The following is a 72,089-nucleotide window of genomic DNA, read 5'->3' on the forward strand; positions in this document are numbered from 1 at the left end:
CATGTGTGAAATAAGTGCTGTAACAATATTTGTTCCTGAATAACACTATGAGACCCTGTAACAATCTGTAAAGCATAGGAAATAATACACTTTTTAAGAAGACGGTTTCCTCTTTGGGAGAGGGTTATCAAAAAGATATCAAGTCAGACTTTAATTTCTAGCAGAAATCCAGTAAAGTGCTGGAAGGGATTTTATAAAGAAATCTACTAAGAGCACTGGAAGGGATTTTTAAAAGAAATCCTCTAAGAACAATAGACAGAAAAGAATTATAATGTGCCTCCTTTTCCAGCTCCTCTTACCATCCAGAGCTGTGTACCGGCATAAGAGAACTGTGTCTGCCGCCTCTACCATCAGCCTGATCCGCCCGTTGCTGCACGGGTTTTCCCGCCATGTCCCTCGCTGACATCATCCAAGGGCGACAGCATAAAGGGCCCGGCACGCTGCTGGAGGCACTGCGCTCTGGGGCATCGTGCGCTGAAGGAGTGCGACAAAGGGGCACGCCCCTTTCTGTGCTCCTTCGTGCGCTCCTCAGCAACTCAGCGTACTACTCTCACAAGTACATCTCATACATCTTTTTAGTTATATATCCTTTTAAACCATTGGATCATGCATACTTTAGAAGACAATAAAATTCCTATAAAATCCAGTCAAGGCTGATATGGATGCCTTAGTAGTCTGTACTGTAAACCAAATGTAAATAATCGTAGCTCTCTGATGTATATAGCACCAACTTTTGTTACCCCTATGTCTGTGTACTCGTTTCTCTCACTCTTATTCTGTAATGCACAATCACTTAGAAAAAAATCTGCTGTTATTTATGACCTCTTAATGGAGTATAACCCTGATTGTTTTCTTATCTCTGAAACCTGGCTAACTGACTTTGATACTGTTATAATCAATTCTTTATGTCCCCCTGAATATATATCTATCTCTGAACCAATGCCTTACCGCCGTGGTGGAGGCCTCCTAGTTTTAGTTAAATCCTCTCTGAAATCTCTAAGAAAATCCTTACACCTTATTCATCTACGGTATATGAAATGTTCCTTGTCACCACAACTATCGTCAATTTTGTCCACCGAGCCTTCTACACCATGACTCATCTGCTCTATTCGAAGCTATCTCAAGCCTCCCAGTCGAACTCTCAAAAACAATAATTACTGGAGACTTGAACATCCAGCTAGACTCCCTTCGCTCTTATCCCTCTGTAACCTCCTTCTTAGACGCTATGGAAGGCCTAGGTTGGGAACAAATCATTGAAGCCCCCAACCATAAATTAGGTCGTTTTCTTGATCTTGTATTTTGTAATTATAACTTTACCTCCCTACCTCTGAATATTTTCATATACCCCATACCTTGGTCAGATCATTTACTTATCCATCTTTCTTTCAATATTAAAATAAAGACAACTCTTCAAATTCCAAAATAAACAAAAACTCAAAGACACACCTTAGAAGAAAGAAAATAACCACAGAAGTATTTATCAATGCTTTTCTTCCTAACTTGCCTTCATCAGTAAGCTCCAACCTAAACAATACAGAAACTCTGCAATCCATTCCATACCACTCTTAATTCTATAGCTCCACTAGTCCCTGTGACTGTAAAAGCAAAACACCATGCCCCCTGGTACAATAACTCTCTACAAACTCTGAAATCCACACTTAGGCATCTTGAACGTTACTTGCCAAACATTGTACTATCTTGGCTAAAAATTCATACTTTAGCCACTTGAGACAATACAAAAAAGAAATAGACATTGCTAAGAAAACCTTCTATTCCAAAAAAATAACTGCTGCTAATGGAAACCTCTCTGTTTTGTTTAAAATTGTAAAATCTTTAACATTGTAAAATCTTTAACATCTACATCCCGACTCAACTACTCAGATGTTAATAACTCTCTCTGCAACCGTATTGCAACCTATTTTCAAGACAAAATCTCCAAAATTACCAGTAGCAAATGGATGTTCGCTTAAGTGTTTCTAGGAAAATCCCTGAATCTAGAGATTGGTTTACAGGCTGGCCTAAAAAAGGGCTAGCAAGTTCTCCTATGTCTTTTAACATCTGATCAGAACAGGGATTGAAAGGAGAAGATGATATTTTTGTTTTGTGTAATATGTGAATGATAAATGAGGGATTTACATGAGAGAAGGCAGACCATGTACAGACTGATGGTGAGAGAATTGGTTGATAGTTGGAAGGTTGCGGGAAGGTTGGTCAAACACATGTTCTACCATATGCCTCCATATAAAAACAATTAATTCATGGCTGTCTCATAACCATCTCAAATTAAACCCTTCTAAAACAGAAATTATTCACTTATCAACCATTCCTCATTCTGCTTTTAGATGATCTAGTATCTATTCCTATTGTCTCTAAAGCACGGAACCTAGGTGTTATCAGTGATTCAATTCTATCCAGGTCCCACCATATTTCAACCACTGTCAAAAACTCCTTTTTCAAACTTCACATGCTGAAACACCTTCGTACATTGCTATTCGCTAATGACTTTTATACTGTTCTTCAATCCCTTATTCTTACAGGCATAGACTACTGCAATCCCTTCTATCTCAGCCTTCATGATAACACACTCCGTCCATTACAACTAATTCAAAATACAGCTGCATGTATTCTGACAGGAACCTCATGGAAAGATCATATAACACCAATTCTATATTCACTAAGGCTTCCAGTTCACTATAGTATTCAATACAAAGTTCTGTCCATTATACATAATCTAATTCATAATGACTCCTCTGCTTGGCTCTGCTCACTTCTTTGTAACTTCATAACTGCAGGCAGTTATGTTCCCTACATAAAAATCTCTTAGAAATACCATCTATCTGTCTGGCCAGATTAGATATCACTAGAAGGCACACTTTCTTTGTTGCCGGCCCTGCACTCTGGAATACAATCCCAGATCACTTAATGCAGATTACATCACACAAAGATTTAAAAAAAATTTTAAAAACATACTTGTTCTCAGTGGTCTTTAGCTCCCTCTCCATCTCGCAATATGCAACTCACGACCTCTTGGACATTCCTCTCTCAGCTCCTTCCCATCCCTTTCTATTTTGTTGGTATCTTAGTCTTTTTATGATATGTTTGTACAGTATGTTTTGTTTTTATATCTTTTAATTATGTGTATAACAATTGTAAAACATTTTGACCGACTATTTGTTGTAAAAGCGGTTTATAAACCCTTTTAAATAAATAAATAAGGTTGAATGAAAGAGTGCAAGAAAACATCATTTATACAATACCACACCTCACTTTCTCCTTTTGTATAGAATGTTTAGGGATTTTAAAATTATCTGTTCTTTTTTTATCACATCATACTAGAGAACATAAGAAATTGCCATACTGGGTCAGACCAAGGGTCCATCAAGCCCAGCATCCTGTTTCTAACAGAGGCCAAACTAGGCCACAAGAACCTGGCAATTATCCAAACACTAAGAAGATCCCATGCTACTGATGCAATTAATAGCAGTGGCTATTCCCTAAGTAAAATTGATTAATAGCCATTAATGGCCTTCTCCTCCAAGAACTTATCCAAACCTTTTTTGAACCCAGCTATACTAACTGCACTAATCACATCCTCTGGCAACAAATTCCAGAGCTTTATTGTGCGTTGAGTGAAAAAGAATTTTCTCCGATTAGTCTTAAATGTGCTACTTGCTAACTTCATGGAATGCCCCCTAGTCCTTCTATTATTTGAAAGTGTAAATAACTGAGTCACATCTACTCTTTCAAGACCTCTCATGATATTAAAGTCCTCTATCACTAAACCAACTTAGAGCACACCGAGGATGCATTAAGAGACATCTTTGAAAGAATCATGAGGCTATAGTAGATAGAGCACACACAATTATTTTAGTTAAAACTTAGAAAATATATCAGAGTGGAGGATATCCAGAGACGATGCACTCAAAGCACTTAAGAGTTGGAAAAGACAATATCAGACTCCCCAGCTAAACAAAGCTCACTCAAAAGTCACAAAAGCAAGCTATGTATCCAAGTTGTGAAGGGGAGAGGAGTCTACAATAGCCAACAGTGACCTCAAGCTTTGTCACCAAGCCACAATAAGATACTAATCAATTAAGTGTACATACAATACCAAAAAATTTAGTTAGAAAAAGCATTCCTGGAGAAAAGGCAAAAACATTGTTGTGCTGGAAGTGGACACTTGGCCCGAGATGGGGTTGACGCTACACGCAGGGCAAGCCCTACGGGTCCCCACTGTCAGAATGTGGAACTGGTTGCGCAACGGAGGCCGGCTGGAGCTTCGCCAATACCATCCCTTGTTCCCCGCAGGTTAAGCCCTTGGGTGCCGGGGCTGGCTGGTCTTAGGTGGGCCTCCGTCTGAAGACTCCCAGTGAATGATGTAGGATTCAGCCAGGGGCCAGCAGGGATCACAGGAAGAAGAAGACCAGATGAGGCAGGGATCCAGAGACCCGAGCGCCAATGAAGAATCAAAGGCAGGGACAGGAGATGCCCGAGTAATGAAGGCCAAAGCCTGCAAGGCCAAGTCCAGGGTATTACCAGAAGCAGAGATGGAGAGCAGGCTGTAGTCGGAACAGGCGGAACAGGCAGACAAGGACAGGTAGTCGAACGAGCAAGGATCAAGCCAGAAGTCATTAATGGAGATGTGTATCGTACCGGCAATCGTTTCCGGTGTTGTTTTCGTAGAACCGTGGCAGAAAACGAAAAACCCACCTCAATCCTTCAGATTTAATTATTTACAATCCCCCACTCTCCCGACCCCCCAAAACTTGTCTAAAGTCCCTGGAGGTACAGCGAGGGTCCCAGGAGTGATCTCCCATCCTTGGGCTGTTAGCTGCCAGTAAACAAAATGGCGCCAGTAGCCTTTTGCCCTTACCATGTGACAGGGGCTATCGGTGCCATTGGCCGGCCCCTGTCACATGGTAGGAGCAATTAGGAAATATCGTACAATATTTTAATTTATCAAAAAAATGATGCACATCCCTAGAAGTCAATCCAAACATGGTCAAGTGTAGCAGGGATCAAGCCAGAAGTCAATCCAAACAAGGAGAGGCTGGGACTGGGTACAGATCAGGTACAGGAACCAGGAACATAGACAGGATCAGGAACCAGGAACGTAGACAGGATCAGGAACAAGCAATGCGTACACGACAAGCGTGGAGACCTGTTGGCAAGCCAAGGAGCTAGTGGCTGGGCCCAGCCTTATATACCAGGACCCAGTGATGTCATCATCCGAGGATGCGGGTTGGATTCCCACCGCGGCCCCTTTAAAACCCGGCGGGCAGCATGGCACTGGACGGCGGCGTCTCCCTGCAGCACACACAGGGAGACCTGCCGAGCAACAGGACAGTCCACGGAGGAGCCAGGGTCGGCAGAGGAAGCTCGGGTGTGCAGGCGGCTGCCTACTGCCGTGAGGGAGATTGAACCGGGAGCAGGAGCTGGAAGCCAAGGGTAAGTGGGCCCAAAAGCGGGCCTGCCATGGGCGGCACACGCAACAAACATGGAGAAAGTGGAAAAACTAAAAGGGACTACACATCCACAAACAAGGAGAAATAAAGAATATACATCAAGGAAATAGAGAGTGTTATTTAACAGATGCTGTTAAAAAGGAAAGGGAAAATTGATATCAGACAAACAATAGAGAAAAGAGCAGAAACAGATAACAGCAGCTATACTTACCTTCTTTGTTTTCTTCATGAAAAGTGAGAACATTTGTTTGAATATTATTTTTAAAAAAAAGTTTGCTTATCTAAATTGTTATCAAAATATTCAATTGAGAAAATAAATACTTTCCTTAAGAAAAGAGAACCCAATTACTTGATACACCTGACTTCCTTTTCCCCATCCCTTTTATCCCTGCTCTCCCTGCCTACCTCCAAGAGACTAGGTTGGGAACGTTTTGCGCCCCAACATATCAAAATCTAACAGGAGCGAAGACTTCTGAAAGTCTGCAAGCAACATCATAACCCCTATACTTCTTCTCTTACCATCAGCCTACCATACCATAGCGGGTGGGGCTTCCCCTTGTAGGGTGGTTTACAAAATATTGCTTCAATATGGTAACAATGCAAGTTCCTTTGCTAAAGGGAAAATAATCTGAAGTTCCAGAGCCCTCTGTTCCAAATTCTTCTCAATAAACTTTTAACACACAATATTATTTCAAAGGAATATAATTATATTCATAGGAATATAATTTAAGCACACCAATAGAGTAAAGGACTAGTCTAATGATTAGAGCAACAAACCAAAAGCTATAAGAAACAGAGTTCAAGTCCTGCTGCTGCTTCTTGTGACCTTTGACATGTTACTTTACTTTCCCTTGTCTCAGATACAAACTTAAGGGGTAATTTATTACCCTTTTTTTCCATAGACACAGAATCTGAGAAAACATTTAGTAAATAGGCCACATAGAATATAAACCCTCTAGGGACAGGTAAAATACCCAATTTGCTATAATTGAATGTAACTCACCTTGAGCTAACAATAAAAAAGTGAGAGCTATATCTAAATAAATGATTAAATCCAGGATTCCCTTTGGATTTAATCTGTTCCTTCCCTTCTCTGCACAATCAAAAGTAGAGCATGTACCAAAGAAGGTATAGTTCCAGCATAACTTTCTTCAACAGAATCAGATTCAATAAATAGGAGCATACTTTACATATATAAACAGCAAAATAGAAAAAATAAAAATTATCAGGAGTCCTTGTTTAAATTAAATTGTCACTTTGGTGAGAAAAAAAAAATAGAGTTCCAATAGAAGTTTAGACTAAGTTCAACAAAATCAAAAGTTACAGCTCCATAGTTGACGTACATTATTTTATTCTCCACTAAGTTGCAGTGGCTGAATATCCACCTGGATTCAGTGGCTACTACTTAGTAGTTAGCCGGCTAAGTGGTGGGTGGGATGGGGGCATAATGGGGAGGAACTGAGTAGGCCAGATAAGTTATCCAACTATGTCTAATATTAAGAGTTAGCTGGATAATGTATCCAATTAACTCTGGTCAGGCCGTTGATCTGTCCTAAAGTTAGAAGGCTAAACTTGTTTGGCTAACTTTCAGATTGCAGGTTATATTATAGCAGTGCAGCAATAACACTGAAAATTCTGACTAATTTAGCCAGATAGGTCTATCCAGCTAACTAGCTCAGCCACATAGCAGCTGAATATGTACCTCCTACAGTCCTTGGGTTCTATTTTAGATATTGCCTAACTAATTCTCTGGCTTCTGGGAAAAACCCGCAGCTCACAATTTTTCATAGTGCTTTGAAGTCCAAAGTTGAAAACACTTTCTGAGCACAGGCAGTTTCAATATATATATATTTTTTTGTTACAAGGGAACATCATAATAATAATAATAATAATAATAATAATAATAGCACTAACACTTTTCTTGGAGAATCAGGAAAAAATCATAGATTAGGTGATTACAGAAGTGTACTCTGGATTAAAATGTTTTTAGACTCTTTTTGTCTTATTCTATCACTTTTCAGCTACTTGGGAAGCAGCCGTTACCTCTGCTTCCTCTGGCTCACTTCATCTTGTCTCTTTGGGTTCCCTTTTTTATTTTTATTTATTTATTTATTTATTTATTTGTTGTCAGGCACCAAGGAAATAAACCTGTGTTTTCTCTCAGTGTCAGCTGATTTTTGTTTGGATGAGAACAGTGTTGTCTTATCTTTCTCTGGTTTGGATGAGGACCCACAAGGCTGCAGAATGTTGAATGGATCCTGACCTGGAAACAGTGTGAAGATTAACCTGACATTCTGTATATGATCAGAATTAATCCCTTCCTATTTTTGAGTCCAAAAGCAATCAAAAAGGGAAACAGCACACTGTACCCATAGAGATTGTAAAGTAGGGACTACATTGACAAAGCTAAGTCAATCAATTATGTCATGTAGGGAAAACGCCAGTGACCCTAAATAGTATCTGCATTATGAACTTTTGAAGCCAACTGCTATGCACAGACTGAGTAAAAGGTACAGACCTAAAGCAATGCAGATATGGAGTTTTGCATTGTGATATTTCTGGCAACTTTATAAGGGACTGTTTTTTACACAGACGAGAAAAGACTGTGTTTGTTTCTTCATATCAGAGAGTTGTCATCACCTTCTAAATGATAGAACATTGGACCAGAACTGAGAACATGTCCTTGGTAAAACTGTATCTAGCCTGAGACCAGCTATGACATGGGTATTGTTCTAAAACCTGCTTTGTTGGTGGACTCTAATAGGGATGTGTAATAGTTTTTGCCGAATTAGGTAATGTCAACGAAATTGCCTAATTCGGAATGGTTCAGGAGAACCGAAAAACGATTTAATTTTTTCTGAAATTTAAAAAAAAAAATCATTTTTGAGTTAGTGCTTGCTAACGGGAGTTAGCAAGCACTAACTCCCATTAGTGCACACTAACTCTGCCAGGTTAGTGCGCACTAACCCAAAAACCGGGTCCCCGAAAAAATAAACTCCAAATCTTGGGAAAAATGAAATTCCTGTTGGGGGGGGGGCCCGAAATGAAGCCAGGCACAAAATTTTTACCCGAAGCACATCTCTAGACTCTAATGAGTGTATGAGAATATTCCTATGCATCAGGACCTAGATGATATTTGCAGCCCACCAATCCTGTGTCTGATGGAGGTGGCAATATCCAATCCAAATCAAAATTAGACCATTATGGAACTGAATTTTCAAGAGAGACTCTCAGTTACCTAGATGGACTTGGACATCTGACATTATCTGAATGGACATTATCATGGGCACACTATCTGAAAGAGCCTTTGCTAAGGGCTTTTCCCAATGGCTTTTTCCATGGATTCCCCAAACTCAGCCAAGAGAGCTTTGTTAACAGAACTGCTGCAGCAAACCTGCACACTAAACTGAGTTTCAGGTTCTCAGTACAGTTTGCTCCGTAATCAAGAAGCAGCTGTTCTTGCCAACACTTCTTGAAAGAATTTTGGTCAATTAATATACATTATCCTTTTTTGTTCTTCATACCTCATAAAGATGTCTGTGAGAATTTTTGGGTTTTATCTGTCATACAGCAGAAGGGGCTTCACTGGATTAACCAAATCAGGTGGTTAAACTAGCATTCCTTAATGCAATATACAGGGCTAAGCTTTCTTAACTGAATCAGAGTTGATGCTTCTTTTTTAAGTACACTTTTTAAAAATTATTTTTACATAAAGCAACAAGGAACAAACAAAAGGCATGCATTACCCAAACAATATCAGAGGCAACCAACAGAGTTACATGGTTCACAAGAACTTGAAGTAGCAGTAGATATACAATACAGCCTAACTAGTTCCAAATATCAAGTATATAATGAGAACTGTTACAATTTACAGAAGCGTATATCTCACACATATTTCAGAATGAATAGAATAAATGTTTTTCAATTTGGTCAGCTTCAGTTGGATTCAGATTCAGAGAACTTGATTGACATAGCAATTTGTGCGTGTTGCCAAGTAATACGTTACATAGTTAAAATGAAAAAGAAAAACATTATATATAATAGTACAAATAACAGTAAGATTAAATTGCAGGGTACAGAGAGAAAAATAATAAGGACAATTCTCAGGTTTTGGTAGTGGTTCTTATTGTCCCTGACCAGATTAAGTTTTTGGCCTGCTCAGAGATTTCCCTGCTCAATATTTTGTGAGAAGTCTTAGATTTTCTGTTAGTCTAGTCAAACATGCATTTCTGGTTTTTGTATTTTGTACAGGAAGAAATGCAAGGAGCACCTACAGTGGCATTAATACCCCATGGTACAGAGAGGGGGGCAAAGAGACACAAACAAAGTAGCATGAACTCTCCAAGGTACTAAGAAGTGGGTAAAGAGCACAAACAGTGGCATGAACATCCAAGGTACCAATGCAGGAGCTAAGAAACCAGTAATAGAGGCACGAACAATCCAAGTCACTGAAAACGAGGCAAAGCATCAGAAATGGTGGCATTAACACTCCAAAGCATAGAGTGAGGGGTGTGACAGCAAGCACAGTGACATGAACAAAACACAGAAAGATGAGATAGTCGTGCAAAAACAGGCCACAAATGTGTGTAAGTGGCCCATGCGCAAATACCATGTATTTTATAAAGAGTTCACACAGGCGTCCATATATGCATGCACGAGCAAAATAGTGCATGAAAAACAAGGTGGTCTGAGGTAGTCCTGGGCAAGGTTAACATGTATGCACTTAAGTTGCTATTTTAGAACCTTCCAAAGTGATGTATATGTCTGTTACTTGCATATATTTACACCTACTAAATGATCTGATGTAAGTGAGATTAAGAGTTTTTATTGCCAAATACTGACTAGGTGATGGGTGCAGGGAAACTGAGGGGAATTCAAGCTGAAGAACCAGGAGGGTATCAATGATTTTGAGATTGAATGGGCAAACCAGTGGCTGAATTGGTAAAATTAGTAGTTCCTTAATATGCCCACATTTTAAAATTTGAAGATGTAAATGCCGACAAGTGCTAAGGAAAATACGTATGTGAAATTTCCATGTTTAAAATTAGGAGCACAAATACATGAGTGTAGGAAATGCACTCCACTTATCTGGATAAGTTTCGATTTTCCAGCTAAGTAGAGCCATGGCTTTGTTGGACCTCAGAAGTGGCTACAAGGAAGAAGAGGGAGATTCCCTCACCTAAGCTTTACTCCAGCTTGATTCAGCTCTAAGACACATTTCTGCCCTAAGTATCCCTTTATATTGTACCCTACTTCCCCTAGCTGTTCTCCCACACAACACCATCAAAAGTGGTATCCGTAACAAACTTCTGCCATAATGATATATCACTCATCCCCAAAAGTAGAGGCTAGGTGTATTCTTAGAATTTCTCCAAGGGCTCATCTAGCAACCAGGCCCTTTTTTTAGGGCTTCTATCACACTATGATGTATGTTCATGCTATGATGTATGTTCATTGCACCCAAGGGTGTGATATTGTAAAAGTATATGTTGAAATAAATATATATGTTGAAATAAATATATATGTTTTAAAAAACTTTAAAAAAGTTACTTAAAACTTTAAAAAAAAAACTCAAAACGTGGTTGTTCCGCCTAGCCTTCCCAGAACCCTGGGATACACATTAGACTTTATCTACTCACGAACAATTATACGAACAATTATACCTCCCCTCATCTGATTCCTGGACAGCATGGATACCAACTCTAACATGTGGACTAATTCTATTCTGAACTATCTCTAGTCCGGAATTTGTTATTTCTCTTTTCTTTACTTAACTTTATCTCTTTTCTTCCAGCTACCTAAGCTTCCAAGTTCACGGTCCTCGTTTAATGTAACTTTGTCTCTTCCTTTACCTAATTATTTTTATCCCTGTTCGATGTAAACCGTCCTGATATGGTATTTAACCATGAAGGTCGGTATAGAAAAATGTTAAATAAATAAATAAATAAATGTTGAAATAAATATCTGAAGTTTTTGCCATATTCAGAATGAATTAGCTATGCAGAAATAGGAAACATCATATGAAAAGAACTTTGGTTACATAAGTATTATACAAAAACAATGATATGCTGTTCAATATTATTTTTCATGTTATATGGTTAGTCATAGTATAGCAGGGCTTTGCCTCTGCCACTAATTTTATCCCTTGTTTTTCTAGCTATTAAATGGTTTTGCATTTTTAGGGTCCTACTGCTGTCTTTGGCCTTCCCCTTTATTGGGATAGGTCTATAGGGTATAAATAGCCCCTGAACATTTGCAGAGGAGTCTTTCTCTTCTCTGAATCAGCCATTTAGATGGATAACTTGTGAATTACAGCCATGCCCTTGTAACTTAGGGTGTCATTCACTAAAGCTTTATCGAGTGCATTAGGCCCTAACGCACGCGATAAGGCCATATCGCATGCGAAAAGGGCCTTTTCACATGCGATATAATGCAAATTAGGGGAGGGGAGGAGTCAGGGCGGGGGGAGGGAGGAGTCGGTGTTGCCTTTGCTGCAGCGATAATGTTACCAACGTTATTGTTGGCAGTAGTGCGCCGAATAGCACCACCTTTCACGGTGGTGCTATTCGGTGCGAAAGCCAGCAGCGAAGACACCGCGGTGGTGCGAATGCTGCGGGCTTTTGCAGGCCCTCCCCCCTCTTCGCCCCCCCGTTTTCACTGAATTCATCATTCAGCGATGAATGATGAATCTAGGCCTTAGTCAGGTCATATCTAGCTAACAGGGTCATTCATCAAATCATGTTAGGGCATTATTGTGGAGCTATGGCGCTTGATGCTGTGCATCAAGCTAGGGTGAGAGTCATTGTACAAATCTCATCTTGTGTACCTTTCCTCACTCCAAATCACATCAAATTTTCACTGATGTATACTGTGCTGTTCGTTCATCAGATTGTGCATGTAAAACTGCCCCCAAACCCTAGACCACCACCAAAACCTCACCTGAGTTACTAGTTGACACTCCTACAGTGGTATAAATAGTTTATATGAGACCCTTACAAAGAGTCTCTCTCTCTCTCTCTCTCCCTTCCCCCCCCCCCCCCAAATGCCTGTCTGGGCACTTCTCAGCTTGCAATGTGAAAATATTGTGGGTGTGATAAATTTAATGCTGTTGTGGTAAGATGTAGTATATAAAAATTTCCTTAACCATGCCCCACCCCCCCCTTTTTTTTTTTATCATAGGCGCTATTCTTGCAAAATGTATAGCAAAATGATAAATCTATGTCTAAGTTACTTAAACAGCCATTTTTCAATGTCGGACCCACAGTATTTAGGTCTTTTAGTCTCATCTCAGTTTACAGTCCCTACACAATTTTGGTTGTCTGTATCTGAACTCCTCTAGTCTCTTTCTATCGTTTTTGAGCTATGGCCTCCAGAACTGAACACAGTTTCTCTTTTCTTGCTCCGTCTTTGGAATTCTTTTCCTTTGGGGTTGTGCCTTGAGAAAGACTATATTGTGCAGCGTGTTAGTGAATCCCATAGTAAATGACAGTCTTACCTTAACTCGGGTTACTAGCTGACAACCGGCAGAGAAAGTCCAAAGTCAATCCGAGGTCATGACAGGCAGCAGGCAAACAGAGTCCAATATCCAAACCGGGGTCATGACAGGCAGCAGGCAGAGTCCAGTGTCCCAATCCGAGGTCCAAGGAGGCAGCGAGCAGAAAGTAGATACTAAACCAGAACAGAGCAGGGAGCAATAAACGGGGTCAAAAGCCAGTCCGTGGTTGAGGCAGGCAGCAGGCAGAGAAGGGTCTAAGGCAGTCCAAGGTCAAAACAGCACAGAACCAAAGAAACGCAGGGGGAGCACCAGCACAAGCAAGCCAGTAGCTGAGGCAATGCTGAATGGGCTCAAGGGTTTAAATCCTCAGAGGTTCCCACACAAACGCAGGAATTTTCGGTTTTGCCGGCGACACGTCAGAGAGGGGGTGGAACTTGGACATGCTGAAGGTCGGCACGTTCCGCTGCCAACAGAGCCTGCCACACTGTGGCGCGGGAAGAAAGCCCGGACCTGCCGCCGCTGAGGGGTAACAGTACCTCCCCCGCAAAGGCCCTCCCTGCTGCTACTGGGACGAGGTTTAAGAGGAAAACATCGATGAAACTGCTGGAGTAGACGAGGTGCCTGAACATTACAGGCAGGCTCCCATGAGTTCTCCTCTGGTCCATAATCGTTCCAGGAAATTAAATACTGTAGAACTCCTCTAGATCATCTGGCGTCCAAGATTTCTTTAACCTCATACTGTGTGTTGTCTTGAATTATAGAGAGAATGACGGGTTTAGTCCTCCTGGAAGGCCAAGACAAAACTGCAGGTTTAAGCAAAGATACATGCTAATGTAGGAGAAGTAACATAACCCACAGTATTTGACTAGGTGGAAGGTGGAAAAGAAATTCCTCTTCTGGAAACATTACCCAAACATGAGCAATTCCAGTTCCAGAGGAACATTTTAATCGAGTTTTGTAAGAAGATCCCACTGTTCTACTGCAAAGCACACTTTTTGTACAAAGTAGGGATGTGAATCGTTTTTTGACGATTTAAAATATCGTCCGATATATTTTAAATCGTCAAAAATCGTTAGGGCCACGATACAATACCAATTCCCCCGATTTATCGTCAAAAAATCGTAAATCAGGGGAAGGGGAGGGCAGGAAAACCGGCACACTAAAACCCCCTAAAACCCACCCCTGACCCTTTAAATTAAATCCCCCACCCTCCCGAACCCCCCCCCCAAATGCCTTAAATTACCTGGGGGTCCAGCAGCGGTCCAGAACGGCCTCCTGCAATTGAATTGTGTTGTCTTCAGCCGGCGCCATTCTGCGCCGCCATTTTGCAAAATGGCGGTGCAAAATGGCGGCGGCCATAGACCAACACGATTCGACTGCAGGAGGTCGTTCTGGACCCCCGCTGGACTTTTGGCAAGTCTTGTGGGGGTCAGGAGGCCCCCCCAAGCTGGCCAAAAGTCCCTGGGGGTCCAGTGGAGGTCCGGGAGTGATCTCCTGCCGCGAATCGTTTTCCGTACGGAAAATGGCGCCAGCAGGAGATCGACTGCAGGAGGTCATTCAGCCGGGGTCCGGAATCCCCGCTGAACGACCTCCTGCAGTCGATCTCCTGCCGGCGCCATTTTCCGTACGGAAAACGATTTTTGTTATTATCCTGCAGTCGAATCGTGTTGGTCTATGGCCGCCGCCATTTTGCGCCGCCATTTTGCAAAATGGCGGCGCAGAATGGCGCCGGCTGAAGACAACACGATTCAATTGCAGGAGGCCGTTCCGGACCACCGCTGGACCCCCAGGTAATTTAAGGCATTTGGGGGGGGTTCGGGAGGGTGGGGGATTTAATTTAAAGGGTCGGGGGTGGGTTTTAGGGTGTTTTAGTGTGCCGGTTTTCCTGCCCTCCCCCTTCCCCCGATTTAGCTACGGACCGCCGCTGGACCCCCAGGTAATTTAAGGCATTTGGGGGGGGGTTCGGGAGGGTGGAGGATTTAATTTAAAGGGTTGGGGGTGGGTTTTAGGGGGTTTTAGTGTGCCGGTTCACGATTTTAACGATTTTCACGATACTCTAAACACCCAAACGGCGACGATACGATTCCCTCCCCCTCCCAGCCGAAATCGATCGTTAAGACGATCGAGGACACGATTCACATCTCTAGTACAAAGTTATCAGAAGTCTAACAGAGCACTTTAGAACGCACTGGGTACTATAACCACTGAATATTTTGAATGTGCCATAATATAGTGAGAGTGCTTTTCTTGCAGTTTTATTTATTCTTCTCTATGTTTTTTGAAAGAGTAGATCTATACATTTTTCATTTTGTCTAAGTGATTAGTTTTGCACTGAGAGTAGCAACAATAACCAACAGGGACAAACGTGAAAGCAGAAGTGTATGGAGCAGTCGTGGAACAGCCTGGAAGCTACAGCGGAGCTTGGCCATGCATCCTCTCCTGGGTGTTCCTTTCCTATTTCTTATTCCTTCCTTTTTCTTTTCTGTGGCCGTTGCAGGGAGCAAAACTTCCTTTTGTTGCTGCTACCTAAGTACAGTTATTGAATCCCACTTTACAGGCTTCTGGGATATTTTGTATCTTTGGGAGATTCTGAATGTATGTTGGGAATATATGACCAAAGTGTGCAACGAATGTTTTGGTTTATGATCTTTACATTTGGTATATTGTTATTGTTTTTAAAACTTAAAGTTAACTCAGTCATTTAAAAATTATCATGAATACAAACTGTTTTAGGTTGGGGGTCAAATACAAGGCTGTATTCTGCACTAAAATGGGCAGACCTTGTGTTTAGTTTTAGGATGGCATTTGCAAAATGTTTATGCATATGTATGTACTTTTAACATTTGGGGGAAGTACCCAAAAATAGTATTTGAAGGATTTCCTTATAAACATAAAACTGTTTATAAACTGAGACTCTGCCTGTGCACTGTATCCTTTTCCAGTCAGATGAGCTCGCAAGGGTCTTTTAAAAATCATTTCAATGTCTAGTGACAAACTGGCATAAAAGTGAAAAGACAGATTAACAAGCGGATATGGCCACTCTCTGACCAGCTTTCTCTGATGATCCCAAGTAATTACAGGCAATAGCCTTTTCATTCTTTGATGTATTATGTTTGAGCTGATTTTCAAAGGCTTTCATCTTCCGACCTAAATTGGCCCTTTTGAATATTTACTAAGAGGTGTGTTACTAAATTTAAGAGCTTGAAAAGTAGATGACTATGAGGCTGAAGTGAGTGTGTGTGTGTGGGGGGGGGGGGGGGGGGGGGGGGGGAGGAGTTAGATGCTTAGCAGTGATCTTCAGCACTAGGCCCCCTAACTTAGAACCCTAAATCAAGGAAAACTATGTTAACAAGCGTATGAATTTTTGAACACTCTGTTAAACATCAAAACTTTGTAAACCGTTGTGATGGCAAAACCAATCGACGGTATATAAAACTCGCTAAAGAAATAAATACATGAAATACATTATGGATACGTAAATTGGAGGGCAACTTTAGTTTATAGGTGACTGCACTGACTTGTCTTTCAACAGAAATGGTCCAACAAACCTGGGAGCGAATTTAAGGGATGGTGTGCGTAATCTAAGGTTCCAAGTACTTAACCACACCAAATCTCCTGGCTGAAGTTGCGGACCCACTCTCCTGCATTTTTCGGCTTGCTTTTTAGCTTTACTGGATGCTTGTTGTAGAAGACATTGTGTCTGTCTCCAAAGCTCCGTCATGGATAGGATAGTTTATTCTACTGCCGGGCAGGAAGAAGGTGTGGAAATGGGAAGGGGAATTTCAGGATGTCTCCCAAAAACTAGAAATAAGGGTGATGATCCTGAAGCCTGCGTTACATGATTATTGTGACAAATCTCAGCCCATGGTAACAGAGATGCCCAATCATCCTGTCGTTGGTTTACATAGCAATGTAAGAAAGTCTTGAGGGACTGACTGGTGTGTTCAGTAGGGACAGATTCATCCCATTCGGTATTCGTATTCGTTGGGACCCAAATCCGTTGCATCCGATCTCGGGGGACCCCGATCCGTTCATTAGTTACATATGTATTTGTTTCCCAAAATAAACCCCATCACAACCATTTAAATTTAATTTACTATAACCCCCCCCCCCCCCCCCCCCCCCCCAAGACTTGCCAAAAGTCCCTGGTGGTCCAGCGAGGGTCCTGGAGAGATCTCCTGCACTCAGGCTGTCGGCTGCCTGTATTCAAAATGGCGCCAATAGCCTTTGCAATGGCGCCAATAGCCTTTGCTATTGGCGCCATTGAATACAGGCAGCCGACAGCCCTTGGCACCGGTAGCCCCTGTGACAAGGGCTACCGGTGCCGACCAATGGCACCGGTAGCCCTTGTCACAGGGGCTACCGGTGCCATTGGTCGGCCCCTGTCACATGGTAGGAGCGATGGACGTCCGGCGCCATCTTGTGCTCCTTCCATGTGACAGGGGCCAACCAATGGCACCGGTAGCACCAGCACAAGCAAGCCAGTAGCTGAGGCAATGCTGTACTGGGCTCGAGTTTAAATACTCAGAAGTTCCTGCGCAAACTCAGGAACTTCCGGTCTTGCCGGTGACATGCCAGAGAGGGGGAGGAGCTTGGATGCGCTGAAGGTCGGCGTGTTCCGCTGCCGACAGTGTCTGCCACGCCGCACCGCAGGACAGAAGCCCGGACCTGCTGCTCCTGAGGGGTAACAGACTATTTTAAATTTAGGGAGTCTCTTAAAACCTTTCTCTTTACACAGGCCTTTTCAGGGTAGTCCTTCCTGTTTGATCATAAATGTATTTAAGCTTTAATTACTGTGTTTTCACGACTTGAATTTCAATTTATTTTCTTAATTATCATCAGTTTTAATGTATATTGAGTTAAGGATCATATTTTTAAGTTTCTTTTACGCACATGTTTAATTTTATTTCTTTTTTGTTTTAATTTATTTAATATGCTTCACAATTTTTTAAGCATGTTTTTATATGTACATTGCTTTGATATATACATGTAAGAAATGCAATTCATCAAAATTAATAAATAATAATAATGCTTCATGTTAGGCCTCAACAATGATCTATTTGGGCATTATCACCTTCTTCTTTCTGCTGATTATTGTTACGTGCCCCATCCGCACCCAGCCTGTGCATGGGCCTGCTCACCTTGTTAACTCCTCTGCAGGTCACAGGTCGGCCTCCCCAGCGGCAGCTGCAAGCTCTTCCAGCCCTCAGCATCCCGCGGCGGTCGCCGGGCCTTCCACTGCGCACCAGACCTCACGCCAGAGTTTGGCGTCTCCAGTGGCGTTGGCCACACCCCTACGTGTGCGCGCTCCGCCTGCTCTCTGGTAGGGCCAGGGGCGGATCCTAGCTCCGCCCTGATTGAATGCCTAATATAAGGAAATTCCTGCCTGCACTTCCTTGCCTTGGCAATCGGGTTGACACTGTTAGTGTACTAGTTTGCCTCCGTGTTCATAGTCTTGTTCCAGTCTTGTTCCAGCCTTATTCCAGCCTTGTTCCAGCGTCCTTCTGTTCCAGCGTCCTTCTGTTCCATGTTCATCTGTCTCGTCTCCCCAGGTAGTACCCTCGGACTGTCTCTCTGGTACTGACCTCGGCCTGTTCCTTGACCATTCTGTCTGCTGCCAGGATCCTGACCTCTGCCTGCCTTGTGACCTCGTCTGACCTCTGGAACCTGAGCTCTGCCTTGTTGACTACTCCTCGGACTGAACCTCGGATTCTGACCTCAGCTACCATTGACCACGTCTCCTGATTCTGGCTCTGTCCCTTACCTTGTCATCGCCTACACTGTTCTGGTCTTCCTTGCTCCATCTGACCTACGATCTCAAGTCTGACCATGCTCCCTTGCTGTCCGTGGGCACGCCTGTCTACTACCTCTCCAGGAGACCCTGCAAGGCCCACCTAAGTCCAAGTGGCCCGGGTCCCTACGGGCTCCACCCAGGGGGACCGCGGGCTTCCAGTGGTGAAGCTCATCCTAGCCTCTGTCTCCTCCAGTGCTCTGCCCCCTGAGGGCAGGTGCTTCCTGGTCCCTACCAGGAAGCCATTCTCCACTGCTCCAGGACAAGGGTCCACCCCTGAGCGCAACAATTATACCTTTCCCTATACACTCAAACACCCTCCTGGCTCTGGCCACTGCCTTATCATGCTGTTTCATTACCTTGAGATCATCAGACACTCTCACCTTGCACTTCAGATCTTCACCTCCCAATGTGTGCTGCTCCTTCAGTTTTCTGCACTCCAAATGCATGACTGCACTTTTTGGCATTGAATCTTAATTGTCAAAGATTCGACCACTTCTCAAACATTTTTAGATTCATTTTTTTTTTTTGGAGCAGCAGTTACAACCTCAAAACAGTAATGGTATGAATTCACCAAGGATCAAAGAAAATATGAGGAGGCCAACAGTGTGATGATTTTGATGGTGTTGGTCATGCTTGGAACAGACATAACAGGAGGGGTGAGAGATCAGATGGAAGACACAAGGGGTAGTTGGTATTAGGTTGCATTTGTGAATTTTATATGCACACCTACTAAAAGAGGATGAATAGCTGAGATAGATAATTTTGGACTGTATCTGCCATCATTTACTGTGCTTCTATTTGTATTTTTCCTCCCCCAACATAAACACATACCTAGGAACACATCTTCTCAATGCAGCTAAAAGTATAGGCATTCTGGAATACTTTTAGCTGCATTAAAGTTGGGCAATTTTCAGATAGATGATTTGCAAAGGTAAAACAGCAGTTACCAATGAAAATTGTTTTGTATTGTAAATTGGTTGCAAAATTTGCCAACAACATCTACAGAGATATAGGAAGCAACAATAGGAAATGAGTGATGCATAACTGCCTCCAATACCACTTCTGGATAAAGAAGAGAAAGCAACCATATAATATTTTTTAATGCAAAGGGTAGTGGATTCATGGAATAGCCTCCCAGTGGTAGATTAAAAATAGTAATGGAATTCAAGAAAGCATGGGATATCCACAGAGGAGACCTAGTTATGAAAAAGTGAAAGGAACGTCAGCGATCAATTGAAGTCTAATCTATGACATTGCCCCAGGAATTAAACTAGGCAGACTAGATTGGATTTGAGATCCTTAATTGCAATCTTTTTCTCTGTTTCTATAAATTTGGAGCCCATTCTGCATATGGAGGAGATGGATGAGCCACATATCCCTTCAACTATTTCATTACCTCAATATAAGAATGAAGAGAAGTCTGCTGACACTCTTGGTTAAGCAGAAAGGGAGTTCTACCATTCATCCTTGAGGCATTTAAGAGCTCCTTACAACAGGATATTTTCAGTATGGAGAAAAGCATGAATGAACATGTGAGGGTGTAACAACAACAGAATTACATTCTCTCACAGCTGCATGACAGCATCAAAATAGTAGCTAACATTCATCTAGTAAGTCTGAATAAACATAAACATATTCAAACTATGCAACGAGATCAGACAAAGCATAGAAGTAAAACGCCCACAAACTGGGCTACTTCCAATATTCCCTACTAATATCATCATCATTTATTTATATCAAGCTTTTCTAGCATGATAACTCAATGTGTGAAACCATAAGATTACAGCGGATACATAATGCATTTAATATATAAAAACATAGATGCGGAACTCAAATACATTGTATTAGCAGTTGGATGGAGTGGAATCAGGACTGATCTGGAAACACTGTGGATCTGTGAAGGGAGATGAGAAAGGAGAAAGTCAAGTGTGGCTAATGTTATGTGGGTGGTCCAAATACTGTGTGGAAAGGCCAAATTTTTACCAATTTTCAGTAGGGTAGAATATCAGGTGCTAGTCTGACGTAAGAAGAAGTAGCAACTCCTCTGAATGTCTTCTTTCTGGTACAAGGGAGGTGCATTGCATTGGGTTCCAGCGCAGCCAATTATGCTTGACTGAGGGAGCATAGAAGAGCATGGGAATATATGTAAGGAGTGAGGAAGCTGGTGAAGTAGGTTGGTGTGTTGCATTTCATGGTTTTGTTTGCCAGCACAGAAATTTTAAACTTGGCTTGGTAGAGTGTGGTGGGGAGCCAGTGTAGCAAGGATCCTACAACAAAGCCCAAAACACTGTAGCAGAACATGGGGAGACAAAGTGTAAACCCACTGTTATTAAACTCCTTTGGTATAATCTAGTCATCCCCAGACCGAAGACAAATATAATGCAGTCTGAGGGAACTGGGCATGCTCCTGCATAGAACGAGAGGCAGACTGTGAGACTGACCTGGAGAAGAAGCAAGCTGTAGCTGATGTTATCATTGAAATGGCTCCTAAAGGAAGTTAAGGATGTGAATTGACTCTTGGACAGTTTTGTTAAACCTGGAATGCTGTGCAAACCGCTTATGAGATTAAGATCAGAACTGGGACAGTGAAACCTTAACTTTCCTGATCAAACAGCAAGTTAGCAACTGTTTTGCCAAATAAATTCAGTAAGTTGAAAGCAATTCAACCGGTATGGACATTAGCCTTTATCAAGAATTGCACCAAAACACTTAGCAATATAGCCTCTAGAGCCCATTCTGAAGAGAACATAGCCTTGTAAACCCCAATATTCAATGTTAGCTGAAAGAAGAGTTTTTTTCCTGTTGTGGTATTATTGGGGTGTCACAAAGCCACCATCAGTGCCCTTCTACTACCTCCATTTTCAAAACATGGAAAATAGGGAGGATAATTTTCAAATAACTGCATGGCTCCATATATGTGCGTATATGGGGCCATGTAGATTTTCCTCAGTATTTTAAAATCTGCAATAATGCATCTGCAGCTTCTAAAATGTGCATATACAGCCCCCCCCCCCCCAAAAAAAACAAAAAACTAAGCATGTACTTTTTTTTATATGACTATAGTTTTGCGCATACTCAGGAACTTTTGTACGCATGTTCTTTTTCATGCATGTGTGCGGCTTTACCAGGGCAAGTTCATTCTAAAATGGTCCCCTCAGCAAGAGATGTGGTCAGACTGGTGTGCCTGGTGGTAGCCAGTAAAGATCTGCTCTTCCCCATGTTGGGGGAAGGACGAGCAATGCTGTGCTGCGCTGGACTGGCAGCACTTGAAGCTACATTTTAATTGCAGATCCTCCTACTCCTGCGGGGTAAGTACTTTATTGGAAATAGTAAGGAGGGTAGGGAAGAATATAGATGGGTAGGGTGAGGTGGGGTGAGGGTGGGGCATATGCTAAACAACATATAGTGGTGTACAAAGAAACAGCGCAGAAACAAGAAAACAGGCTCATGGGTTTTTAGGGAAAAAGTATAACATAGCAATGAGAAGGTTCCAGAACAAGCAACAACAAGCATTTTGCTCCTCTTCTCTTGGCATAGATTACAAACCTCAAGAAGAAAACCCAGGGAGGGGAAGTGGCTAGCCCAGTTGTATGCCAGGCAGGAGGAGGCCAGAGGGAAATTCTCTAAATGCCTATTTGGGACATATCAACCTTGTCATCTTCACTATTGCCCTGCACAAGACTGTATATTTGGGGGAACACTCATGAGCTACTGGAAAGATGGCTACCTAACCCATTTGCTCCTTTGGACCCCATATTAGATCAAGTTACAACACAGTGAATACCCCCTCAATCAGTTTCTTCATGGACACTCAGCCTATATCCTATCTTGTCTGGAGCCAAATCAGTAAAAATTGAAGCAGTATTTGCAATTGCTTTGGGGACCAAAAGGTCTAAACATGACCCTTGTCAGTAGAAAAGGCTCCGCCACCTAAATCAGGATCACCACAGGATGCAATCATGGCCAAACATTTGCATCTTAAAGAAATGCTCAAACTGAATGTGGATACTTCTTGTGCAGACCTGACAGCTCAAATCTTTACCTTTTCTGAGCATCTTGATAGCTTGGAATGCTGTGCCAATGCAGTGGAAAGAACGGTAACATAGTTGTAGGCCACAGCCAAGAAAATGGAGGCACTACAGAGTGACATAGAAGACCTTTCTACTAAAAGCTGCCACTTCAACATTAGGATTTTAGGCAACCGTGAAGGCATTGAAAGAACAAATATGATTGACTACCTTTTTTTTTTATGCCATACTGGGTCAGACCAAGGGTCCATCAAGCCCAGTACCCTGTTTCCAACAGTGGCCAATCCAGGCCATAAGAACTGGCAAGTACCCCAAAACTAAGTCTATTCCATGTTACTGTTGCTAGTAATAGCAGTGGCTATTCTCTAAGTCAACTTAATTAATAGCAGGTAATGGACTTCCCCTCCAAGAACTTATTCAATCCTTTTTTAAACACAGCTATACTAACTGCACTAACCACATCCTCTGGCAACAAATTCCAGAATTTAATTGTGTGTTGAGTGAAAAAGAACTTTCTCCGATTAGTTTTAAATGTGCTATTTGCTAACTTCATGGAGTGCCCCCTAGTCCTTCTATTATCTGAAAGTGTAAATAATCAGGTCACATCTACCTGTTCTAGACGTCTCATGATTTTAAACATCTCTATCATATCCCCCCTCAGTCCTCTCTTCTCCAAGCTGAAAAGTCCTAACCTCTTTAGTCTTTCCTCATAGGGGAGCCATTCCATCCATTCCCCTTATCATTTTGGTCGCACTTCTCTGTACCTTCTCCATCACAAATATATCTTTTTTGAGATGCAGCGACCAGAATTGTACGCAGTATTCAAGGTGCGGTCTCACCATGGAGCGATACAGAGGCATTATGACTTTTTCCGTTTTATTCACCATTCCCTTTCTAATAATTTCCAATATTCTGTTTGCTTTTTTGACTGCCGCAGCACACTGAACCAACAATTTCAATGTGTTATCCTCTATGACACCTAGATCTCTTTCTTGGGTGGTAGCACCTAATATGGAACCTAACATTGTGTAACTATAGCATGGGTTATTTTTCCCTATATGCATCACCTTGCACTTATCCACATTAAATTTCATTTGCTATTTCGATGCCCAATTTTCCAGTCCCACAAGGTCTTCCTGCAATTTATCACAATCTTCTTGTGATTTAACTACTCTGAACAATTTTGTATCATTTGCAAATTTGATTACCTCACTTGTCGTATTTCTTTTAGTGATGTGCATCGTTTTTTGTGTTCGTGTTATTCTTCGTTTTTCGGCCACCATGGAAAATGTCGGTTTTTTTCGGTTTGGGTCTTTTTTTTCATGAAAAATCGATTTTTAGTTAGTGCGCGCTAACTCCCTATTAGCGCGCGCTAACTCCCAGTTAGATTTTGTTACTTTTTGTTAGTTTTTGTTAGTGCGCGCTAACAGGAGTTAGCGCGCACTAACGGGGTGTTAGCGCGCACTGACTCCCGTTAGTGCGCACTAATCGGAAAAACTAATTTTTGTGAAAAAATGGGAAAATCCTGATTTTTTTCGGGCTCCCTGAAACATGCCGAATTGGACAATTTCGTTGCAATTTTCCAATTCGGCAAAAACGAATGCACATCTCTAATTTCTTTCCAGATCATTTATAAATATATTGAAAAGTAAGGGTCCCAATACAGATCCCTGAGGCACTCCACTGCCCACACCCTTCCACTGAGAAAATTGTCCATTTAATCCTACTCTCCGTTTCCTGTCTTTTAGCCAGTATGTAATCCACGAAAGGACATCGCCACCTATCCCATGACTTTTTACTTTTCCTAGAAGCCTCTCATGAGGAACCTTGTCAAACGCCTTCCGAAAATCCAAGTACACTACTTCTACCGGTTCACCTTTATCCACATGTTTATTAACTCCTTCAAAAAATCCCTGGTCTCACATTTGCTGTGATCGAATCCATCAACGGTTTATCAGCTAGAACAGTAGAGTGAGTTGCGCTGCTAAAGTACCTAGTGCGCCAATGCCTTAAACATAACATAATCTTTCACACTGTGCATGTGCCAGTAATAGAAAAATGCACTGCTGACTCTTTCCCACCTCAAGTGGACATCTTTCAGGTCACTCGCCCTGGATGCAGACTCACGAAGTACCCCAGTCCAAGGCAAGGTGTGGAAACTTGGCCCGCTGAATTTTGGCAATTGATTTTGGAGACCCTATCAGACAATACAAAGAAGAGCTACATAAATGCAATTAGGACTTCAAGTTGCCTTTAGACAAGTTGCTTTTCATGGCCAATCAGTGGTCACACTCTTGCATATTTTGTTATACAGCACAAGAGCGAGGACATATCCGGATCGACTGTGGCCACCCAGTTGGCAAGTATTGCCTTTTTCTCTAAGGCACTGGCACACAATAACCTGGCTGTATATTTGCCATAAAAAGAATAATGAAAGACTGGGCCTGTAGCACTGGGAAGAATCGTGACAGAAGGAGACCTATCACACACAAAATTTTACAGCAGTTAATTCATGCACTGAAACTGGTCTGATATAATCACTTTGAAACCAGCCTATTCAGTTCTGCTTTTACCTTGGCCTTCTTTGTAGCCTTGAGGGCTAGCGAGCCCCTATCTTAAGCCTCTAAAAAAGATCCTGTCTTGGGTCTCCATGCTGAAGAAACATTCCTGACAGACAACAGCTTGAACTTAACCATCAGAAAATTGAAGACCAATCAGTCCGTGAAAGAAGCCACAATCAAATTATGAAAGTTGGCAGGGGATTGTGCATGCCCAGTAGCTAACCTGAAGGGATACTTGTTCCTATGACCGGAAGTGAGGGGCCCATTACTCCTACAGGAAGATAAGCATCCTTTTACATGTTATCATTTTGCATGTGTGCTGCATCTAGCACTTTCTGCATCAGGCTTGGACACAGTGTGTTATACTTCCCACTCATTCAGAATAGGAGTGGCTACTACAGCTGCTTTTCTGGGTTTTAAAAAGGAGGCAATACTGGCTGTTGATAGATGGCACTCAAACAGATGTCAAATTTATCTAAGGCCTGATGAATATTTTGTATCTGAACAGTTTTAATATCAATCTGCCTCTGTTATAGGTCTGGGCCATCAAGTAGGCCACCTATGGAGCATCAGACATTCATTCATGTACATGGTGCATAAACTGGCAAAAACCAGGTGATCGGGTGAACACTTGGGTGTGGCAGGGCACAGAATGATGGTATCATGGAAAGGTTTACCTTGGATGATGTGGGACCAGTTCATGCCCATGATAATTCAATTGAGACAAACATAGGTTTGCCCACATATAATCCTACATCTAGGAGGCAATAATCTAACTGGGACGCACAGCGTTGAACTGACACAAAAGATGCAGAGTGACAGTTTTGCCATAGCAGATTTATTTTCAAAAACTTTCCTGATTTGGTCCCACATCACCCCAAGAAGGGTTTGGAATGGGGCTCGCTCCCGTCAAGCCATAGAGAAGACCTGAAGGAAGATCAATAAATGGATGGGCAAGTTCATGCGGTCCTGCAAGGCTTTAGCGCTACATATGACATGATCGATGTACACCGCCCAGGTCTATTCCGGCCAGATGGTGTACACTTGTTGGACATAGGCCTAGATATATTTAACTCAGATTTGCAGGATGTGTTAGAGACAATAGTGGAGAGTGGTGGCCTCAGCACAGAAGGAGTGGGTGATGAGTTGCTAGCAAGTGACCATGGTGGGGTGACTAGCAGGAAGGAAAGGGCCAAGTGAAAGGTCCATAAATGATAGGTTGCGTAGCAGCAGGCACTGCACTACAATTTAAGTATAATGGTATTTGTTTCTTCGCTTTGAGGGGCGGAGAATTCTATGACAACAGCGAGCAATCCAGGACCCAGGACTTTTACAGAACTGGGTCACAGACACGAGATGTGCAAAGGGCACCTACGGCATGGCTTTTATGGGCAAGGAGCAGTAAAGTTGGAGAGGCAGTGGTAGCCTTTGCTGAGTTATGGACAAGGTTGGTCACCCTGCAGGGAGTTAATAGTTCAGGCACAGTATTTATCATGTTCATTAGGTTTTGTTTCAATGATGAGTATTCCCTACTCTTTAATACAATTTAAAAAAGAGATCCTGACTCCCTGCACCCAAATTATCTCCCATAAACTAGAATGTAAATATGTTCCCTTCTCCAACTGGAAACTTTACTGAGACTGCTTTTCTCTAACTAGTATAAAACAAAATAGAACAGAAGTGTGTCCTTGAATTCCAGTGCCTCGTTAAACTGAAACTGAAGTTGTTACTCAAATCTTTATTTTACAAGCATTTTTCTTCTGTTGAACAGTGTTTCGCTCAAACTGATTATTCTCTTACACTTTCAGTTTCTGAGCTGGACCATCAATTATTGTATTCTTCTCTTAATATTGGCATGGGCTACTGTACCTCAGTTCTGAGTCTCATAATGTTCACAGGCAATTATTGAGCTTTAAGCATTCTGTTTTGCTCACAGGAAAATTTATTTTGGATCCTTGACTGGCAATCACCCCCTTCTTCAGAATAATTTTCTTTTAGCCAAATATGGCTATTCCAAGTTATTACACTTCAGTACTTTTTTAGATCAATTATTCTATATGCAATTCTACAGCCAAATCCCCCAGCAAGATTTAATTAGTGCTGCCAGCATTTTCTGTCAGATTATTTTTATAGGGCAAAGTTTAGCAAGATACAAATTAGTGAACCAACCCAGAGGAATATGCCTATTAACTGCTTTTATAAATATTCTGCCCTTTAAGACAATCCTTTTCACTCTCTTCAATTAGACTTTAAAAAATGAAACAGAAAACTTCATTTCTGCCATCTCTGTTTCTCTATATAAATTAATCTTTCCTGATTCCTTATCTTTCAGGACAAATTCAGCTTCAGAATTACTTAAAATCACATTCACTCAGAACAATAATACTTAAAACCCCAAATTAGTGTTGAGCTATGGTCTTTTACTGAAGCTTTGTATTGTCTTCATTTCTACACAGTCTTCTTCCAAAATTTCCAAATTTCTAAGTTTCTCTGGAGGAACAACTACTGTACAGATCCTCTACGCTCAAGCTCTTAAACGTTTCTGTCACTAACAGCAAAGCTGAGATTTCACTGTATATTCTTGCTCCAACAATATCATGTAAAAATTGCCCCTTTTAAAAGGTCTGGCATATGCCTAAATTGGTCTCTATGATTTTCTTCAGGACCCTTCCCAACGTAATTACAATAGCAAAAGCCATTATAAAAACTCAGCATATCCTCAGATTTACTGAAGGAGCTGGTCCCATTGCTCCTCCACGTGTTTCTATGGCTGCACTTACAGTGAACAAGCTTTCTGCTGTGCACAAGGCTTCCCTTGTACCAAAATCAACAAACAGCTATGGAGCCAATATGTAAATTTGCCCCCTGCAGGGGGAACAAATGTGTTGTTAAACCCTTGTGTTTCCCTTTTTTTTTATTCCTGGGTCTGCTTTATGTGTAAAACCTTAGTTAAACTGAGCCCCCACCGTGGTCAAAATACATTTTCCCTGGAGCTTTATAATGAGTATTAGTGCTTGCCTAAGACTCCCACCATAACTTGTGCAAGCTGTAGCTTCCGGGCATCCCACCCCCCTCCTCGCCCCTGACCCCTGACCACAAAGATGCAATACAAGGTAAATAATGCTCTTTTGTTGAGTGGAAGAAATGGCCACAGCCAATCAACATTAACTTAAACATCAACAACCAGCAATACTTTGAGTAAGCTTAACATTCACCAAATAAAGCTGGCCTATGCCCCCACCGGCAAGACTACACGCTATTACCCATCCCTCAGCTTGCTTGATGCGGCAGCCCTCCAGCCTTCCGCTCCATGAAGGTGGTACACCACTGGCATCCCACTCCGTGAACGCCACTGTGGCCACTGCCGCTCCATGCAGTGTGCTGCCGCCTCATCCCTCTCCTGGCCATCCTTACAGGCCAGGCTTATTTACTTATTTATTTATTTGTGCCAGGCCTCCATTTGGCCACCCCCAGACCGGCCATCATCTCGGTCTGCGCCATGCTTTGCATATAGCCATCCCCAAGCTTCCCCCTATGCATATTCATTGGTGCCAACTCGTCCCCCTCCTCCGACACCAAAACATCCCCCTATGCACCGGTGAGGGACCTGCATCCATTAGTTTAAGGCTGTACAAATCCACACCCCCAAACCCATGCCCTTTAGCGCTGAGGAGTGGTGGGAGGGGTGCTCTTTAGTACCCCGTCGGCTAATGTGCCACCACTCCCTATCCCACCCCCTAATGTTCCTGAGACCTGCGACCCCCTTCCTATCTCATAGTCTCCTGGCTAGAATTTAAATCGGTCAAGGCACCCCATTGGCTACCAGTCCCCCACGCAGACAGGGCGCACCATTGGGCACCAGTTCCCCCCCCCCCCCCACCCTTCAACTGGCTGCAGCACGCCTGCACAGTTATGAGGCCCCCTGCCTCAAATGGCTGGGCCTCCTTAACTTGTGCAAGCCGTAGTTTCCAGGCATCCCACCCCCCTCCCCGCCCCTGACCCCTGACCACAAAGATGTAATACAAGGTAAATAATGCTCTTTTTTTGAGTGGAAGAAATGGCCACAGACAATCAACATTAACTTAAACATCAACAACCAGCAATACTTTGAACAAGCTTAAAATTCACCAGATAAAGTTGGCCAATGCCAACTACACGTTATTACCCACCCCTCCGCTTGCTTGAGGTGGCAGCCCTCCGGACATCCACTCTGTGAAGGTGGTACACCACTGGCATTCCACTCCGTGAATGCCACTGTGGCCACTGCCACGCTGTGCAGTGTGCTGCTGCCTCATCCCTCTCCTGGCCATCCTTGCAGGCCACACAATTTATTTATTTATGCCAGGCCTCCATTTGGCCACCCCCAGACCGGCCATCATCTCGGTCTGTGCCATGCTTTGCATACAGCCATCCCCAAGCTTCCCCCTATGCATATTCATTGGTGCCCAGCTCCTCCCCCGACACCAAAACATCCCCCTATGCACCTATGACGACCCTGCCATAGAAGGAACCAGTAACACTTACTTGGTCCCTACTTCCCACCTAACTCGCTAGCGCTTCTGTGGCTGTTTGCAGGGAGAGTATATAGATATCCATACCCACGTCTGATAGATGAACCCCATCTGGCCTGTACATGCCCACACAGCTAGGTGAAATATCATCATGAGTGACATGACCCCCTATGGCCCGCACCCATGCTCCCACTTCTTTATTTAATTTACACCTGCTTTTCTCAATGCCTTTATATGATTTTGCTCCTCTCCACACCAAGCGAGGGATATTGTGGGACCAAACCAACACCACAGATGGCCAGAGAACCTTGACAATTGCCAAATCCTTTTTGATGGCAATGATGAGGTCAATGTTTTTGACCGAGACCAAATCGTTACCTCCTAAATTAAAGATGATAATGTCTGGCTGTGGAAGCTCTGTAGTATATTAGAGGATGGATGGCATTAATTGGACCCACCTCTTCCCTCGGTTGCCTAGCCAAATTATGCTGGCTTTTTTCCGTGGTATGCCCATCTGTTCACTGGAGCTCTTTATTCTGGCTCTAATGTGTGCCCAATACACGTATGAGTGACACAAGATCCATAGTACTTTCGCGACCGCAGGTGAAGAGTCTATGACAGATAAGAACAATAGGGATGTGAATCGTTTTAGGACGATTAAAATTATCGTCCGATAATTTTAATATCGTCTTAAACCGTTATGGAACACAATACAATACAGATTCTAACGATTTATCGTTATAAATCGTTAGAATCGTGAGCCGGCACACTAAAACCCCCTAAAACCCACCCCCGACCCTTTAAATTAAATCCCCCACCCTCCCGAACCCCCCCCCAATAACTTAAATAACCTGCGGGTCCAGCGGCGGTCCGGAACGGCAGCGGTCCGGAACGGGCTCCTGCTCCTGAATCTTGTCGTCTTCAGCCGGCGCCATTTTCCAAAATGGCGCCGAAAAATGGCGGCGGCCATAGACGAAAAAGATTGGACGGCAGGAGGTCCTTCCGGACCCCCGCTGGACTTTTGGCAAGTCTCGTGGGGGTCAGGAGGCCCCCCACAAGCTGGCCAAAAGTTCCTGGAGGTCCAGCGGGGGTCAGGGAGCGATTTCCCGCCGCGAATCGTTTTCGTACGGAAAATGGCGCCGGCAGGAGATCGACTGCAGGAGGTCGTTCAGCGAGGGTTCCGGCGCCTCGCTGAACGACCTCCTGCAGTCGATCTCCTGCCTGCGCCATTTTCCGTACGAAAACGATTCGCGGCGGGAAATCGCTCCCTGACCCCCGCTGGACCTCCAGGAACTTTTGGCCAGCTTGTGGGGGGCCTCCTGACCCCCACGAGACTTGCCAAAAGTCCAGCGGGGGTCCGGAAGGACCTCCTGCCGTCCAATCTTTTTCGTCTATGGCCGCCGCCATTTTTCGGCGCCATTTTGGAAAATGGCGCCGGCTGAAGACGACAAGATTCAGGAGCAGGAGCCCGTTCCGGACCGCTGCCGTTCCGGACCGCCGCTGGACCCGCAGGTTATTTAAGTTATTTGGGGGGGGTTCGGGAGGGTGGGGGATTTAATTTAAAGGGTCGGGGGTGGGTTTTAGGGGGTTTTAATGTGCCGGTTTTTCGATTTTTCGATTTTTAACGATTTTTAACGATTTTTCACGATATTTTACCCCCCCAAACGGCAACAATACGATTCCCTCCCCCTCCCAGCCGAAATCGATCGTTAAGACGATCGAGGACACGATTCACATCCCTAAAGAACAGCAAGGTTAGGGTGAGTAGGGTAAGCAAACGATTCGCTGGACTATGTATGTCCTAGGAGGACTGTTTTATGGGACAGATGTATGACTTGTATTTACTAGGGGTGTGCATTCGTTCCCTACGAATTGGCAATCCGCAACTTATAGGGACATATTTGTTGTATTCGTGGGGAAGCGAAACGTATCGCGATTCCCCACAAATACAACAAATCTTCGCTGAATTATTCGGCCGTCTAAAGGAGCCAATTTAAACAAACCCCCCACCCTGCTGACCCCCCAAGACTTACCAAAACTCCCTGGTGGTCCAGCGGGGGGTCCGGGAGCCATCTCCTGCACTCATACCCTCGGCTGCCGGTTTCAAAATGGCGCCGATAGCCATTGACCTACTATGTCATAGGGGCTACTGGTGCCATTGGTCAGTCCCTGTCACATGGTTGGAGCAATGGATGGCCAGCGCCATCTTGTGCTCCTACCATGTGACAGGGGCTGACCAATGGCACCGGTAGCCCCTGTGACATAGTAAAGGCAAAGGCTATCGGCACCATTTTGAATACTGGCAGCCGATGGCCCGAGTGTAGGAGTTCACTCCTGGACCCCCGCTGCACCCCCAGGGGTTTTTGGGAAGTCTTGGGGGACCCTCCTGACCCCCTCAAGACTTGCCAAAAGTCCAGCGGGGGTCCAGGAGCGACCTCCTGCACTCAGACCGTCAGCTGCCAGTAATCAAAATGGCCCCCCTTGCCGAATGCAACATATCTGCCCCCGACGAATATGAATCCCGAATTCAAAGTATGGCATCCCTCTGCACATCCCTAGTATTTACTCGATTGCTAGCGCCATACGGCTTTGATCTGTGCCTCACTTACCCCACTGCTGCTTGCAAACGATGCTGTGCCAATTCTGAAGGAATGGGTGTGATATTCACACGGGTCCTCCCCTATCATTGCTAACCCTCTGTGCAAGATACTAATAAACTGGTAACGCGACAAAGCCAATCCATCTTGATGTTTTAACAAGGGGCTCTTCCCTGGTGGGTGCACCATTAAATATTCCCGCGTGGCCCTAACTGGGCATATGGCCTCTGTACAAGCAGGATACATCGTAACCCATCTACCTATTGCCCGTTGGTCATTTTTCGATCTTCTGATGAAAATCTGGACCGCATCCCGACAAACCCATATATTCTCTATTGCGAGGCCTCCCTCGGAGGCCCTGATGGTCATTTTTGTCCATGCGATCAGCTCTCTGCTCCTAAAGGCCCCGAAAAACAGAAACAAAAAGGCATGGGTCCACAGCTTGACCTCAAAAGCATCCCAAACCAACCTAGGGAGTTCCTCAACTAGGGCTTGTAGCACCGTAGGTGTAATAGGCCTTCTACTGTCAGCCCTATCCGGTTCTTGCCTCTGCCAGCCCTCCAATAACTTTTTAATCAGAAAGGAGCTGCCGATACCCCACAATTTAGCCTCAAATCCAATTACAGCCAAGTGCTGCCCTGCCTGCGCTCTGGAGTCCCTGAAGTGGATTAAGAACTCAGTCACTGTTCTCACCATGATTTGCCTCACATAAGTGATGCCCTGTGTTTGACTAAAGTTTTGGAATAAACTCCATCCCCGCAAATAGGCTTTCCATGTACTCTCCGCCAGTGCCGGTCTCAGCATGGAGGCAATTCCGGGCACCCCAATTCCCAAATCCAAGGTGGGATACATGATGGTTGCACCTCTGCCTCCGGGGCCAGGAATCTGAAACGAGAACACTGAAAATGCGAAAGTGCATCAGCAATGCTGTTATTCACCCCAGGTACATGCTTATCCTTAAAGACCAGGTTAATGAGCAGGCAGAGCAATACCAAGTCCCGCAATAGCCTCAGGACCTTGGGAGAGTGAGCAGTGAGGGAATTTATAGCCTGCACAACTGCCATATTGTCAGACCAGAACACCACTCTCATATTCCGGAAATTGGGCATCCACATGTGTATGGCCGCCACAATGGGGAATAACTCAAGAAAGGTGATATCTCTGAGAACACCCAAGGCTTCCCAATGCAAAGACCACTGTTCTGCACACCATCTCCCAGCCAAGTAGGCCCAAAATCCTATGCTACCTGCCGCATCGGTGTAGAGCTGTAATTCCCGATTGGTCACTAAGGGGTCCCTCCATACTGTCCTCCCATTATACTCTCTCAAAAATGTCTGCCAGACTCTCAAGTCCTCTCTTAGCTCCTGGGTGATCCTAATGAAATGATGGCCCCTCTGGATACCCGATGTAGCTTGGGACAATCTTCTTTTTTTTTTTTTTTTTTTTAATTCTTTGTTTACTGAATTTTCCATATAATATTAACAAGACTTACAATCTTGATAAGAAATAGAGCTAGTTGCAGAGAGAAAATAATAAGGTAAACAAAGTATTCAGTATACAATATACTTTTAAGATATTATTTACAAGAGCCATAAAGTCCACATTAAAGATCCACCTAATGGCTAAGAAAATTAAATCAAAATAAACTTTAGAAATTTAATGCATTAACAATGGCTAAGCGACCATGGATTACAAATTTAAGGACAGACCTTAACCTACAATAGGAGAGACAGTAGGAACAATCTCAGGGCCTGCTATTACAGAAACTGGTTTATCAATTAGAAACATTGATAATTGGGAAGGAATAAAGAATATATATTTTGAATCTTTATAGTTAACTTTTAATACAACTTTATAGTTAAATTTTAATACAAATGTTCCTCCTATCTGCAAAACCCTCAGGCGCATTAATAGGAACTGACATCTTTTCCTCTGAGTTTGATGTAAGACATCGGGATATATTCTGACTTTCATTTGAAGAAAAGGGTTTAAGCGATGTTTAAAGAAAAGTTGAAGAACCCAGTCCCAGTCTGCTTCAAAGACAAAAGTGACCATATAGTGGCTGGTTGAGCTAAGTCCGAATCTGAAGTTTCCAACATAGCAGTGATATCTAAGTTGGGAGCCAGAATATCCATTCCCTGAAGTTGTTCTTGCTTCTTATATTGCGGTAGATAAACCTTAGAAGTAGAAGGAACTGCTTCTTCAGGAACTTTAAAGTGTTCAAGTAAATATTTTTTAAACATACCTTTTGCTCCCATCTGAGGGAGTTTGGGAAAGTTTAAAATCTCAAGTTTCTACTATGCATTACATTTTCTAGATTTTCAATTTTTGATTGTAGAACTGCATTTTCTTTAATCCAAAATTCTTGTAAGTTAGACATCTAACAAAGATCTTGTTGAACTTCATCCATATCTTCCTGAGTTTTCTTCTTTAACTGATCCAGTTTAAAAGTTGTTTTCTCTACCAAATTGACTCTCTGAATTATCAGATTCAGTTGCTGAGAGATAGAATTTCCTAAGTTAGTTATTGCATCCCAAATATTTTTCAGAGAAATATTCATAGGTCTTACCAGCGTCGGGGTTTCAATTTCTTTCAATGGGCTACATGATTTACCCTGAGAGAGTTCCTCCAGCATTTCAAGCTCTCTTGTAGGTTAGCTGGCAAAGCCCTCAACAGGGCCGCCCTCGATTTCCCCAGAGTTCTCAGCATTTCCTGTCTCCACCACGGCAAAAGAAATGTCCGCTTCCGCTGGACTTCTCACCGACAGGTGACCACTGTCTCTGGAGCTCGCAGGGTGGATCCCCCTACTTGGGACAATCTTCTAATTAATGGGTGACCCATGGGCATGATTTTGCAAGTGAAATTAAGATGGCCAATGAGTGACTGCATTTGTTTTAAAGTGACCTTTCTTACCCTTGCGGAGACAAAGATGGTATCATGCAACGGTTCTAGTTTCTTGTGTGGGAGGCGCGTCACCATTTGCTGTGTGTCGATCTCAATGCCGAGAAAGGACAATATTTGGGCTGGCCTTTCTGATTTTTGGTGAGCTAGTGGAATGCCTAATTTGTCAGCCTTACTGATGAATGCCTTAAAAGCTTGGGCATATGCATATGTGTCCCTGTGGCCTGTGAACAAAAAATTGTCCAGATAATGGATCATTTTTCCTCTACTGATGGTAGGAGCACAAGATGGCACCGGCCGTCCATTGCTCCTACCATGTGACAGGGGCTAACCAATGGCACCGGTAGCCCCTGTGACATCGTAAGGGCAAAGGGCCATCGGCGCCATTTTGATTCATAGCAGGCCTGACAGCCCGACGGCCAGGAGGGAGAGATCGCTCACAGGACCCTGCTAGACCACCAGGGCTTTTAGTAAGTCTTGGGGAGGAATTGGGATGGTGGGGGGATTGTAATACAGTAAATTTGAAGTGTTGGGGTGTTTTTTGTTTTTTTTTTAAATAAATGTGCCCCTCCCTCCCGCACTAACCCGAAAAATGAATTTTCCCCGAAGTTTGGGGAAAATCCGTTTCGTGGTTCAGGTCCCCCAAACCACTACAAATTAGGCAATTTCATTGAAATTGCCTAATTCATGATAAACGAATGCACATCTCTACTTGTGACCCCAGCCACACTTTGCTGCCACTACTGCTTAGAGTATTTAGCGCTTGCGGCGGACAAATGACCTGGTCTTGGGGTATCTGCACATTCACTTGTCCCCCTTGCTCTTGGGGAGCCTGCGCATTAGCCTAGCCCATGTTTAAAACAGTGTACTCATGGGTCTGCCTTTCTTGGTCGCATTGGCTTGGCTCTGGGGCGTCTGACTGATGCGGTGGAATAGGGGTGTTGGCTGCTGCCCATTTCTGTGGGCCACCAGCTGTGTTAGTATAATGTGAAGGGAACCGGCTATCACTCTGAAGTAACCCCGCAAGCAGCGACGTCACCCTGTCGGTGCCGTGCATCGCTGCTGCCAGCAGTGCCTGCTCAGCGATGACTCGCAGCTCATTTTCAGGCTGTGCCGAGCTCCCCATGGTGTTGGGAACTTGCTGAGGCGCTGATGTGTTCGCAGGGGTCACGCCTTCCAGCGGGCGATGCTCTGGCACATAGCAGCCCATGTGGCTGATGCTGTGTGGTTGTCGCCTGGTCCAAACCTTGCGCGTCTTGCTACTCTGGATCTTGGACTTGCCTTTTTTTGCGTTGGTGACATCATCAGGGGTAGCTGCAAAGTTGTCTGCTGGTTTGCTTGGCTTCTTCCTTGCTCTTTTGCCTGCTGGAGCATGATCTAGGAGTGTTTGCTGTGGTGCAGCCGGACTGGGAGAGATGGAAGAACGAATAGCAGACATGTTGTGTAAACATGCAAATAGGTTAGACATCTGTCCTCACCCTTTGCCCTCGTAGCAGCCCCGGGGGGGGGGGGGGGGGGGGGGGGGGGAACCAGATACCAACAACCCATACTCCGGTGTGGGGGAGGGGGGTGAGAAAGAAGCTGGTGACCGCGGGGTGAGCAAGCTGCCCGGGGGGGGAGATGACTCTCCAGTGGCATGGGTGCCTGGAGAATGAGGTAAAGGGCATAGAATGCCCCCGGGGGTATGATACATTTTTTTTGGACCTTTTTTTTTTTTTTAGATTTGAAAAAAGGGGCGAGCCTGCAGGTGGCAGCTGGACCTGGGGGGCAGGGTGAACCTAGGGGACAGAGCAGGACCTGGGGGATTAGGGGGGAATAGTGGTGATTGCCTGCGTGGGGGGAACTAGGGGGGTGGGGTGCAGGAGAGCAAGGGGGAAAGCGAATGAGCAGGGGAGATGGGGGGCAAAAAAAAACTGGGAAGGAGGGGGGGCCAAAGGTGCGAGCAGGGGGGGGGGGAATGACAAGATGGCTGCCGGGATGGAGCAGGGGGGAAACAAACAAACCGGGGAGACAGGGGGGTAAAACACAGGGGCAGGGGGAAAGGTGGGTCAAAGGAGCGAAAAGGGGGAGTGGGGGGCGTGGAATGACAAGATGGCTGCCGGGATAGAGCAGGAGGAAATGAAAGAGCCGGGGAGGCAAAACAAAATGAGGGCAGAAGGGAATGGGAGGCCAGCGGCATGAAAAGTGGGGGGGGGGGGGGGGGGGCGGTGGGTTGACTAGAAGGCTGCTAGAGCAGGGAGGAGAGTGAAACGAGCCGAGGAGACAAACGGGGGCAGGAGGGAACGGGAGGTCAAAGGTGAGAAAAGGGGCACGGAGGGATGACAAGATGGCTGCCGGGATGGAGGGGGAGAGCTGCCAGGATGAACGGTGGATATGGGGCCAGGACAAACAGGAAGGCTAAAGGGGGGGGGGGGGCAGGACGGGGATGAAAAGGGAGGGGGGGGGGGGCAGGCAAGGTGGCTGCCGGGACGGAGGGGGAAGGAGAAGGGAAAAAGAAGCGAGGAAACGAAGAGATCGAGGAAGGGGGGAAGGGGAGCGAGGAAGCCCAGGAAATTGGAGGAGAAAACAAATTGTCCCCAGAAGGCAGAGGAGGGCGGACCTGGGGTTGGGGGTGGGGGTAGGACCAGGGGGCCTCTGTGGGGAAAAAAGAGGGGGGGACTGGTAGGGCTAGGAAAGGGGGGGGCCGGGCAACCACAGGAAAACAAGGAGGCCAGGCAGATGGAAATATAAGCAAATACAGCCCCCAGGGAGACTGGAGGGGAGGCCAGAGTGCCCTGGGGGGGGGGGGGGGGCAGCAGGAGAAATGGCCAGGAAACAGGGGTGGGGGAAAGAGGAGAAATGGACCAGGATAAAACGGGGGGAGCCGAGAAAAGAGGAACCTAACAATTGGGGGGGGGGGGGGAGACTGGGAGCCAACAAACTATATTACAAAGGGTGCAGGGCAGATCAACTGCACAGGAGGACTGTAAACTTACCTGATGGCAAGTAGCCGGCAAATGAAGGAGGAGCGGGGAAGCACAGCTAGAAACATTTTCCAGAGGTTCCCAACAATGCAGGAGCCCGGGGCTGGATCCTCTGCTCTGCGATGTAGGGGCCTGGGGCTGGATCTTCAGGTCTGCTACTTCCCAGGCGAGCTGGGAGCTGAACCAGGATGTCAGCCTGCTTCCTCTTCACTGAAAACAGCACATGGAGGTCAGCCTGCTTCCTCTTCACTGCAGATGGAGGTCAGTGCTCTCTAGTCCCCCGACGGCTAATGTGCCACCACTCCCTATCCCACGGCACCCCCTAGGCCACCAGTCCTCCCCCCCTCCCCCTTGAACTGGCTGCAGCACGCCTACCCAGTCATGAGGCCCCCTGTCTCGAACGGCTGGGCCTCCTTTAATCCTGAACCTTGTAGTTTTCAAAATGTTATCCCAGGTATGGCTTTAGTGAAGGTTACTTCCAGGTTCACCCATTTCTTTAAACTTTTAAATTTACTCTTTTTGCAGCAGCAGCTGCTTCCTACTGTCCCCAGCTGCTTTATACATGTTTCCTGGACATTTTTAATTAATCCACCGGCACCAAAGTAGCGGTGTTGCGACCCAAGTGCTCACTTCTGAGTTTGCAGCTAGCTGCAGATGTCACCACTCGGCCACTCAAAGTAGCAGTATCAGTATCAGGAGCTGGTGCTAATGCTCCTGCTATTCCTTTGGCACTGGAGTCTCTTGTGCTGCTTCTCTTCTATAGCAGAAGTCAAATGACAGTGCTTCTGCTGCACCTCCCACACTGCAGCGCTCATGCTGCTGCCTCCTCTCTGCCAACTCTGCAGTTCTCTTCACTGCCAACTGCCCCTTTCCACTTTGGACCACGGCAACAACAACAACAAAAAAAGTAAAACATTGTATCCTTAACCAGGGCACTGCATCCCTGTTCCTACTGCAACTTCATTGGCCCCCACTGCAAATAATTATTGAACTCTGACAGCCATCTATAATTTGTCATGTGTCAGCCTGGCACCTGCCATCAACATTGGCATGCTACCCCAGGACCATCAGGTGCCAGCCAGCTTGGGCATCACTTCCAGAGGCATACCAGATTCCCTTCTCCTCGATAAAATGTATTTTCTTTTTACATAAACATTCCCTTCCAAATACTTATTATAAGAGTTAATTGTCATGGCCACTGGTAAATCAAGTAATACAGAAGTGTTTTTCATGGCATTACATGGAGTCAAAAGATCATAACAGGACCCTTCATCACCAGAGTAAAATGACTGCTGAAAGGAAATTATGATCATGAAAAGTTGTAATCCATCGGAGGAAAATAAGTACTTGGAAGACATTGTGATTTAGGTACAAGGTCAGAATCATTGCTGAACTGAAAAAGGACCACAAAAGTGCAAAACTTTTGTTCGCGCCATTCCTGATTCCTAACCTTCCTTCGGATTGCTTTCTCAGACACGACCTCTGCATTGCCTGACCATGCTGTTGACTCTCTCCAAGCCCAGACCTCTGCATTGCCTGACCACGCTGTTGACTCTCTCCAAGCCTGGACCTCTGCATTGCCTGACTACACATTTGACTCTCTCCAAGCCCGGACCTCTGCATTGCCTGACTATGCTTTTGACTCTCTCCAATCCTGGACCTCTGCATTGCCTGACTACGCATTTGACTCTCTCCTCATCCAGACCTCAGTCTTGTCTTGCCACTGCTTCCTGATTGCCACCGGCCCTGACTCCAGCTTAATATATGATGCCTCTTAAGTCTACGTCCTAGACTTGGCCTATTCAGGCTTTGGACTGTTCTTGCTCAGGCGCCCCCTGTCTAACTCTGATTCTATTGTCGCCCAGGCCTCCGGGAGTCCGCCTCATCCAGTACAGACTTTCTCAATCCACTGTTGCTGCTTCTAGGCTGACCCCTCAGTCCTTTCATCGACGATGATATAAGGAGGCCCACCTAAGTCCAGCCGGCCCCAGTACCCAAAGGCTCAACCAGCGGGGAATGAGGGATGGGATTGGTGAAGTGCCAGTCGGCCTCCATCCTTCAGCCCACTCCGCCTGCCGACAGTGGGGATCCTTAGGATCCCTCCTACGGGTAGCGTCAACCCCACCTCGTCCCAAGGGTCCACTTCTGGCGCAACAGGTTGCAAAGGCTATAGACTCGGAAAAGCCACGTGCCCTCCAGGCTATTCCCGGCCTGGCTTCAAAGGTACAAGAACAGCAGCAGTTTCTTGAGGCACTGGACTCCTCCCTTGAGCATCTACATGTTCAGCTTGAAGCCCTGTCTGGTAACTCAGTTCCAGTACTGGCTTCCTCTAACCAACAGCCGTCTCCCTCCACTCCTAGATCCTTGCTGGCTCTACCAGCTCTGCCTCGTTTCAGGCTCTGCAGAGGGTTCATCAACCAATGCTACATGCAGTTCACTCTGTATCCCTCCATCTTTCAAAATGAACTCACAAAAGTCACCTTTATCTTGTCTCGTCTGGAAGGGAATTTATTATTTATTTATTTAAACAATTTTATATACCAGTGTTTGGTATTTACCTTCACAACGTTCACATTTTCTTTTATATAATCGATAAAGTAAAAGAAAATACAATCATAATATTAATAATTAAAAAGTTTGATAACAAATTAAGAATATAAAAGCATATAGATAAGCATTAAAAATTAAAAAAATAATAAATAAATTAGATCATTGAAAATTAATTAATTAATTGATTCTATTGCATAAAACAATAAAATAAGAAAATAAATTACTGGCTAACATCATGTTCAAAAAGGCAAGTTTTCAATGCTTTTTAAAAAAATTTCAGATCTTTCTGGAATCTTAGCTCGACAGGTAAGGTATTCCACAATTTTGGTTCAGCTAATGAAACAGCTCTTTCTCTGACAGAAGTAAGTTTAGCAGATGCAACAGATGGAATTGTAAGGAAACCTTTATTAGCTGAACGCAAGTTTTGTTGAGGTGTATGATAGGGATGTGAATCGTGTCCTCGATCGTCTTAACGATCGATTTCGGCTGGGAGGGGGAGGGAATCGTATTGTTGCCGTTTGGGGGGGTAAAATATCGTGAAAAATCGTGAAAAATCGTTAAAAAATCGAAAAATCGAAAAAACCGGCACATAAAAACCCCCTAAAACCCACCCCCGACCCTTTAAATTAAATCCCCCACCCCCAAATAACTTAAATAACCTGCGGGTCCAGCGGCGGTCCGGAACGGCAGCGGTCCGGAACGGGCTCCTGCTCCTGCATCTTGTCGTCTTCGGCCGGCGCCATTTTCCAAAATGGCGCCGAAAAATGGCGGCGGCCATAGACGAAAAAGATTGGACGGCAGGAGGTCCTTCCGGACCCCCGCTGGACTTTTTGCAAGTCTCGTGGGGGTCAGGAGGCCCCCCACAAGCTGGCCAAAAGTTCCTGGAGGTCCAGCGGGGGTCAGGGAGCGATTTCCCGCCGCGAATCGTTTTCGTACGGAAAATGGCGCCGGCAGGAGATCGACTGCAGGAGGTCGTTCAGCGAGGCGCCGGAACCCTCGCTGAACGACCTCCTGCAGTCAATCTCCTGCCGGCGCCATTTTCCGTACGAAAACGATTCGCGGCGGGAAATCGCTCCCTGACCCCCGCTGGACCTCCAGGAACTTTTGGCCAGCTTGTGGGGGGCCTCCTGACCCCCACGAGACTTGCCAAAAGTCCAGCGGGGGTCCGGAAGGACCTCCTGCCGTCCAATCTTTTTCGTCTATGGCCGCCGCCATTTTTCGGCGCCATTTTGGAAAATGGCGCCGGCTGAAGACGACAAGATTCAGAGCAGGAGCCCGTTCCGGACCGCTGCCGTTCCGGACCGCCGCTGGACCCGCAGGTTATTTAAGTTATTTGGGGGGGGTTCGGGAGGGTGGGGGATTTAATTTAAAGGGTCAGGGGTGGGTTTTAGGGGGTTTTAGTGTGCCGGCTCACGATTCTAACGATTTATAACGATAAATCGTTAGAATCTGTATTGTATTGTGTTCCATAACGGTTTAAGACGATATTAAAATTATCGGACGATAATTTTAATCGTCCTAAAACGATTCACATCCCTACTAATTCTACTAGATCTCTCTGCGGCATTCGACACCGTAGACCACAAAAGCTTGATATCAAGACTTGCAAGCATAGGTCTCTCAGGCAAAACTCTCGACTGGTTCACCTCATTCCTAAAAGACAGGTTCTTTAATGTAACCTTTAACAACAACTCCTCTGATCCCTTCCCCCTCGATACTGGGGTACCACAAGGGTCTGCCCTCTCGGCCACCCTCTTTAATATCTACCTCCTCCCACTCTGCCAACTCATCTCAAGTCTAGGCGTAACTTACTATATGTATGTCGACGACATCCAACTCCTCATTCCTATTACCTCAACGATCAAAGACACACTGAGTCTAACAGCCAGCCACCTTATTTCAATTAGAAACATGTTAAACCACCTAAAGTTATGCCTCAACATGAACAAAACAGAATGCATCCTCATTGAAAGAAACAACACAGGACAAATAACCCCAATGCCTTCCTTACAAATTGACAACACCAACATCCAACTGAAGAATAATACTAAGGACCTCGGTATTTGGATTGACAGTGAACTAAACTACAAAAAGAACATCGCAACAAAAACAAAAGAAGGCTTTCATAAACTTCACATACAAAAACATCTTAAACCGCTTCTACACCAACAAGAATTCAGAACCTTCTTGCAATCACTTATTTTCACCAGCCTCAATTACTGCAACTCGCTCCTAAATGGCCTTCCCAAATCTGCCTTAAAACCTCTCCAATTGTTACAGAATGCTGCAGCCAGAGTTATAACCGGCAAGAAAAAATCAGACCACATCACCCCCGTTCTAAGAAATCTTCACTGGCTACCGGTTGAACAAAGAATCAAGTTCAAATCCATAACAATCTTACACAACGCAATCTACTGAACAGATAACACCGCCCTCAAGAACATGATCCAGATACACAAACCACAACGCACAACAAGAACAACCAGCAAACTGCACCTAGCCATACCCCCTCTCCCTTCAGCAAAGCTTTCCAACACTAGGAACAGAGCCTTCTCCATTGCGGGGCCGAAATCATGGAACTCATTACCAGAGTACTTATGCACACTCAGCGACATCAAATCATTCAAAAAGGAACTCAAAACTTGGATATTTTGACAAACATTTACAGATGGTGTTGGCTAAACTGATCGCTCACACTCTGGAGACTCGATGACGTTCTCGAGTTTCTATGTAATCTGTGTATCAATACTTACCTGTTTAGACTCTATGGGGTAGATTTTCAAAGGGGTACGTGCAGCGGCCCCCTTTGAAAACCCCGAAATCGGAGCGGCCCTCCGAGGCCGCTCCGATTTCGGAGCGGCCTCGGAGGGAACAGGCAGCGCGCGCTGGGCTCGGTGTGCGCAGGTTGCACAAATATGCACCTCCTTGTGCGCGCCGACCCCGGATTTTATAAGATACGCGCGGCTACGTGCATATCTTATAAAATCCAGCGTACTTTTGTTCGCACCTGGTTCACGAACAAAAGTACGCCCGCACATACATTTATAAAATCTACCCCTATGTGTACTCTGTTTGTTAACTGTAATACCTGTCTGCACGCTTTTTGTACACTGTAATACCTGCTCAATTTGCCTATATATAGAATGGTTTTAATGCGTTAAGTTAATAAGATTCTCGGTTTTACTGTTCTTTATCTGTAATAAGTTGTTAAAATGTAAACCGGAGTGAAGGCAGCTTGCTATATCTCGGTATATAAAAGATTCCAAATAAATAAATAAATAAATAAATCTTGTCTAATTGCTTCCAACACCATCTTATTGAAGGAGCTGTTCCAAAATACAATGTTTTTCTCTACCCTGTCTGAATAAGAGAAGCAGGGGTCTCTTAGTAATGGTTAGAGAATGTCTAAAACTCTCACAAGTCCCACTAGAAGAAATCCCAAATCTTGAATTGATCATACTTACCTTTCTCATGAGGTAAGCTTATTGTATAGACATCCTTGCTGTTTGAATCCATTTTATTTCCACTGAATTGTGGAACTCCTAGTTCAGAAAATGAACTTTAAGAATTGTAAGGCTAGAGATTTGATTTTTCTCTTCATTCTAGTTACTGTGAAGACTTTCTGTGTTCTATGATAGTCCTGGGGTGGACACAGATGATTAGTTAAGTAGCTGGGGAGAATCCTGGCCCTGGCATTTTTCCAGGAGGGTAGAAGGGGGAACTACAATTTCGTTATTTTAATTGCTTAACTTTTTTTTTTTTTTGAATGAAACAAATCAAGCAATCCATGAACCAAAATTTGTAGGGAAAAAACCTCCTGAAGATGAAGCAAATAACAAAAATTAATTTTTCCCCCTGCACATTACTAATACATACAGCACCCAAGAACATTGCTCAGCACCACTCATTTTTTTGCTACATGCCTTGAATTCAATCAAATTGTGAGCATAGGGATTTTTTGGTCCTTATTATACCTCTACAGATTCAAAGTACTCGGTCTTTATACAAATATTTATTAAATAATAAATGTAGAATAAGATGAATAAGGTCAGGTAGGTTCTTTTTCGCTCAGCTAATTCAGCAGGTGGATCTACTGCATTTTAAAATGATGTAGTGGACAGGTACTGAATTTTTCTAAAATACCTTACTGTAGGTTGGCAAATAAACAGAAGCATATTTTCTTGATGCAGAAATCTTAGTACAATGAAAAATGTTAATGCTGCTTTAGAACAGAATGCTTGTCATTTATAAATATATTGCAATAATTCCAAGTTCTAGAAAAGCTATGGAAAAACACACACATTTCTTCACATTTCTATAATCTTTTAGGAGCATTTATTCTTCTTGTTAGCTAGAAATAATATAATCCTATTAAAATGATGAGGTAATGACCCTTTTAAAAAGTAATCTATATGAACTACAGCAGAGTAAGATAAGTCGTCTTTTAAAATTAGATCAAATACACTACGCATTTGGATGATATAAAAGCTGAGCGCAGTGTTTTATTGCACTATGAAAACTGTCAAAGGTTTATAGAATAGTCCCCTACCCTCCTGCTTAATTGCATTTTACAGAATTATTCAAGGTAATGTAACCTATTCTATTAACACAACGCAGAGCAAAAGTACATTCCCTTGAATCTGTCTCTATTACATTGCTTAATAATGCTTTCTTAGTTTGAGTCAAAAGCATACTGTCTGATAAAAGTACTATATTTACTGAAGAAAAATGGGGTTGATGTTCAAAAAGTGCGGCCGCGTTTACCCCGCTCCTAACCCGCGTTCTACTCACTTTCCGGCCGCGTTAGCCCTTCCTGCGATCCACAACCCCCTTTAACCTACCCTTACCGCGTCCTAAAATCCCCGGGCAACCCCTTCCGCACGCGGCATGTATATTGCATGTAAACGAGCGAATTAGCTATTCCCTAGCATCCAGTAACCCGCGCCCCGACTATTGCTATTTTACCCTGCCGTTTTGCCGCGCTTTTAACCTGCTAACCTACCGCCTACCCTTACCCCTGCGTTAGAGGCAGGGGTAAGGGTAGGCGGCAAGCTTTCCCCCAGCCCCCGCTCACCTGCCCTGGCCGCGTCCATGGATGCGGGTCACTGGGGCAGCCCCAGTCCTCTCCCCTCCTCCCGAAGCAAAAAAAAAGCGAAAAATAAAGTTGCAAGAGAGAGAGGGGAGAGGACGGGCAATCCTACGCTCGGCAACTTACTTTTGCAGCCCCCCTCCGGACATCATGGCTTCCCCCGTGCCAGTCCCCTCTCCCCTCCTTCCGAAGCAGGGTGCAAAAAGCAGCCTTGCTCCGGGAGGAGGGAAGAAGGGACTGGCAGTGTAAAGCGGCGAAGCGACTTACTTTTTGCAGCCCCCTCCGGACATCAGATGACCTCTCCTGCCTCCAGCTGCTCGCGAAGATGGACGCCTGCACGGCCGCTGAAGACGTGACATCACATGCCGTGACGCCAAACGTCGTGACGTCACATCTTCAACGGCCGTGCAGGCGTCCATCTTCGCAAGCAGCTGGAGGCAGGAGAGGTCGTCCGATGTCCGGAGGGGGCTGCAAAAAGTAAGTCGCTTCGCCGCTTCGTCGCTTTACACTGCCAGTCCCTTCTTCCCTCCTCCCGGAGCAAGGCTGCTTTTCGCGCCCTGCTTCGGGAGGAGGGGAGAGGGGACTGGCAATCCCGACTTCCTGGTATCTGTCATTTCAAATGACATTTGAAATGACAGATACCAGCGTGGCCGTGAAGCGTTAGGCCCGCGCACCCAGGATACTGTATAGCGCTCTATACAGTAAAATGGGTTGCGCGGGCCTAACGCTTCACGGACGCTTCTTAGACGCAGCTTGCATTTACAAGCTATTTACATACAAGATCGAGCGGTAGGTGAGCTGCACTGTGTGTGCGGCAACCGCGGGTGCGCCGGGCACTAATGCAGCTCTTCCTATGGCTCGTTACTGGATAGACATGTTTGTGAGTTAGCCAGTCAAACCTCTCTGCTTTTAAATGTTTCTCTGTCTAATTTCTCATGGTTCCTAAATTTAGCTGATCAACAAAACAAGTTAGTATAGCAGTGTTTCCAGGAAGTATATATGACTTAAGCCTGGTTTTATCAAAATGCACTAAATATTGCCTGCGATAGAAAAAGGGGTGTGTTTTATGGTAATAGGCAGTTTATTACAATTTGTGCTAATACCTATGGGGTGGATTTTAAGAGCCCTGCTCGCGTAAATCCGCCCGGATTTACGCGAGCAGGGCCTTGCGCGCCGGCGCGCCTATTTTCCATAGGCCTGCCGGCGCGCACAGAGCCCCGGGACTCGCGTAAGTCCCGGGGGTTTTCGAGGGGGGCGTTTTGGGGGTGGGGTGTTTTGGGGGCGGGGTGTTTTGGGGGCGGGACACGGCATTTCGGGGGCCGGCCCGGGGGCGTGGTTTCGGCCCGGGGCGGTCCGGGGGCGTGGCCGCGCCCTCTGGAACCGCCCCCAGGTCGCGTCTCGGCGCGCTAGCGGCCCGCTGGCACGTGGGGATTTACGTCTCCCTCCGGGAGGCGTAAATCCTCGGACAAAGGTAGGGGGGGTTTAGATAGGGCCGGGGGGGTGGGTTAGATAGAGGAAGGGAGGGGAAGGTGAGGGGAGGGCGAAAGCGATTTCCCTCCGAGGCCGCTCCGATTTCGGAGCGGCCTCGGAGGGAACGGAGGCAGGCTGCGCGGCTCGGCGCGAGCCGGCTGCACAAAATCGGCAGCCTTGCGCGCGCCAATCCTGGATTTTAGCAGATACGCGTGGCTATGCGCGTATCTACTAAAATCCAGCGTACTTTTGTTTGCGACTGGTGCGCCAACAAAAGTATGCGAATGTGCATTTTTTGTAAATCTACCCCTATGTGAAGAGCTAAGTTACTGCAAATTGTGATGACTTTTTCACACTTTGAGCTAAGTGCCAGAATGTAGTATTTCCTACATACAACCTCTGGGGGGATATGTGAGAGAGAGAAGCCATAATGTCCTCACACTAGATAGGTATTTATATCCGTATAGGAGGCCCACCTAGTAACTCGAGGTGAGTCAACCTAGCTGTAGAGAAGTTTGGGCATTGTGTTCCCAGCAGAAAATTTACCCCAGGGTGCCTTATAGATATGCGGCAATGCTTATTACTTGAAAATATGTCCCATGTGCAGTTTCAGCAAGACACTTTTAAAATGATAAATCATTTTTTTGTAACTTGAAATTATGTTCCATGCAGTGAGCTACTTTTTTTGTAATCCAGTGTCTGAAAACCATGAGTCAGATTTCTCCCATTTTAGAGGAAATTTTGACTCATCTGCATTATTTGCAATGTGCATGGTCACTTTAGCAAAAACACTAGCACAGTAATCCTCACCTTACCTAAACAATTTTAAACACTTTTCCAACTTTTGTGTCTGTAGTTTCTTTTATATCTTTTATCTGCTCATTCTTGGTCTTCTCTTGGTCTTCTTTATGCCTCTTCATTCCTTCTCTTTTGAAATGTATTTTCCTTCTTTTATTTCTTTAGCATTTCTGTTTTCTTTCCTTCATGTGTGCATCTATTTCTATCTTCAGCCTGTCTCTCTAATTTGTCCCTTCACCACAACATTTTCCCTACTCTTACTACTTCACCCACTCCTGTCTCTTCCCTCTCTCTCTCTCTCTCTCTCTCTCTCTCTCTTCATCCTTTATGCTTCTTCCTTTCCAGTCCCCGTTTCTTATGCCTCCTCCATAGTTTCATCTCATCTTCAACCCTTCCCTCAGCATGTCTTCGCTATCAGCACCCTCTCCTATCCTCTTCTAGCCTGCTTCCCCTCTATCAACTAATTTCTCATTCTCAAGTTCAGTTCTCAGGAGATATGGAAGGTAGGGATGTGCAGAAGGAAAAATTTTGTTTCATTTCGCTGGGACCCAAATTTGTTTCATTAGTTTCATAGGGAGAAAAACCAATTCATTTATTAGTTTCATTTGTTTTTCATTTTGCCATTAAATTCAATGGGGGAAGTATTTGCAGCCTATTTTTAACTGCACAATTGGGGTTTTCTTATCAATTCTGATGAAACTTCTGGGGAACAATCATCAGAACGAGAAAAGAGCTCCAAGGTACTTAGACTGTGGCAAAGTGGCACCAAAGTGGCATGAACAGCCTAAGGCACTGTAAAGGGGCAAAGGGGTACCAGGAGTGGCAAGAGTGCTTTAACAGAGGTGCAAAGCAGAAGCGAGAGTGTCAAAAACACACCACAACTTCAAAAGAGAGCACCGATAGCAGTTACATTAACCCTCGAAGGCAGCAAGACAGGCAAAGTGGCAAGCAAGTGGCATCAACATCCTACAGCACAATGAAGGGGGAACACAGCAAGCAGAAAGGGTGTCAGAAAAAAACACAAGGTGCCGATAAAGGGACAAAGCAGCAGAAAGGCTAGCATCAATACACTGAGGAACCATGATAGTGGCAAGAACCCCACAAGGAGTAGATCATCTAGTGTATGGCAGCAAGGCAGAGTGGCAGAAAGTTGATAGGTGAAAGACAGGATGGCAGAGCAGAGGTAGTCTGGTCCCTGCGGTTTTGATAGGGGCAAGACAAGCTGTCAGAGCTGGGGTAGTCTAGCAAACAACCTTTTCAGATAGAACCCAAGAAGAAAGTGCACTGTGTGCTGTGCTTGCTTAAGGTAGAAATACAGTGGACCCTTGACTTACAAACTCAATTGGTTCCAGAGGACAGGTTATCACTCAAGTTGGTTGTAAGTCAAGACTATTTTTTCCATAGGAAATAATGGAAATACTCATAATGTGTTCCAAACCTCCCAAAAGCACCCCTTACCTAACCATCAGCTATTTAATTGAGCGATGACCGACGTGCCACGAATGTGCAGTAGAGAGCAGCTCTCACCGACGTGCCGCGCTTGCGTGGATGAGACAGCTCTCACCGACATGCCACGCCTGCACCGCAAATGCGCAGAAGGAAGCAGCTCTGGCTGCACAGAAGAGAGTGCTGACTAACGTGCCGCGAACATCCAGAGCTCTGACTGATGTGCCACGAACATCTCGCCTGTTTTAAATCGCCCATGAGCAGCTGTGACTGTGTGGAATAGACAGCTCTGGCCGGCACACCTCACCCGTTTTAACGGGCTTAACAGCTTGTTTCTATAATAAAAAATCATTGTATAATCTCTGTAATTACCAGAAACACCAATAATTTCCTAGTGTACTCACCAAAAAGTTATAAAATGTGCCTAGCCTACCAGAAACAACAATTTCACCTCCTCCACCAGTTCCTTTACGATATCTGCATATGGACTCTCTACCTGGGTAATATTGCACAAATCTCATCTTTGTGTGAGTTTCCTCACTCTGAAGGTCATCAAATCTTCACAAGAGTGCACTGTTCTTTTCGTACATCACACTCTGCATGTCAAAGTGGCCCCTAATCCCTACAACTAATACCTACACCTCACCTCGAGTAACTAGGTGGGCCTCATATAGGGATATAAATACCTACCTAAATATGCGTGCATTCTGGCTTCTCTCTCACTCTCTCACATCAGATTATTAATTTGCCTCACTGAAACCACCTGCAGAGTAGTGCCAATTCTGCTTAAAAGAACCAGACTTGATCTTGGAATTTTAAGTCATTTAAACTTTTTTAGTGTTATGGGTTGCCTTTTATTGGGCTTCAGATAACTGGTATGTGCCAGTACCACAAGTAATGCACAGTTGGCACAGTAATGCAGGATTGGCAGTCAGTGGTTGGTTACAGTCCCCTTAGATGGAGTTGTAAGAGAGAGAGATGTGTGCCAGGGTAATGAGTTCTGCCCATGTGTGAGCATGGGCAGAACAGGCTGAGACATCAGGACAAGAATTTGGTAGAAGCAGCTAATTGCTTTTGCTTGGGAGAGAGTAAAAAGCAAGAGTATACCTTGGGCTAGCGAGCACTGCATGCTGGGATATGAGTCATGTGATGACAATGGTGGAGGTGAGTGCAGGGCAGCAGGTCAGGCATGTAGGAGAAAGGGTTTTCATTTCTACTCATTGGTTTGGAGCAACTCCTTTATCCCCAACCTCCCAAGAATAATAAAGCAATCTTTAGTGTGTCTATTCTTATTGCAATAGTGGACCCCTGAGCTGAGACAGCAAGGCCCACCTGAGAGGATACTTTCCAGGCTCTCGTCATTGGGGAGGCAGATCTCAGTACCAGTTCAGGCAATGGTCAGCAGCGGAATCCAGTACACAATCCAAGAGTCGAGGCAGGCAGCAAACAACAGAATCCAGTACTCAGTCCAAGGTTCTAGGCAGGCAGCAGACAGCATAATTTGGTAACAATCCAAGGTCTGAGGCAGACGGTAGACAACAGAGTCCGGTAACAATCCAAGGCAGGCATCAGACAGCAGAATCTGGTAACAGTCCAAGGGTTGAGGCCAGGAGACAATCTAGAAGGAAGGGAGCAGGGCAGGAAGGAGAGGAACAGGAACCAGGACGAGGAGCAATAACACAGCCAGCAGCTTCAGGAGACCTATTGCAGAGGCAAGGCTGGAGAGCAGGGACTAAGTTTAAATAGTCCTTGCTGGATGATGTCAGGGAGGAACTGCAGGAACTTTTCCCGGCGCGATTCGTTTAAAAGCCAATGTGGGGCGCGCGCGCGCCTAGGTCGGCCTGGCCTAGGCTGGCCTGGGAGGATTGGAAGCGTCGCCGATGGGCCAGGACAATCATGGCGGCATCTCCTGCTGCCGCAAAAAATGACGGCTTGGCTCCAGGGTCCCACAGAGTAAGCGAGGCCAGCCGCATGTTGCCATGGCCAGCGATTGTAACAGTACCCCCTTTCTTATGCCCCCTCCCTGGGGGTTTAGGTTTCTTGGGGTAGTGGGCATGGAACTGTTTAAGCAGTTTTTTATCCAGAATGTTTGAGGCTGGTTCCCAAGTGTTATTCTCCGGCCCATAACCTTCCCAGGATATCAGGTATTCCCACCTGCGATTCCATCGACAGACATCAAGAACATCCTTGACTTTGAAGAGTTGATCTTTGGCTGAAGAGACCCTTGAGGGGTCTGGAGCCTTTCTGGTGGGCCAGGATAGCACCAAAGGTTTTAAAAGAAAGACGTGGAACACATTGTGTATCTGCAAGGTAGCAGGCAGGCATAGCTGGTAAGTGACCAGTCCTATCTGTCGGACGATGGGAAATGGTCCAATATATCATGGAGCCAACTTCATGGAAGGCATCCTGAGATGGATGTATCAGGTTCTCAACCAGACCTTATCTCTGCACTTGAACTCCGGGCCTGGTTGATGATGCTTATCCGTGCTCTTAGCCCTGAATGTTACAGTTCTGGCCACGAGCGCCGCGACCAGACCCTTATCTCCGTGTTCCTGGACCTGTTCCCGCTTCTGTTGGCCTAGTTTGCGGCCTGTTCGGCGGTGTCCCCGCGAGAGCCACGCCACCGGGAAGCCTCCCATGGATGCCCTGCCTCTAGGAGCGTGTGCGCGCCACTTGGGCGCTTTTCTAGACCGTTTTCCGCCAGTGGTGACTTTGCCCATTTCCTGACATCAGACGCCGCGGCCTTGATAAGCCGGCCGTGGACACTCAGTCTTTGCCTTGCAACGGGCTTACCTACCGGTTTCCTGTTGCTCCTTGCCCCGTAGTGAGCTGCCTTTGGAACTCGCTCCGTTCCTGCTTGCCTGCTTCAGTACTTGCTTGGTTCCTGTTTGCCTCCTACAGTACCTGCCTGGTTCCTGCTTGCCTGCTACAGTTCCTGCCTGGTTCCAGTTACCGAGTCTTGCTACAGTTCCTGCCTGGTTCCAGTATCCAAGTCCTGCTACAGTTCCTGCCTGATTCCAGTACCCGAGTCTTGCTACAGTTCCTGCCTGGTTCCAGTACCCGAGTCCTACTACAGTTCCTGCCTGGTTCCAGTATCCGAGTCTTGCTACTGTTCCTGTCTACTGTTCTAGTCTGGTTCCAGTTCTCATTCCTGCTCATCAGCCTGCCCGCTCCAGTCTCAAGATCAGCAACCCGCCTAAGTCCCAGCGGCCGGGCTCCTACGGACTCCTCCCTGGGGGGCTTCGGCTTCCAAGAGTGAAGCCTCACCTAAGTCCCAGCGGCTGGGCTCCTACGGGCTCCTCCCGGGGTAGTACCAGCTTCCAGGGTGAAGAGCACCTCTATGTCTTGCCTGAACATCTGCCCCCCGGCCTGCGGTGTACCAGAGACATTGAATACCTTTCCCAGTCTCTTGCAGGTCGGCTCAAGGGTCCACTAAATTGAGACTCCATAAAACTGAATCCAGCTTTTTGTATCATGGACTTTGTGCACCCCCATAGGTTCTGTAGTTCCTGAGCTATTAGCTGGGCTGCAGGAGAGGCTACTGACAGTGGTAGGGGAAGCAGGGGGCTTGGCTGTCATCCATAGACTACTTGGAAGGGGGAGGTCCCAGTAGCAGTGTTGAAGTGGAAATTATGGGAGAATTCCACCCAAGGCAACAAAGCTGCCCAATTGTCCTGTCATTCATTGACAAACATAGGTAAGAACATCTTCAATGTCTGATTTGTTTGTTCTGTCTGGCCATTTGCCTGGGGGTGGTAGGCTGTGGTAAAGTTCAAGGTAATGTTGTATTTTCTGCAGAGTGATTGCCAATATTTTGCAGTAAATTGAGTTCCTCTGTCCAAGAGAATATGTAGTGGTAGTCCATGTAACCTGAAGATATGCGTGGTAAATAGCTTCGCCAACTCCGGGGCAGTAGGTAGTACAGGAAAGGCCACGAAATGGGCCATCTTAGAAAGGCAATCAATGACCACCCAGATGAATTGGCAGCCTTCCAAGGGAGGAAGGTTGACCATGAAATCAATAGAGATATGAATCCATGGCTCCTGGGGAGACGGAAAGGGTTGTAGCAGGCCGTAAGGTCGACCCACTAGTGTTATGGTTATTGGGTTTCATGGACCCTTGGCCTGAGGTGAGAGTTGTTACTGCCTGTGGGAAGGAGCCCCACAGATCCACACCATTGGGAGGTGAGGTCAGGTGCAGCAGGAGATTGAGGAGAGAGGCTGTGGGAAAGTCCCGAGGAGCAGCGGAGAGATACAGTTCTGAGCACCCCACAGTATATAGGTCGCGCTGGAGAGCAGTACCTAGACAGAGACCTCAGAGAGAGTGACGCTAGGCAGACCCGAGGAGCAGGAAATGTGAGGTAAGAAGTTCCAGAGGCAGACTGCTGAGACAGCCCTGAGAGATGGAGCTGCATAGCAAAGAAGGTACTGAGACTATGACATAGGCTGACCCGCAGAGTGGGGAAGCCCAAGTCAGGGTCTCCAGGCGATGATGTAAGCAACCCCAAGAAGTGGGGAAGGCATTCCAGTCACTGAATCAAAGGAGGGCACTGCCCCGAGGAGTGGGGAAGCACAGGTAATCACCGGTGTGTAATGTAGGCACTTGCCCCGAGCAGCGGGGAAGCACAGGCAGTCTCTGGTGTAGAATGTAGGCACTGCCTCAGGGATCGGAGAAGCACAGACAGTCTCTGGTACATAAAGTAGGCTCTATCCCGTGGAGCAGGGGAGCGCATAGAGTTGCTGACGTGGGACATAGGCACTGCCCCGAGGAGCGGGAAAGCACAAAGACGAGTCTCCCTAGTGTTGAGGTGGTTCCCAGAGGCAACTCTGAGGAGTGGAGAAGCCGATGAGTAGGACTCCTGGAATGCGCAGGGCTAGCCTGAGAAGCGGGGGAAGCCAGGAGATCAGGTCTCTGGAAATAGCGCAAGCAGACCCGCGAAGAACGGGTACCTGAGCCAGGGTCCAAAATCCAGGGAAGGTCCGAGACAGGAGCAAGAACAGTAGCGATGGAACTCATTGCCAAGTCAGCTAGCAAGGGGCCAAGTCGATGCTTAAGAACCCTGACCAAATGATGTCATCAATCGGGGATGCCCCTGAGGTTCCCACCATAGCATCTTCAAAAGAGGACCCAGTGGCGTGCGCACACGCAAGCTTGAGGTACATGGTGGTAGAGGTTAGTCTCTGCTGTGAGCAGGCCCAGAGAGAGGAGATGAGTAACACAAGACGTGAGTAGATGCAGTCACATCCGTCTGTGACTGACAGTCATAACAACCAGAGTGCAAATAGGGCAAGAGTCCATGTAATTTCGTACATCCTCCTTCACTCAGGGCCACCAGTAAAAATGTTGGATTAGGCTTAAGGTTCATGCCTGACCTGGATGACCTTCTGAAGGAGTTGGTGGGGAACTACTGTCTTCCCCGGAGGAACGGGTATGGAAGTAGCCAGGAGAATTCGGGCAGGATCAATTACATGGCTGAGGGGTTCCAGAGTGTCCTCCACTTCAAATGACTTGGAGAGGGCATCCGCCCGGGCATTCTTGTGAGCAGGTCTGTATTTCACCTCAAAGTCGAAGTGGGCAAAAAATAATGACCACAGAGCCTGATGAGCATTTAATCATTATGCGTTCCGAAGATGTTTTAGGTTTTAATGGTCCATATACACTTTAATCCAATGTTGTGCCCCCTTTAACCATTGCCGCCATTTTTTGAAGGCCATTTTTATAGCTAGCAGTTCTTTATTCCCAATCCTGTAATTTCAATCCACCAGAGAGAATTTATTTGAGAAAAACAAACAGGGTCAGAGGCTCCCTTTATCCGAGAGTTGATTCAATATGGCTCCAGCTCCCTCCAAGGAGGCATCAACCTTGACAATGAAGGGGCGCATGGAATCTGGGTGATGAAGACAGGGTTCTTCAAGGAACATAAGAACATAAGAAATTGCCATGCTGGGTCAAACCAAGGGTCCATCAAGCCCAGCATCCTGTTTCCAACAGAGGCCAAACCAGGCCACAAGAACCTGGCAATTACCCAAACACCAAGAAGATCCCATGCTACTGATGCAGTAGAAATTCCCTAAGTAAACTTGATTAATAGCAGTTAATGGACTTCTCCAAGATCTTATCCAAACCTTTTTTGAACCCAGCTACACTAACTGCACTAACAACATCCTCTGGCAACAAATTCCAGAGCTTAATAGTGCACTGAGTGAAAAATAATTTTCTCCGATTAGTCTTAAATGTGCTACTTGCTATCTTCCTGGAATGCCCCCTAGTCCTTCTATTATCCAAAAGTGTAAATAACCGATTCACATCTACTCATTCAAGACCACTCATGATCTGAAAGACCTCTATCATATCCCCCCTCAGCTGTCTCTTCTCCAACATGAACAGCCCTTACCTCTTCAGCCTTTCTTCATAGGGGAGCTGTTCCATCCCCTTTATCATTTTGGTTGTCCTTCTCTGTACTTTCGCCATTGCAGGCTTGTTTCAGGTTAGAAAAGGCTGTGACTGCCTCAGGCGGCCATTTCATGGTGTTGGCCCCCTTCTGGGTGAGCAGGGTGAGGGGAGCCACTTATTGTAAGTAGTTAGGGATAAAATGGCAATAAAAATTGGCAAATCCTAGGAATCTTTGAAGTGGCTGAAGGCTGGAAGTTTGGGGCCAATTTAGGATGCACTTCACCTTTTCAGGAACAATGCAAAAACCCTGGCTGGAGATTATATATCCGAGGAAGGGTAAATTCTCTCTTTTGAAGAGGCATTTCTCCAATTTAGCATAGAGTTTGTGGGCTTGGAGCCTTTGAAGTACTTGGGTAACGTCTCGACGATGTGAGGATAGATCTTTGGAAAAGAAGAGTATGTCATCCAGATAAACTACCACACTGATGTACAAGAGATCTCTAAAGATTTTGTTCATCATACCTTGGAACACTGCCAGAGTGTTACATAGGCCAAAGGACATGACCAGATACTCATAATGTCCATCTCGCATATTAAATGTGGTCTTCCGCTCATCTCCCATCTTGATACGAACCAAATTGTATGCTCCCTGTAGGTCCAGTTTGGAAAAGACTTTGGCTCCTTGAAGTCTATCGAGTAGCTCCGGTTTGAGCGGAAGAGGATACCTGTCTTTTTTGGTGATAGCATTGAGACCCCTATAATCAATGCAGGGACGCAGAGTCCCGTCTTTTTTGGTTACGAAGAAAAACCCTGTGCCCGCAGGGGAAGTAGAAGGCCAGATGAATCCCTTGTCAAGGTTTTCTTTGACGTATTGAGTCATGGCTTTGGTCTCTGGCAGGGAGAGAGAATAGACCCTTCTGCGGGGTGGTGTGGTTTCTGGCCTCAGATTGATGGCACAAAGAGGTGCTTTGGTAATATGTCAGCTGCCTGTTTGGAAAATACATCCGCAAAAGTGGCATATTTGGGAGGTATTCCCAAGGAAGCTGTGGCTAATGGAAGCAGTGACGGAGGCCTCGCTGGGAATATGCAGGATGACAAGCAATGAGGATTCCATTGGGATAGCTGAAGGGTCTCCCAGTTGAAACTGGGAGAGTGGATCTGTAGGCAGGGAAGCCCCAACATGATGGTGTGAACTGCCCTTTCCAGGACATGAAAGGCTATTTTTCTCTTCATGGAGGAGGCCAGTCTGGAGAGTCAATAGTGGTGGTGATCTGTCCCGGTAGGGGCTCTCCATAGATGGACGAAATGAAGAGTGGGGAATTTCTACAGATGGTGGGATGATCCACCAGAGCCTTCATGATAAAGTTCCCCCCAGCTCCAGAGTCCACTAGGGCGAGGGTGGAAAACTCGCCTGCGTCGGTCATGAGGGTCACGGGTAATGTAAGCTGGGGAGAGGGAAGAGCACAGCCCAGGGTCAACTCCCCACTGACTCCTAGGTTCTGGATTTTCCCAGCCTTAATGGGCATTGAGCTCGCAGGTGCCCTTGTCCGGCACAATAGAAACAGAGGCCCAGAGAGCATCGTTGAAGTCGCTCCTCTGACAAAAGATGGCTCTGTCCAAGCAGCATCTGTTCTTCCTGGCTTGTTGATGCGGACAAGACGATGGGTGATGGGGTGAGAGGGCATGAGAAGGAGGGAGCCAGTTGTATCGACCTTCATGGGACCTGTAACTCTCAATTTCTCTGTTGGAGTCATCTATCATTCCTCCCGGCCAGATCAATGAGAGCGTCGAGGGATTCGGGGAGTTCTCGAGCAGCCAGCTCATCCTTGATTCATGAGGATAGACCTTCCAAGAAAATACTTTGAGACTATCCTCCCCCCAATTTAACTCCGAAGCCATAGTCCGGAACTCTATAGCATATTCAGCCAGGGTTTTGGAGCCTTAACGTAGATGCAGTAAGTCCGACCCCACGGTGTTGCATCGACCGGGTTAATCAAAGACTAGCTTAAAGGCTTTCACAAACTGCTTTAGTTTTGAAGCAAGGTGTTGCCTCTCTCCCAGAGTGGGGATGCCCAGGCTAGGGCCCTCCCATCAAGCAGGGAGAGGATGAAGGCTGTCTTAACAGAATCGCTGGAGAACTATGAGGGTTGCAAGAAAAAGTGCATAAAGCATTGATTCAAGAATTCCTGGCACAACTTAGGATCCCCTGCATATCTGGGAGGTGTTGGAAGATGGAACGTGGTGGCGGTCGGGGAGGTCAATGGAGGGGCGGTAGCCGCATTGCTGACTGAGGCAGTAGAGGTGTCCAGACGAGCATTGAGTTGTTCCATCGAGCTGGCAAGAGCCTCCAAGAATTGCTGCTGCTGTTGGATCTTTTTTGCAAGCCCCGGAAAGGCCTGGAGACCGGAGAGATCTGCCGGGTCTATGGCCTCTGCAAGCTATTGCAATAGTGGACCCCTGAGCTAAGACGATCAAGCTCTACCTGAGAGGAGACTTCCCAGGCTCTCGTCGTCGGGGAGGTAGATCTCAGAACCAGTTCAGGCAATGGTCAGCAGCGGAATCCAGTACACAACCCAAGAGTCAAAGCAGGCAGCAAACAACAAAATCCAGTACTCAGTCCAAGGTTCGAGGCAGGCAGCAGAAAGCAGAGTCTGGTAACAATCCAAGACCCAAGGCAGGCAGCAAACAGCGGAATCCGGTAACAGTCTAAGGGGTCAAGGCCAGGAGACAATCCAGAAGGAAGGGAGCAGGGCAGGAACGGAGAGGAATAGGAACCAGAACAAGGTGCAATAATGCAGCCAGCAGCTTCAGGAGACCTGTCGCAGAGGCAAGGCTGGAGAGCAGGGACTAGGTTTAAATAGTCCCTGCTGGATGACATCAGGGAGGAACCACAGGAACGTTTCCCGCTGCAGTTCCTTTAAGAGCTGACGTGGGGCGCATGCACACGCACCTAGGTCACAGCTGGCCTGAGAGGATTGGAGGCATTGCAAACAGGCCAGGAGAATTGTGTGTCTCTCCACCGCCGCAAGAGAGGATGGCTTGTCTCCGGGGTCCCACTGGGTAAGCGAGGCCGGCCATGCGTTGCTGCGGCCAGCGAACATAACAATTCTGGTATTCTACTTTGAATTATTCTCCTGCACTTGGAAGAAGGTGAAAATTAACATATGACTTATTAAAAAAAAAAAACAGTGAAGCAGCAGCCTACTGCACCAGCACACTGGGGACCATGTTCAGCAACAGAATCCCATCCAGGAAAGAAGAGATAAGAGAGCCGCAGAGCAAGCAGTGATGCACTACAGCACAAAGCAGTACCAGGCTCCCTTAACCTGCAGGCCCTTCAATAAGACAATAATAATTTATAATTTTATGCTGCAAAACTAGTACTAGAAAAAAAAATCATGGAATTTGAGTAAACACCCAAACTCTTCTTTTGAAAGAGATTGGGCTTGTTTTGAGCTTGTTTTGAAATGCAGTGCCACACTTTTTTTTTCTTGAGACTTGGCAGTACTACTGTAGAACATCTTTGTCTGACTCACAGCCATTCTCTCCTTCACAGGTAAAAAGGCTTTATGCTCTTTGCTCAGGGTCTATGCAGCAAAAGAAAAAAAAAAGTGTTGGGTTGCTAACATTAGGTTGTCTTGGTCAATTTCAAGCAATGAGACCAATGACCATCGGAATCTTTAAACTGGAAACCTGATTACCAATAACCCCACCAAAAACCACTTTCTTACAGATCTTTTCCCAGCCTTATAAAATCCTATCAGTAGTATGATTCAAGCAGCTGCTTGGGAAGAACCAGAAAGAAGTGTTTCTCTTATACTCTACTGCCACTTCCACCTGTGCTGGGAATCTTTTGAGCCATTGCCGGAGAGCAGGAGACTCAATAGACAGAGGAGGAGGGAGCAGCAGCACCAAAATGCAATAGAAGCACTTCCTGTTGGCCTTCCCCCACATGATAGCTAGAACTGTAAAGCCATTTTTGTTCAATACTTTATGGGTTTTTTTTATCAGCCCAGGGATGAGGAAACATAGGAGACAGCAAAGAAAGGGAATGGGGATAGAAAGAAAGGGGGATATAAGAAGACAGAGGGTGTAAGAGGGAAAGAAAAGAAAACAATGGGAAAGAAACTTAGAAATAGAGCAAATAAGATGGAAGGAAAGTGGGGGAGAGAAAGCAAAGGAGATGATGCTGACATCAACTTGCCAGCCCAGCCAGAAGAATGCTGGGCTGCATAGAGAGAGGAATATCGAGTAAGAAAAGGGAAGTAATTAACCCCTTGTACAGGTCCTTGGTGAGGTCTCACCTAGAGTACTGTGTTCAGTTCTGGAGACCGTATTTCCAAAGAGACAGAGACAAGATGGAGGCGGTCCAGAGAAGGGCGACCAAAAAGGTGGATGGTCTTCATCGAATGACTTATGAGGAGAGATTGAAGAATCTAAATATGTACACCCTGGAGGAAAGGAGGAGCAGAGGTGATATGATACAGACTAGGGATGTGAATCGTTTTTTGCCGATTTAAAATATCGTCCGATATTTTTTAAATCGTCAAAAATCGTTAAAGACTGCGATACAATATAAATTCCCCCGATTTATCGTGAAAAATCGTTGATCGGGTTTGTGTCCACTAACGGGAGTTATTTGGGGGGAGGGCGGGAAAACCGGCACACCAAAACAACCCTAAACCCACCCCGACCCTTTAAAACTAATCCCTTACCTTCTCCCACCCTCCCAAACCCACCCAAAATGTTTTAAAATCACCTGGTGGTCCAGTGGAAGCCCCAGGACCGATCGCCCGCTCTCGGGCCGTCAGCTGCCACTAATAAAAATGGCGCCGATGGCCCAATAAAAAAACCCCCACACTGAACCCTTAGCCTCCCCCACCTTCCTGACCCCCCCAAAAATGTTTTAAAATTACCTGGTGGTCCAGTGGGGGCACCAGGAGCGATCTCCCGCTTTCGGGCCGTCGGCTGCCATTAATAAAAATGGCGCTGATGGCCCGATTAAAAAAAAAAAAACCCCACACTGACCCCTTAGCCTCCCCCACCTCCCGACCCTCCATAAAAACATTTTAAAATTACCTGGTGGTCCAGTGGGGGCGCCAGGAGCAATCTCCCGCTCTTGGGCCGTTGGCTGCCACTAATAAAAATGGTGCCGATGGCCCTTTGACCTTACCATGTGACAGGGTATCCGTGCCATTGGCCGGCCCCTGTCACATGGTAGGAGCACTGGATGGCCGGTACCATCTTTAAAAATGGCGCGGGCATGGCCAGCGCCATCTTTAAAGATAGCGCCGGTCATCCAGTGCTCCTACCATGTGACAGGGGCCAGCCAATGGCACGGATACCCTGTCACATATAAGGGCAAGAGGCCATTGGCGCCATTTTTATTAGTGGCAGCCGACGGCCCGAGAGCGGGAGATCGCTCCCGGCACCCCCACTGGACCACCAGGTAATTTTAAAACATTTTGGGGGGGGCAGGGAGGGTGGGGGAGGCTAAGGGGTCAGTTTTAAAGGGTCAGGGTGGGTTTTTTGTTTATCGGATTGGGCGCAGCCGATAAACAAAAAACCAATCGGGCCGGACAATAAAAATTATAAGATTTGAATTGGAACCGGAACCGAACCGATTCCGGTTCCGATTCACATCTCTAATACAGACTTTCAGATACTTGAAAGGTTTTAATGATCCAAAGACAACGACAAACCTTTTCCGTCAGAAAAAAATCAGCAGAACCACAGGTCACGATTTGAAGCTCCAGGGAGGAAGACTCAGAACCAATGTCAGAAAGTATTTCTTCACAGAGAGGGTGGTGGATGCCTGGAATGCCCTTCCAGAGGAAGTGGTGAAGACCAGAACTGTGAAGGACTTCAAAGGGGCGTGGGATAAACATTGTGGATCCATAAAGTCTAAAGGACGTGAATGAAGAGTGGGTGGCTCGCGGGAATGACAGCTACTACCTGGAGATAATACCCTTATTCAATAAACATACACACAGTTAATGTGACTTCAACATTGCTCTAAGACTCCAACATTGCTCTAAGTTTCAACGGCAAGAGGAAATGTGGAAAAAAGGATTTGCATTCACAAAAAAGCGGGGAGTAGCTTGCTTGTTACAGTGGTTACTACCCCAAACCAAATAAACCTGATACTTCACTTTCAATGCATATCCAGCATAGCTCTCTGCTTCAATGGCAGGGGAGAAAGACTGATACTTAACATATATCTACCATAGCTCTCTGCTTCAACAGCAGGGGAGAAAGACTGATACTTCATGCATATCCAGCATAGCTCTCTGCTTCAACGGCAGGGGAGAAAGACTGATACTTTATGCATATCCAGCATAGCTCTCTGCTTCAACGGCAGGGGAGAAAGACTGATACTTCATGCATATCCAGCATAGCTCTCTGCTTCAATGGCAGGGGAGAAAGACTGATACTTCACGCATATCCAGCATAGCTCTCTGCTTCAACGGCTGGGGAAAAAGTCTGATCTTACACTTTCAATGCACATCCAGCATAACTCTCTGCTTCAACGGCAGGAGGAATAAAGAAAAGTGGATCTATAAGAACATAAGAACATAAGAAAATGCCATACTGGATCAGACCAAGGGTCCATCAAGCCCAGCATCCTGTTCCCAACAGTGGCCAATCCAGGCCATAAGAACCTGGCAAGTAGCCAAAAACTAAGTCTATTCCATGTTACCGTTCCTAGAAATAGCAGTGGCTATTCTCTAAGTGAACTTAATAGCAGGTAATGGACTTCTCCTCCAAGAACCTATCCAATCCTTTTTTAAACACAGCTATACTAACTGCACTAACCACATCCTCTGGCAACAAATTCCAGAGTTTAATTGTGCGTTGAATAAAAAAGAACTTTCTCCGATTAGTTTTAAATGTGCCCCATGCTAACTTCATGGAGTGCCCCCTAGTCTTTCTACTATCCGAAAGAGTAAATAACCGATTCACATCTACCCGTTCTAGACCTCTCATGATTTTAAACACCTCTATCATATCCCCCCTCAGTCGTCTCTTCTCCAAGCTGAAAAGTCCTAACCTCTTTAGTCTTTCCTCATAGGGGAGTTGTTCCATTCCCCTTATCATTTTGGTAACCCTTCTCTGTACCTTCTCCATCGCAATTATATCTTTTTTGAGATGCGGCGACCAGGATTGTACACAATATTCAAGGTGCGGTCTCACCATGGAGCGATACAGAGGCATTATGACATTTTCCGTTTTATTCACCATTCCCTTTCTAATAATTCCCAACATTCTGTTTGCTTTTTTGACTGCCGCAGCACACTGTACCGACGATTTCAATGTGTTATCCACTATGACACCCAGATCTCTTTCTTGGGTTTTAGCACCTAATATGGAACCCAACATTGTGTAATTATAGCATGGGTTATTTTTCCCTATATGCATCACCTTGCACTTATCCACATTAAATTTCATCTGCCATTTGGATGCCCAATTTTCCAGTCTCACAAGGTCTTCCTGCAATTTATCACAATCTGCTTGTGATTTAACTACTCTGAACAATTTTGTGTCATCTGCAAATTTGATTATCTCACTCGTCGTATTTCTTTCCAGATCATTTATAAATATATTATAAAGTAAGGGTCCCAATACAGACAACAACCAACAAGGACTGAATTACATAGTCTGGGTAAACAAATAAGCATGGGTGTAGCTTGCTTATTGCGGCGGTTACTACCCCTAACTAATTAAGCTAGATATTTCACTTAGATGCAGTTCCATCACTGCTCTCTACATTAATGGTGGGGGTGGAAGGGAAATAGAACCAAAAGGTGACTAAGAGCCAAGAGTAACAGATAAGTATGAGAAAAAAAAAAGTGCAAAACTTGCTGGGCAGACTGGATGAGCTGTTTGATCTTCTTCTGCCGTCATTTCTATGTTTCTATGTTTCCCTTATAATTCAGCATTGTATTTCTTTAAAAATCTATAAAATATCACCTTCGAGGTGAATTTTCAGTTATATAAAAATTAGCACATATGGATATAAGTAGCTTGTACTTCAAAAGTATGCATACACATTATATTTTATTTGCACATATGATTGAAAAAAAAAAAAAAAAGGCCGATCTTAGGGCATTCTGAGTTCGGGCCAGCAGATACATACATAAGTTGTCATTTTAAAAGAGATTTAAGTGTGTGCATTTGGCAAGTTACCTCTGTAATTTTGACCTGCTAATATCTTGCGTAATCGATATCAGATGTTTATGGTATCCTATTGGCTGTGTGGGAGGTCTGGGTGAGCTAGGGAGAGATCAGGCTGAAGAACCAGGAGGATCTCAATAACCTGGAGAAGGATTGGGAAAACTGGTGGAGGAATTGGAAAACTGGTAATTTCAATTATACGCACATACTTTAAAATATACTGATTGATGCGTGTAAATCAGGTTTTGTGTAAGTCAATTTATTTTAACATGTACATTTTAAATTAGAAGGAAAAGTACATGTGTTCAATACATTGAAATGCTTGCTTTCAATGCATTGCATGGATTTGTTCATAAGCACATTTACCCGCACGTGTTAGAGAGTATACTTGCATGTATTTTATAATATGCATGTATCTGATATGCATGGATCTCCATGCAGACATATACATGAGTATATGCAGCCACACGGAGTTGTTTGAAAATTATCTTCTATGTTTTCTAAATCACAAGATTATTTTTTCAGGTTTTCCAACTCTGCTGAGAAAAAGGCACTTCTATTCTAGTCCCGATCTCCACACCTGTAGGAGCAAGGTGCTATAAAAACCTTCTGACTGATGTATACACTGACAAAATGGAATCTCTGCTGCAAGGCTGAATGGGATACTTGGCAATTTTCTTTGCACAAGAAAGACTACTTTATACACAGAGGGATAAGAACAATGATGGCCTATATGCCTAGCTCCTGAAACCTAATCAGCATTTGTGGATTTATCAGGAAGATGTTTGCCTTCAAAATCAGGTTAATATTACCCTGAATGAAAGATGAACTGCTTTAAAAAAAAACCACTAGCAGTTCTGGATCCATCTGACTGTTAATTTGGAAGCTAATTACTCTGTATTAATAAATTAATAAATGCAGATAAATCCCTATCGGGCCGATACAGTATTTATTTGTTTATTTATTTATTTATTTATTTAAATTCTTTTAATATACCAATGCTCAAGACAAAGTCTTATCGTACCAGTTTACAATAGAACTAGGGGAAAACCAATTAACACAGATAGAGAAAGACAAAGTTACAATAAACAGGGAGTGTAAAACATGGCTGTAAGAAGAGAAAGAAGTAGTTTAAACAAATTCAACTAGAGGGTAAAGTAAAATAAGCAGAGAGCAATTGATTAAATAGCAAAACACATTTGGTTAACATAGATGTGCTGATTTAGCAAGTTATTTAAATAAGCCGTTTCTAGCATAACAGTTCCTTTGTGTAAGGAGCAGAGGAGGCAACCGAAGGGGGCAAGGGAGGGCAGGGACCGGAATGGGGCGGAAGGGAGGTAGTTGGTGAACAGGGTAGGAAGGTACTAAGGGAAGGTGTGAGAGTCAGTGTTGGTTGTTGAAGGCTCCTTCAGCGGTATGCTTGAGTGAACAGCCAGGTTTTCAGTTTCTTTCTGAAGGAAAGATGGCATTGTTCCTGCCGTAGATCTGGGGGTAGTGAATTCCAATTATGCGGTCCAGCGGTGGATAGTGCTCGTTTTTTAATGGAGTTGTGAATAGAGGATTTGTTCGGGGGAGCCTGGAGAGAACCTTTGTTTGCGGATCTGATCGGCCTTGAGGAAGAATGGAATTTGAGAGGGATGGTGAGTTGGAGTGAGGATTGCTGATAGATGGTTTTGTGAATGATAGTCAGTGTCTTGAAAAGTATTCTATAGTGGATGGGTAGCCAGTGTAAAATTTTTAGGATCGTTGTGATGTGGTCCTTATGACGAGAGTTTGTAAGGATCCTGGCTGCAGCATTTTGCAGCATCTGTAGTGGTTTAGTAGAGGAGGTGGGGAGACCGAGTAGTAGAGCGTTGCAGTAGTCAATCTTTGAAAACAGTATGGCTTGAAGGACTGAACAGTAGTCATGAAAGTGTAGAAGAGGTCTTAGCTGTTTTAGGACCTGTAGCTTATAGACACCTTCTTTTGTGGTGGTATTAATGAACTTTTTGAAGTTTATTCTAGAGTCAAGAGTGGCCCCAAGGTCTCTCATCTGCCTTACTAGTGGTATAGTTGTGTTGCTGGCGAGGGGGTTATTATCGCTGGGGGAGATGACAAGGAGTTCTGTTTTGAACGTATTAAGAACCAGGTTGAGACTAGAGAGAAGGAGATTGATGGCGTGAAGGCAGCTGTTCCAAAGGTTTAGTGTGTCGGAGATGGGATCCATGATGGGGATTAGGATCTGCACATCGTCAGATTATATAAAGTGGGTAAGGTCGAGGCTTTTGAGTAATTGGCATAGGGGGAGTAGATAGATATTAAACAGGGTAGGGGAAAGTGATGAAACCTGGGGTACTCCTTGTTTAGAAGGTACGGGGTGGGATTCTTTATCGATTATTCTTACTTTGTAGTGCCTGTTGTTGAGAAAGGATTTGAACCAGAGGAGTGCAGAGCCTGAGATGCCTATTTCCATCAGACGGTTGATGAGGATTGTGTGGTTTACTGTAGGGGTGTGCATTCATTTTCGCCATATTGGCGATCCGCAACGTATATTGCACTATTCGTAGTATTCGTGGGGAAGTGAAACGTATCGCGATTCCCCACGAATACACAAATATTTGCCGAATTATATGGCCACCTAAATAAAAATTTAAACAAACCCCCCACCCTCCTGAACCCCCCCAAGACTTACCAAAACTCCCTGGTGGTCCAGCGGGGGGTCCAGGAACCATCCCCTGCACTCACACCCTCGGTGCCAGTTTCATCATGGCGCCGATAGCCTTTGTCACAGGGGCTACCGGTGCCATTGGTCAGTCCCTGTCACATGGCCATTGGCACCATCTTGTGCTCCATCTTGTGTGCCATCTTGTGCCAAAAGTCCAGCGGGGGTCCGGGAGCGACCTCCTGCATGCCAGCAGTCCGATGCCAGTGCTCAAAATGGCGCCGATCGCCTTTGCCCTCACTATGTCACAGGTACCGACGGTCGGCCCCTGTGACATAGTAAGGGCAAAGGCGATCTGCTGCCAGTATTCAAAATGGCGCCGATCGCCTTTGCCCTCACTATGTCACAGGGGCCGATGGTCGGCCGACTGTGACATGGCCGACTATGACGGCCGACTGTATGACTTAATATCGCTATGATATTAAGTCAGAGGGTGTACAGAAAAGCAGTTTTTTCTGCTTTTCTGTAAACTTGCCTGGTGCTGGCTGAAATTAACTCCTGCCTTTGGCAGGAGTTAATTTATGAGAGTAAAATGTGTGGCTTGGCTGCACATTTTACTTTCTGGATCACGCGGGACTAACTAATAGACTCATCAACATGCATTTGCATGTTGCGGGTGCTATTAGTTTCGGGGGGGTTGGCCGCACGTTTTCAATACACTATTACCCCTTACTGTAATAATGCGCGGCCAAACGGGGGCCAATGGTGCGCTCGGTCAAGTGCACCATACTGCATTGGCAGTATATAAGCAGAAGAACAAAGGACTAGTTTCTTTTTTGGTCACATGTAACAACTTCAATACATCTACTCTGCCAATTCTAGCCTGGGATTATGCATTGTAGCCCTTCTCACAGGGCTGTAATTTGTCCCCCAGATGGCTAAACTGACATCAACAAATACAGAACCCTGCTGATCCAGATACCTTGACAGTTATCTTTCAGCAGCCAGCAGACAAGCCAAACATAGACAGTATTACAAGGTTTGGACTTTATCCTTCTGTGGGTAGTCAGAATATTACATTGGTAATTTCTAAATATTTTCCTATTGGTAACAATCTCTGAATCCATGACCCTAGTAACATCTTTTTTTTTTTTTTGTCAAAATCATTTTTATTAGTGGAAACGTGTGATTACAAACACAACCACCTCCTAGAGGTATCATCCGTGAAAATAGAGAACAAATATGCAATGCCATACAATACAATAGACTGATATATAAACCATCGTGTGGTTGTTGCAGCCGCAACCACGTCTCCATTTTTACATAATCTAGTCTGCATAGCTCCCCATTCACTTTGAGACACACAGCCAACCATACCCATACAACTCACAAATGTACCCAACCATTCACTCCCCTTACAATTCTCCCTCCCCTCCCCCCCAAGGAGACTTACGTTAAGAGTTACCAGAGGTAATACATGTTGCGACAATGTCTCAAGACAAATACACATTCCAGACCAGGTGGGCAGTATGGTGTTAGGCTAATCAAGGCAATGCTATCATTTCCAGTAACCAGAAGTCAATAGTTGATTTTGTACGTCCCAACTCAGTAGAGCAAAACAGGTGGCCCAATATGCACAATAATATGCATCCAGCGGTCGAGTATTCGTAAGAGCATCCAATCTTTCCATTTTCCTAGAAGACGCAAGCCTATAATACCAGGCTTTCAAGATGGGCTATGCCATGGGCTCAATCCAGGAGGTCAATATCGTTCGGCAGGCCAACAAAATCGCAGTATGGCCAAATCGATTAGTAACATCTGATAATCAGTAAATTTATAGTAGTAAGATCATTCCATTAGTCCTAAAAAAAAACCTATAAATATCCTTTATCTTTGACAAACAGAATCATATTATTATTCTGTTAAACTGAGTCCAGCATAAAACGTACAGTTTATATAAGTTATTATATGTAAACTGCCTTATACACCCAAAGCACACACATACACATATACACACACACAGACTGTCTCTCTCTGTCTCCAGACCCACTAACCTCATGTTCTCATTGGCCCTGACCCCAAGTTTGGCCACATGGTTTCCCACAAGGGAAACAACACATTTATGCCAGTGTCATCAACTTGCTATTTCACGTGTTGCAAACCATGAGTCCCAACTTGGGGCCAAGACCAGAGAGGAGATAAAGTAAGGAGGCCTGTAGATAGAATGAAAGAGATATTATTGTGTGTGGGTGGGGTGGGGGTGGGGTAGGGAGAGCAATGATAGAACAGAAGTACTTTATCTCAGTGGAGTTGAGAAACCTAAAAAAATAATATTTTGAGTTAGAAAACCTAGGAAGGAAGGCAAAATGACTACCGGCATGGTTAAAAATTGAGGCAAAAGAGGCTATTTTAGCCAAAAGATCTTCATTCAAAAATTGGAATAAGGATCTTTCAGAAGATAATAGGATAAAGCATAAGCATTGGGAAGTTAAATGTAAGACATTGATATGACAGGCTAAGAGAAAATTTGAAAAGAAGTTGGCCACAGAGGCAAAAACTCACAATAAAACCTTTTTAAAATAGATCCAAAGCAGAAAGCCTGCGAGGGAGTCAGTTGGAAGGTTAGATGATCAAGGGATTAAAGGGGCTCTTAGAGAAGATAAGACCATCGCGGAAAGATTTAACAATTTCTTTGCTTCAATGTTTACTGAAGAAGATGTTGGAGAGATACCCATTCCGAAGAAGGTTTTCATGGGTGACGATTCTGATCAACTGAACAATATCACGGTGAGCCTGGAAGATGTGGTAGGCCTGATTGACTAATTGAAGCGTAGTAAATCACCTGGACTGGATGATATATACCCCAGGGTTCTGAAAGAACTAAAATATGAAATTTCAGAACTATTAGTAAAAATTTGTAACCTATCATTAAAATCATGCGATGAACCTGAAGATTGGAAGATGGCCAATGTAACCCCTATATTTAAAAAGGGATCTAGGGGTGATACGGAAAACTATAGACTGGTGAACCTGACTTCAATGCCAGGAAAAATCTTGGAAACTGTTATAAAGAATAAAATCACAAAACATTTAGATAGACATTGTTTGATGGGATACAGCCAACACGGATTTACCCAAGGGAAGTCTTGCCTCACAAATCTCCTACATTTTTTTGAAGGGGTGAATAAACATGTGGACAAAGGTGAACCAGTAGATGTGGTATATTTTGATTTCCAGAAGGCTTTTGACAAAGTCCCACATGAGAGGCTTCTAAGAAAACTAAAAAGTCATGGGATAGAAGGCGATGTCCTTTTGTGGATTGCAAGTTGGTTAAAAGACAGGAAACAGAGAGTAGGATTAAATGGTCAGATTTTACAGTGGAAAAAAGTAAACAGTTGAGTGCCTCAGGGATCTTTACTTGGACTGGTGCTTTTTAATATATTTATAAATGATTTGGAAAGAGGTATGACGAATGAGGTGATCAAATTTGCGGATGACACAAAATTATAGAGAGTAGTTAAATCTCAAACGGATTGTGATGAATTGCAGGAGGACCTTGTACGAGCAGAAGATTGGGCTTCCAAATGGCAGATGAAATTTAATATGGACAAGTGCAAAATGATGCATACAGGGAAAAATAACCCTTGAGTAGTTACACAATGTTAGGTTCTATCTTAGGAGTTACCACCCAGGAAAGAGGTCTCGGCATCATAGTGGATAATACATTGAAATTGTTGGCCTAGTGTGCTCTGGTGATCAAAAAAGCAAACAGAATGTTAGGAATTATTAGGAAGGGAATGGAAAATAAAATGGAGGATGTCATAATGCCTCTGTATCACTCCATGGTGAGACCACACCTTGAATACTGTGTGCAGTTCTGGCCAACGCATCTCAAAAAGGATATAGCTGCACTGGAGAAAGTGCAGAGAAGGGCGACCAAAATGATATGGGGCATCGATCAGCTGCCCTATGAGAAAAGGCTAAAGAAGTTAGGGCTGTTCAGTTTGGAGAAGAGAAGGCTGAGGGGGGAATATGATAGAAGTTTATAAAATCATGAAAGGGCATGATCAAGTTAATGTATTTACTCTCTCAGATAATAGAAGGATCAGGGGGTTCTCCATGAAGTTAGCAAGTAGCTCATTTAAAACAAATCAAAGAAAATTATTTTTCACTCAGTGCATAGTTAAACTCTGGAATTCATTGTTAGGGGATGAGGTTTCAGCAGTTAGTGTTACTAGGTTTATAAAAGTTTGGATAAGTTCCTAGAGGTTAAATCCATAAACTGCTATTATGGTAATTAATAAGCAATAGTAGCTTGTGATCTATCTAATGTTTGGGTACTTGTCAGGTACATGTGACTTGGATTGGCCACTGATGGAAACAGGATACTGGGTTTGATGGACCCTTGGTCTGACCCAGTATGGCATTTCTTATGTTCTTATGTTCTTAAAGAAATACAGTAGTGCTAAATAAGCTTCTCACTTATTTCTCATTAAAACTTTATGAGCAAAAGGCCTTTAACAAAAAAAAGTTAAATGAAAGGTGTATACCACCAGAGATGTGCGTCGTTTAAGGTTTTCGGGTTGTGCTGCAGTTTAGGCGCCTCGTGGTAAATGTCATTTTCCTGTGGCTCGTTTTTTTTTTCAGCGATTTTCCATGAAAAAAAAACCCCACCCCAACCCTTCAAATTTATTTAATTACAATCTCCCCACCATTCCGATTCCCCCCCCCACCCCAAGACTTACTGAAAGCCCTTGCAGTCTAGCGGGGTCCCAGGAGCGATCTCTCCCTCTCGGGCTGTCGGCTGCCACTTATCAAAATGGTGCCGGTGGTAGAGGTGTGCATCCGTTTTCCACGTATTTGTAATCCGCAACTTATTTTTTGCTATCTGTTAAATACGTGGGGAGGCGAAACGCATCGCGACTCCCCACGTATTAAACAGATTTCTGTTTAATTCGGCCTAAATAAAAATTTAAACCCCCCCACCCTCCTGACCCCCCCCCCCCCCCCAAGACTCACCAAAACTCCCTGGTGGTCCAGCGGTGGGGTCCGGGAACTCACTCAGACCCTCGGTGCTAGTTTCATCATGGCGCCGATAGCCTTTGTCACAGGGGCTACCGGTGCCATTGGTCAGCCCCTGTCACATGGCCATCGGCGCCATCTTGTGCTCCTACCATGTGACAGGGGCTGACCAATGGCACCGGTAGCCCCT

This window comes from Rhinatrema bivittatum, chromosome 1 (assembly GCF_901001135.1).
Source record: "Rhinatrema bivittatum chromosome 1, aRhiBiv1.1, whole genome shotgun sequence".
In the NCBI taxonomy this organism is placed as follows: Eukaryota; Metazoa; Chordata; class Amphibia; order Gymnophiona; family Rhinatrematidae; genus Rhinatrema; species Rhinatrema bivittatum.